Genomic DNA, 72,089 nt, shown 5'->3' on the forward strand with positions numbered 1-72,089 from the left:
CAATTACATGGTGTTGGTATTGCATTCATCCTGACCCGAGTCATCGATTAATTATTTTGATTTGAAATGAGTTCTCATTAACCTAATGTTAAGATAGTACCTCAATTTATTTAGGTGAACTAGGAATGAATGATCTCATAGGGTTAACAAGAACTTCTATTGAGTCTTTGCAATTGCATGGTGTTGGTATTGCGTTCATCCCGACCCGAGTCATCCATCGATCACTCTGAGTTGAAATGATTTCTCATTAACTTTATGTTAAGATACTACTTCAATTGATTTAGGTGGAACTAGGTATGAATGATCTCATAGGGTTAACTACAACTTCAATTGAGTCTTTGCAATTGTATGGTGTTGGTACTGCGTTCATCTAGACCCGAGTCATTGATCGATCACTCTGAGTTGAAATGAGTTCTCATTAACTTAATTTTTTTAAAACTATATCTTTTAAAATTTAAAAAATTAATTAATATCAATTCGGACCAAATTAACAATTTAAAAACTTGTCATTCTTTCAAAAATTACAAATCATCCATTTGCATGTAAAAATTTTCATCATCTCAAATATGAAGTTTTCACTCTTATTATCTCTCTCCCTCTCTCAACAATAAAGACAACAACAACTCAACATATTTATCAACCCTACAAAACATATAGATTTTCTTCCCATTTTTGACTACATAATTGTTATTTTCGACTTCTTTCTTGCTTGTATCCATCGTTTTGTCTGTCTTCATAGGTAACAAAGTTCGAGAAGATTTTTATATTTTTATTTATTCTAAAAATTAGGACTTTTTAGTTAATGATGAAAAAGTAGAGTTTTAGTTGTACTATCTTCGAGAATGGGTTAACAATTTTGAGTTTTGACGCTAAAAAAATAGGAAGCACCCAAGAAAACCCTAGATTTTTTCTCAGTATTTTGTTGACTGTCATGGTATTGTTGGATGGTATTTGTTGTATTGTTGGTGGTTGTTGTTGGTGGTGTTGGTATTTGTGTTTTTGGTGGTGGTGCCAGTGCTCTTGGTGGCATTGGTGGAGGTCTTGGTGGCATTGGTTGTGGTGTTGGTGTTCCATTTGTTGTAACAGGTGGAAGATCTTTTGGAAGATATTAAATAGGTCTTCAAACAAATTCCACATGTGTGCTAACTGATGGGTTATTTGCTGGAGTATTTTTTTGTAATGTGGCGTAGAATAATTTATTGAAATTTGTCTTACCTTTTTTGGAAAAATTATGCAGACATCAAATGAAATGTATTTTTTTATTATTTGTAGTTAAAAAATGTCTCCCCAATGAAAAGAAGCTAAAAGTGGATCAACTTCTGACCACCCAACAAAAAAGGCTAGAGTACAGATAGATTCAAAAAAACTTCCTGAACAATCATAGTTAGGGAAAAATAAAGCTGTGGTAAGCGATAACTCCTTCTCACCAATGGGGCGTGAATTAATATCAAAATTGCAGCATAATCTTGTCAAAAACATTAGTACCAACAGGTTTCAAGTTGCGATACCGATGGATAGCCCTACAGAAGTAACTGGTGATTTTGTACTTAAATATCTGTTGGGGAAAGGTTTCGATGAATTTAGGAGTATTACGAAGAACGAAAACATAGATGGACTTTTTAACAAGAGCTGCTTTGCATACTTTCTTGAGCTGCCTGAGGACCGCACTCTTTGTTTTCTAATGAGCATGGCATATGGTCTTCTCAAGCGTAGGACCAAGTACGCGGGGGATGATAAAGATTCGAAGGAGGGAAAAAAATGATGGATGAAATTTGGATCAACTACTATGGCATGCCGATTTGTTTTGGACTGAAAGAGTTTGCCATAGTGATGGGCTTGAGATGCGAGCATCTTGAAGAACCTCTCATCAAGGAAACACCCCACAAAGGGTCCAACAAATGCAGGGGCAAAAAGATGGGTTGTTGGGCATTGTTGGACATAGCTATAAAGTGTATGATTTTATGGTAGATCTCGAGGATAAAAACATACCAAAGTGATGTGTGAGCAGATGCTAACACATTTGAGGCTTTTAACTAAGAATAATTACAAAGTCTTAAGTAATTTTTTTCGTTTTTAATTGTTTTATTTTTGATTTTGCAGTAGAAGTCAAGATGCAAGAGAACCAACAATAATAGAAGTAAAAGAGTTTAAATCTGAAGCAAATAGAAGAGAAGTGTGGCTGAGACATTCCTGATAAGTCATCAGGACATTGATAAGTTATCAGCTTCATCGTCAGCCTTAAATAGAGAATGGAATTCAACTGTAAAAAGTGACAAAGACATGTGATAAGCAGTCAGAGTTGTGATAAGCTGTCAAGATCGTCGTTAGCCTAAGGAAGAACATGAGGGCTGAAGTAAATCATCGACAACATCTGTGATAAGTCATTAAAGATCTAATAAGCCATTATACTTTATCATCAGCCTAAGGCAGCGAATGTCAAAAGTGAAGAGGAGCTGACGAAATCTGTGATAAGTCTTCAGACTCTTGATAAGGCATCACAAAATGTCATCACCTTTCTAAGAAATTATTTAACTCTGTGATTTTGTTTCCATAATTAGGGTAAACTATTTAAAGTATTGTTTAGAGTTTTCTTGGAGGGGGTACTCGACATTCTAGACTTGAACTTTACGTGTTTTCTCTCTAGTTTTTGATACAAGTTTGCAGTTAGCTTTGGATAGATTATCATATTATTTTTCAATATTTTTCTACTGGAATTTAATCCGAGATACAACTGTTGCTATTCACTTTTGTTGTAAATATTATTCCATAGCATTATGAATTCAACAAGTTGTATTGATCTTTACAGTATGAGTAGATAAACCCCTTAACCCGAGTTATGGGATCTATGGGTTTAGGTTTGTAATGCAACTAAGTTTTCAGGATTCTAATGGTGGTAGTAACTCTTTGGTAATCCCTCTGCTTTAGTCTTTATCTATTGGTTGCAAATAATAGGTCCTACTTACTAGTGATTTACTTGAACTAAGAAATCAACCCTAGTAAAAAGCAAATTATCCACAGGGACTTGGAAGCTACCAACCTTTTGTTTAAGAATTAATGTTGTAGCAAGATTAATTAACCTGAGATAACATCCTGTTATGAAATGTAAACTCCCTAAGTTCGAGAGAATTAGGTCACTAAATGCTTAAGTAGGTCGAGAGACATTTAGACATAAATTTGACAAGGATAATCTATTGTTACTACCTACCACAAGAATCTTAAATCGTTACTAGTGCCTGTCAAATCCCAACACCCATAGTGAACATAAGTCTGGTTTTCTATAAAATCTTGATTACAAACACTAAAACTAAAGTGACCAATAATTATTTGTTTGATCATCCAAAACCCCCATTTTATCTTTTCGTGCCATTTGTTTGAATCTAAATTGTAGCTTTAGTTTCAAACTAGTTTAATCACCACTCACATTATTTCCTGTGGATTCGACCCCAACTCCAAAGTTGGGTAAATATATTGACGACGACCATCTTTCACTAAGTTAATGTGTAAGTTGAGAGTTATCAAAAATAGCGTCGTTGCTGGGGAACATTTTAGTGTATTGAGTTGGTTTGGAATTTTAACCTACTTGCTTGAATTCAAACTTGTAAATATTTATTTTTAGTTTTCTTTTATTTCTTATGTTAGGTAGATTTTTATTTCAGTTTACTTATTACTATGGCATTGTGGAATGAACATGAGTTTGGTGGTTGGAAATCTTATCTTGATGATCTATGTCCATATTGTGATGGACCTCACTTTTGGAAAGATTGTAGATATGCTCCCCAGAGAGAGATGTGTGCACCATCTCCATCCTACCGGGAGTATGATTGTTCTTTATGTGGTAGTCAAGATGGACATTGAAGTGATTGCCCAAATGCCCCCTCCCCCTATTGCACTGACCCAAATTCTAGTTCTTCTTATGAGTTTGATAGGTCTTATGGTTAAGAAAATAAAGAACAAAGCATCGGGAAGAGAGGAATTAAAGCTATGTTTCAATGAATGTTGGCTCTCTAGAAAGAAACGTATGATATCGTATGTGATATATGTCAAGACATGAAGCCAATCATTCATGAGGAGATGGATATCGAGGTCAATCATTGAAAGCATTCTTCTATATTATGTTTAGATGATATCTTGTCTGTGGAATCATTTAAAATAATGAAAGAATGTGAAGATGAGAAGCAAGAACCCTATATTGATGTTGAACAACCCTCAGTGATTTCCCAACCAACTGAACCATGAGAGATGATGCCAAGATTGAGGACACGATGCTAGAGGCAAAAGAAGAAACAAAGAAAATATCTAATAGAGACTCTAGCCCAACTCAAAGTAAAGATGTCGAGAAGGTGAATAAAAGTGAGTGTGTAGTAGATAGTATAAATTTTGAAGTAGGATTGATTGGGTCTCATTCGAAGCACTTTTATACATTATGTTTAGATGATATCTTGTCTGTGGAATCATTTAAAATAGTAGAAGAGTGTGAAGATGAGGAACAAGAATCCTATATTCTTGATTTTACATTAGACAAGAAGCATAAAAACACACCTCACTTTAAGGCCGAGTGGTTTACCATGCACAATCCATTACTCGACTTCTTAATTTTTGTACCACCCCCTACGAGCCAGGCAAGAAGATAGACTTTAAGTTGGGGGTGAAATTCATATCCTCAAGGTGGAGAAAAAGCTGAGTTGGGTCATGCTGCGACACTAAATTAGGCGCTTCTTGGGAGGCAACCCAAGGTATTTTGTTGTTTGTATTTGTATTATGTTACTGACATCAAATCTTCGTACCCATGGTGTGACAGGTATGTTTCTATCTCTCTAGTTTTGGTTTGACGCATTGGGGACATTGCATGATTTTAAGTTAAGGGTGGGGCTACTTGTGGGTATTGATGTCCTCTTGGGGTTTTTGTTGCCGTGCCTCTTTTCCCCAGAGTCTTGTTCCTAGTAGAGCCGACATGTTTAGGCGTATTGTGATTTGTTGTAAAATATTGTAGTTGACTAGGAGAAATACAAGTACCTTAGGTAGTGAACATGTTTTTGTTGATTTTTGAACACCTGTCCAATGGTCTATTTTATAACTGTATGATATGCATTTATGTCCGACCACTGTACATTTTGTTATGGTATTAGTACTAGTGACATGATAACCATTGCTAAATAATTGCATGAACCGAATGGGTAGTATCTTGTGATATACCTTTGTGCCATGTGTGTGTGAGATACTACCTAGTTTCTGTTGTGTGTTAAATCCACAACTTGCTCGATTGGTCTTGCCTTGGTTTTAGGATAGTGGTTAGGAAAATATCATAGGCCGTTGTTGATATTAGTCAACTTTTAGCCTAAATGACCTTCCATGTGTAAATAATATCCCTTGATCCTGATTTTGAGCCTGGATGCCTATTCTTTTTATTATACCTATCACCTTCCAATTTGTATCACAATGAACCTGTTTTGGCCCTGGTCCTCCTTAGACATTATGCACTTTAACTTAGGCAAATAGCCTAAGTTGAGGGTGGCTACCATAGGGGTGCGTGATGTAAAATGACTATGAAGAAAAGTAGAATAAAGAAAAGAATAAAAAGCTGGGTACGGTGAAAAAGAATAAGAAAAGAAAAGTTGTGACAAAAGAAGAAATGATTATAAAAAAAACCGCACCCATCCTGAATATATGTGATCAAGAAAAGAGAAGAATAGAAAAAGGTTAATAACTGAGACCCCAGAAGATAGTGTAGTGTCAAGGAGACTTAGTCACTTTAAATATCATCGAGTATCATACCAGCCCCTAGCATACATTACAAGCCAAAGAGAAAACCTATAGTGATCCTAGCTGACCTGTTTGAATGTCTTGGTAATGGAAATAAGGGAAGGCCTATGGTATTCGGCATACATTGATTGGAACTTCATTCTGAGAGTGAGTGTTTGGTGATTGTCCCCATGGTTACATATGTAATGTTTGATATAAGTGAAGTGGGACTTCTTTGTAGTGAGGGCACACTGGTTATGTTGCTAGTTGCTAACTTGTTTAGATAGTGTAAGCTTGATACATGCATGGTTGTTGTTGCTGAACTAATGTCATGTCTTGATTCCTATGTGTCCCATTGTTGTTCTTCAGTAGCATACACAGTTGATTTGGAATTAATTGACCTTAGAGATGGTAAAGATGGTTTTGACATAATATAGATGATTGACTGCCAAATGTACTTTGTATCCTCTTGGTTGTGTTTTAGTTGATTGAGGACAAGCAATTGTTGTAAGTTGAGGGTGTTGATGTGTGAGCAGATGATAACACATTTGAGGCTTTTAATTGAGAATAATTGCAAAGTCTTAAGCAACTTAAGTCATTTTTTATTGTTTTATCTTTGATTTTGTAGTGGAAGTCAAGGTGCAAGAGAACCAACAATGATGAAAGTAAAAGAGTTGAAATCTGAAGTAAATAGAAGAGAAGTGACGACGACATGTGATAAGCCATCATAGTTGTGATAAGCCGTCAAGATCATCATTAGCCTAAGGCAGAACATGAGAGATGAAGTAAATCATCAACGATATCTGTGATAAGTCATCAAAGATCAGATAAGCCATCACGCTTCATTATCATCCTAAGGCAGCCAATGTTAGAAGTGAAGAGAAGCTGATGACATCTGTGATAAGTTGTCAGACTCCTGAAAATGCATCACAAAATGTCATCACCTGTCTGAGAAATTACTTAACTTTGTGATTTTATTTCCATAATTAGGGTGAATAATTTAAAGTATTGTTTAGGGTTTTCTTGGAGGGGGTACTCAATATTCTGGACTTGAACTTCACGTGTTTGCTCTCTAGGTTGTTATAAAAGTTTACAGTTAGCTTTGGACAGATTATCATATTATTTTTTGGGATTTTTCTACTGTAATTTAATCCAAGATACAACTATTGCTATTCACTTTTGATGTAAGTATTATTACATTGCTTTATGAATTAAACAAGCTGTATTTCTCTTTAAAGTATGAGTAGCTAAACCCCTTAACCCGAGTTATGGGATCTATGGGTTTGGGTTTATAATGCAACTAAGTATTCAGGATTCTAACGGTGGTAGTAACTTCTTGGTAATCCCTCTTTTTTACACTTTATCTATTGGTTTCAAACAATAGGTCCTGCTTACTAGTGATTTGCTTGAACTAAGAAATCAACCCTAGTAAGAAGCAAATTATCAACAGGGACTTGGAAGTTACCAACCTTCCGTTTAAAAATTAATTTTGTAGCAAGATTAATTAACCTGAGATAACATCCTGTTATGAAATATAAAATCCCTAAGTTCAAGAGAATTAGGTAGTTAAATGCTTAAGTTGGTCGAGAGACATTTAGGCATAAATTCGACAAGGATAATCTGCTGTTCCTACCTACCACAAGAATCTTGAATCGTTACTAGCGTCTGCTAAATCCCAACACCCATAGTGAACATAACTCTGGTTTTCCATAAACTCTTGATTACAAACACTAAAACTAAAGTGACCAACAATTATTTGTTTCATCATAAAAAACCTCCATTTTATCTTTTTGTTCCAGTTGTTTAAATGTAACTTGTAGATTTAGTTTCAAACTAGTTCAATCTCCACTCACATTATTCCCTGTGGATTCGACCCCGATTCCAAATTTGTGTAAATATATTGATGACGACCGTCTTACACTAAATTGACCAGTAAGTTGAGCGTTATCACAAAGAACTACAGGGAAAAATTGTTCTTAGTTTGGTTTGTCCATTCCGTTTTATTGGCAAGAGACATCAGGAAAGTCATAAAGATAATTTATTGGCGCTTGCTGATGATTTTGAGAAATTTAACAATTATCCCTGGGGATATGACAACTACTACTTGACTTTCAAATATTTACCGACAAAGCTATCCCCAAAGACTATCACATTATACGGCTTTCCATGGGCTTTCATGGTAAAATTGATCACTATTTTTACTCATCCATTAATTTATATTAAATATAGTTATTTTGACTTATTTTTGCTTGCTTTCTGTTTACATTTATCGGATTGGGCATGTGAAGCCATTCCTCCCCTCCGAAAGTAGTTCAAGGATTACCCGAATGAGGTTTCTCATCCAAGGATCCTTAGGTGGTTGGATGCAAAGGGCACCAAAAAAATATTAAGGAGGCTAATCTCTTTAACCCTATGGATGATGCAGTTCATCTTCTGTCAATTAAAATAATTTTCCTCAAAAAAGATATTGAAACAGATGAGCCATGTATTTTAGATGGGTCATCCGTTGCAACAAATTACCCATCATCTGTAATTGGTAAAACAGATGGGTAATCGGTTATGATAGACAATCCATATTTCACAACAGATTAACCATCTTTTCCTCTGGTCCTCTAAACCAAACTCAATAGATTACCCATCTACTACAAATTATGAAACAGATGGGTAATCTGATACAATATGTCTTCTTTCAACTAAAATAATTTGCCTCAAAGAAAGACATTGAAATAGATGTGCCATTTGTTGCGATAGATGGGTTTTCCATTGCAATAGATTACCCTTCAACTACAATTGGTGCAACAGATGGGTAATCTGTTGTGACATATAATCCATATTTCACAATAGATTAACCATTTGTTGCTTTGGTTCTCTGAACGCAACTCAAAAAATTACCCATCTATTTCAAATTATGCAATAGATAGGTAATATGATACAATATATTGTAAATCTGTTGCGACATACAAATCAGCTATTGCGGCAGCTAGATCGTTTGTTGCAAAAGTTGGTTGTGTTAACACGTAATCCAACTGACTGCAAATTATTTTTATATGATTTAAATGTCTCCTTTCTTTTTTTATAGGCTGTGCATATCTGGATCATGCCTACTGGCTGGGAGTTGAGGTTGAGTTCTTTTATTACTCTAGGTCTTGTTGATACAAAAGCAGACCCAATGGTGGAGTTAATATAGAAGGATTTGGCTGGAGCAACAGCCATAAGAAGAGTAGTTAGGAAAGGTCAGTGTAATGTTGAAGCTCTTCACAACCAACCTACTACAACGGATCCGGGTGCTTCTTCTGCGGGTGTTGCTTGTGGAGTTATTGATGATAGTGGCAGCCATCCTGCTGCTGCTGCTACTTACAGCCGTGATTTTAAGCATGTTGGTGCTCAGAAAAAAATAAATACATTTGAAAACACCCCTTACACATTTCCTGTCACCCCTATATCGATCCCTTTCACCCTTACAGTGGTCCCTCTCACTCATTTTCACCCTTAGATTCTCATTGAAAATGCAAAGTATGCAAGGACAGAGAGGATAAACTCCTTGAAAAACTAGAGCCTATTGCTGAAGCTGCTAAGGAGTTGAAATAAAAAATGAGTTTCATAGCATCCAAGAAGCTGAGGGAGCCATACATTCCTACAGTGGCGGTTGGGAGAAAGACAAGAAACATTAGACAAATACTCTCCATTGTGAAAACAAAAAAACTAGAACTCCTCCCACTCCTAGAGTAGTTAAAGTTCAGGGGTCGCTGAAAAACGTGGACATATATGCGGTATTTGGTGATAAGGAGAAAGAGGAATGGGAAGAAATCATGACTGACAAGCCGAAACCTCCAGAAAAATACACCATGCATTTATTTGACGCCCAAGACTTCAGGAGTATGACAAATAAACGTGTGTGGTACATGGATAATGTAAGTTTACTTTTACTAGCCTAGTATTCCAATCTACTCCATGAATAAGAAGCTACGCAGTAGATGTGTAATTGTTGCAATAGCTGGGTATTCTGTTGCAACATAATGCACATCTGTTGCATTAGTTGGGTAATCTGTGAACTGATTTAGAGAACCCTCAGCAATAGAATCTTTCCACTGTGTTTTTCTTCTTTACAGTATAACCTATTTTAAAGTTTTCTTATACCACAGTATGGTAATGAAATTCTTTGCCTCATGAGGGGCAGGCAATTAGCATACACGGATGCTTATGATGCTGCCGATAGGATAATGGACCTCAACTTCGACAATAATTGCAAGAGTAGGTATGATTATTTCCATAGGAAAGATGGTCCCAATGGTTAGAAATTTGATAAGTTAGTTTCTATGTTCTTATGGGATGAAGACATGATTAAATATGTTAGAGAGAAGAGGCCATATCCACATGGTAAGAGCTGGGCCAAGGCAAAGAGAATCCTTGCAGTCATGAATGTGGAAGTCAAAAATTTTATCGCTGTTAAGATACTACTCTATGAGGGAAAGATTAAGGTTTATGACTACAACTTACCTATCTTCAATGAGGACACATTTTAACCCATGTGAAGCCACTCTTAAAGTTGGTCCCCAAGTTGTTGATGCAGAGTAAGCTGATGGATCATTTTCTGGTGGAAGTCTTGAGGAAGGAATCATAGGATTTTGAAGGCCGAAATAAGAACATCTAGCTCCAAAAGAATAAAACTAGAGCAGCGTGCGGGCCGTACCTGCTTGTATACATCGAGTATTTGCTGGCCGCCATAGAAATTACTAGTATGTTCGATGCTGTTGTAGGAAAGATGCAAGGGGTTTGGGCTTATGGGGTGCTAACTAAATGGTTGGAGCCTGTGTGTAAAGAAGAATATGTACAAAGACATAAATTAACACAGCAATAATTTTTTATTTCAAGCCATTTCACTTTCATATTGTGGCAATAATTTTTACGTCTGGCGAAAGTTCAATTTTTATAATGCAACAGATTGTATATCTGTTGTAACAGATATAATACCTGTTGTGATAGAATGATTTGCATTATGCAGATGTTTTCTAGTTTATCTGCGCAATATATATACAATCTGTTGGAACAAATCAAAAATGTAGGAAGACATGATATATAATTTCCAGCAGATGACCTATATGTTGTAACATATGTCAAAATCTATTTGATAATATATGTCGTCTGTTGCAGTAGATGTATTATCTTTTGTGATATTTGAATCTAGTATTCCATTTTAATTAACATGTTCAAAACTAAGGATTAAATTATATTCATACACAACATAAAATAAATCGAAGCCTTCGAAAATTACATGAAATAACTCAACAAATAAATAAAATGTAAAAAAAATATTATGGGTACAAATGATCTACTCTACGAATAAATCAACAAGTTAAACCAAGGAGGATATGTTATTACATTGACAAACTCAAGCTATAACGATCTAACTAATATGGACAGGTTGTTCTTCATCCGGTGCTAAGGAATTCGGCTTTGGTCGTTGTGGATCTTTAATGTCACTTGTGTATGGCTTCTGATCTTTCACTTCTCCGTATTTCCATAAAAGAGCAGCATATATTTTATGGATTAATTTGGCATCAAGGCAATCATTTGGTACTTGTAATCCATCGCTTGAATTCTTAGCGTAAACGGCAACAAAAGGACTGCAATCTCTGCATTTTAAAAAAATAGATAATCCATATCTTGCAGTTCATCTAAGCGTTGTGAAATTTATGAATGTAACTAAATCATGATACTTATATTTACATGCTACCAATGGTTTGTTGAGAAATTCCTTCAACATATTGTACATCAAATGGATTGCCCATTTTATCCCGGAATGCTTCAATTGTCGACTAATCAGTATGAACCTTTTGGTACAAAAAGCCACTCATATCAAGGTAAGTAGAAAATATTTTGGACAGCTTTTGTATCTCAGACGACATCCTAAAACCTCTCTTTCATGACATTGAGTCATAAACTCGGATGCGTCTCTCTTTTAGAATGACGGCAGCCAACACCCAATGGAATTCATTACCACAATTGATTGGGATGTACACTTCATTGACCAAATGTCAAGGTAAGCCAGCTGGAAATCTAAAAACTTTGATGATGTTGATTAAGCATTTCTTATTTTTGGGAAACTTCCGACTGTTGTTGACAGTACCTATCGTAGGCATTATTGATGTAGACTTTGTACAAATAATTGCTTGTCGTGTATTTGTATTGTTCTGGTGTTTGAAACTTGGACTTCTTTCAGAGGTAGTAAAAAATGACATTGATGTTCTGCACATATTATCAAACATTTTGGATTACGTGATGAAAAAATTAATACGCAGATACAATTAAATAAAGTATTAATTAATAGTAATACGTATGACATTTAAACCTCATCATTCCAGCAAGTTTGGGGCTGTGACATAAAATTAAACCAATTCTTTATTTCGGGATGTGAAACAAGAAAGTGAACATATCAAAACCAAGTCTCGATTGATTCACTTTGTAGTGTTCGTCATTCTATTTTCTACATGATGATTTAAATGTGTTAATGTCATGTTCTTACAACAAAAATTGTTTAAATCAATATTTTTAAAGTTGATTTATGTACTTCCCAACATGATGCTTTAACAGTCCATCAACAATCCATTCTGAATAGTTATTGATCAACTTTGTTAGTTTTTTTGGAGCCTTATCCGAGATGTTGAACCCTTCAAATGGGTAATTCCTCCGTTCTCCCAAACTAACAGACTCTATTTTTTCTTTTTCTTTGAAAGCAGTTGATGGATTATCAACTGTGATATTATGCTCTTCAGTAGTAGCTTCTGCTGTGACATCTACCTAAAAAGTTAGAATTGTCAATGCTAATTACAGATATACAACAGTCTTTCTATCTATTACAACAGAGGAGTCTTATGTTGCAATAGATGGATCATCTTTTGGGACAAATTCCAATAGGTAAAACAAAGCAGTAAGATAATTTCAAACAGATGACCCATCTGTGGAAACATAAGACTCATATATTCGTAGAAATTAAAATATTACAAAAACCTATTTGATTTTCTCAAACAGATGGACATATGTTGCAATAGATAACGCATCTGATGAAATAGGTTAGACAATAGTTGCAACAGATATATATATCTATTTGATAATTTTAAGTAGATGTATCATCTATTGAAATAGATATGTGCCTGTTTGATTGTTGGAACAGATGATGTACATTCATTTTCTTTAGCTCATGATACTCTCCTGTGGCCCTGGCTCATTGAACAATGGTACAAGATAAAGACAGAGGCGTTGCAATTTTTATTTTTTTAATGCTTGATGATGACTTAGAAATATCTTTCCTTCCCCTCTTAGCCACCTTGATCTCTAGTGGAGTGTATGGATATGAAATCCTCTTTGATGGAATGACACCCCTCTTAGATGTGATTTCCTTTACAGAAGTATTTAGTGCATTAATAGACTTAATCACTCCATCATCTTTTGCCTTGCATACTTGACATTTGTATGCAAAATATTCGCTAGATGTGGCACAATCTGGAGAAAAATTTATAAAACTAGTATGATCATAATCATAATGGCTTAGTGTTTCAAAAACAATAATAGGAGCATCATTAGCCCCAACAACAACACCACTACCACTACCACTACCACTACCATCAACAACAACAACAAGCCTAACCTCCAAAATTGTTTTTCTTATGATGACTATTGCTCCAAACAATTTAAGTTTTATTTCATCAATGATCTTAGGGTTCGATAAAGTTTGCACTGATCTTAAAGTAAGAAAAAATTGCATCTTCAACTCTCGATTGGTCAAAATAGCCATGGATGGAAAATGTAAAAGAAATCAGTACTTGTATTAGAATGATGATGAAATCATTTAAAATAATCATTACTTAAACAAAAACTTGATTAGAATTAGACTTACTGCTTCTTTCGAGGGATTGAAAAGATCAAGAAATTTTATATTTTTATCATTTTTGGCTGACAACCATCTCAGGATTCTTTGACAAAAAACTTCTTCCTGATAGTTTACTTGTTGTCTCAAATAAGGAATGACTTCAAATGCCAAAGCCTATAATATAATACCAATAAATTAAAAGCATTATTGAATACAAAAATGATGAATCATATAATGATAAAATAAATATTTACCCTGAAGGCCCATGGAAAGCCATATAAGTTGACTATCTTTGGCGTTAACGGAGTGAACAAATATTTGACAGTTATTTTGAAGCTTTCATAACCCCAAGGATAGTTGTTAAATGTCTGAAGATCCTCGAAGATATTTATCAAACCGAGGCTTATGTTGTTGTTAACATCACTCGGCCAAAGAATATTATGTACAAACCAAACTAAGCACAATGATTGCTTGTGCTTCGTTGAAAGTCTTTTACCTTTCAATGCTTCTATCAAATTTTTATTTTTGAAGCTTGGACCAACAATGGTGTAACACCCTGAGTCTACACGCCGAATGTCACATGGTTCTCATAATCGCAAAGAAACACAAGCTACCCATGACTAGTACCTGTTGTAATAACTGAGTAATAATACTGTAATAATTCAGAATTAGGCTGGAGCTGCTATAACGTTCATAACTGAAATTAAATACTGATAAATAAATACTGAGAACTGAGCATCTATTTGAAATAATCTACTCAGAAAAAGCTCTAACTATCTGAACGTGGAGTTGATGGGAAAAGTCCCCAACTAACTCCAACTACTGAAAAATAAGATGAAATACTAAAAAGATGACTATGTCCTCGAACTATGAGGATCACCACTAAATATATTTCTGATAATCTGGGCTGCTAAGTACAGTCAGGAGCCTGTGCGTCTGAACCTATGATATAAGACATCATAGCCTCTAAAGAAAGGTATGCATCAGTACTTTGAATGTACTGGTATGCTAAGTGAGGTAAGGCTGAATGCATGGGTCCATCTGCATGAACAATACTAGCTGAGTATCATAAATATAACTGCATGAGAGTACATGTATATATGAAATTACTGTAAATACTGATATGCAATACTATGCACATAACTACGAAACTTTGATCATATTAACATTGGGTACTGAGTTCTGATAACTGAACGACTAATATCTAAGTTCACTGATAACTGTAATACTATTAGATTGGTGACTATTTCTGACAGTCCTAATTTTGTAGAACTAAACTAAGTTCTATACTAAGTTGGGTGACTATTTCAGACAGTCCTAATTCTCTAGAACTGAACTGAGTCCTATACTAAGTTGGGTGACTTTTTCTGATAGTCCTTGGGTGACTTTTTCTGATAGTCCTAATTCTGTAGAACACAACTGAGTTCTACACGGAGACTAAAACTAAAACTGTGGGAGGTAATCATCTAATTGACATGCCCCTTTTTATGTAGATTTAGGGTCCAACCTGTAACCCCAGCTGGAAGGGTGTTACTACCATGCCACGGGTAAGGAAACGATAAAGAGTCACCCTCATGTGGCAGGTGCCCTGAATGAGAATGGTGGTACCCTCAACTGGCAGGCAAAACATCTTATCAACCCTCAACTGGCAGGTTGATATCTCAACCTATTCTGGCTATATATTTCTGGAATGCAAGGACTGCTTCTAAAGATCACACCCTCTAGTGGAAGGTGAGCCACCATCCTTGAGTTCACTCGGTGCTGAATCCTACTCCCAACTGAATAGCACTGATTACTAGAATGAGCTGATCTGGACTTAGTTCTACTGAGTTTTGTAACTGGATGATTACTACTGATCGTGATATTACAGATACTATTCCGTAACTACTATAGCTCTAGGTAAACAGCTAGATTTTTGGATATTGAATACCCCCAAGACTCAATAGCATTTGGAGTAAAGCATGGCATAATCTTAAAAGCATAATATTACTTGCTTGCTAACAATGCATTCATTTAGACATTTTGTCAAACACATGATATACATGAACTTGTACATGAATGGGATCACTTAATGACATGTCATGCTTTCACTAGTCAATTCACATAAGCATTTTATCAAACACTTGGGGAGTGTGGTTATTTCATATAATGCTAGTCAACTCATAAACATCATGAATACAATAATCAATTGTAAATTCAAGGGTTTAGCATGCAATTCATATAATTCCCCATACAAACTATTTTAATTTCATAAGACTTGTAATTAAATCATGAATTGAAAACCAATTAATACCATGAACATGAATATAATCAATTTTAAGCATGAAAATCATAAGTCTATAAACTTGTATATTTAAATAGAGTTCTTGGACTCCATGGGTGATAGGAACCCATGAATGAACACCTAACATACCTTGATTGTTAATTTTATGGAGATTGGGGTAAGTTCTTGAGACTTGATTCTTGAACATAAGGAAGCAAAGGCTTGACCTTGAGAGGATTTTGTTAAAAGAATGAGCAATTATGCTATTTGGGGCTTTAATCCCATGTGATGGTGCTATTAGGTGAACGGAAAATGACCCATTTTCCCTAAAAAATGCAAAACAAAATTGCAGAATTTACCCGGGCCAGACTGGCCAGGCAACGCGGGATCTGGAGCGCCGCTCTAGGCATGGAACCGCGGGATAATCGCCCTAATCCACTATTTTGGAGTTTCAAACACGCCCTTACGCTTGTCCAAAAATTTCAAAAATCATCTGAGATGTACTATTGACTCCCCCGATCATGAATCAACTTAAAATATAACTTTCTAAGGTCGGGAAGGTTGTAAATAAATTCCTCAAAGTTTGAGGGCTTTAAAAATGACTAAGTCCTAATACTTAGTTGAAATTTTCTACGTCTGGGACCCCTTGTTACATAATTTAAAGGGCTAAAATGATTAGGATTATGTAGGGTCTTAAAATATTTTCCCCTTGGAAACATTCATCCTCGAATAATACTAACTAAGCTGAGAATACTGATAGGCTGAATTTATAAACTTAACGTGCACAATTGAAGCATGATTACATGACTGAAGATACTGATATACTGAGTTATCATAGTGAACATGCATAACTGAAGCATGACTGAGTTCTGATGACAAGACGCATGACTGCGCTCTATTCATGAAGGTATGCATGATATGAGAATATTATGAAACTAAACCGATACAGAGTTATAAAGGAAATCTGAGCGTGGAACTGAATAAATGCAAGGAAAAATGTTACTTTGTGCTAAGTCTGAGTTTGCAGAGAAGAGATAAGGATACTTGGTCCATATATCTGCTTTTGCTTCCCAAGTATCTCTCTCAACAGACTAATTTCACCAAAAAACTTTGACTAAATGAACCTCTTTATTCCTCAGTCTGCGAACCTAAAAATCAAGAATTTCGATTGGAACTTCCTCATAAGAGAGACTTTTCTGAACATCTATACGCTTTATACGGACTACAACTGTAGGGTCACCTATGAGCTTTTTTAGTAAGGAGACATGAAACACTGGATGTACTAAAGCTAAGTCTGAAGGCAACTCAAACTCGTAAGCTACCTTTCTAAAATGGCTAAGAATTCGTTAAGGACCAACTTACCGAGAACTGAGTTTCCCCTTCTTGCCAAACCTCTTCAATCACTTCATAGGAGAGATTTTAAAGTACACATAATCACCAATTTCGAACTCGAGATCCTTTCTTCGCACATCTACATACAATTTCTGTCGGCTCTGAGCTGTCTTAAGCCTTTCCTTTAACTGAACTTTTTCTAAGGTATCAAATACCAAGACAGGACCTACCACTGCGGCCTCACCCACTTCAAACCAACCAATGGGAGATCTCCATCTCGTTCCATAAAGCATCTCAAACGGAGCCATCTGAATCCTGGAATTATAGTTGTTATTATACGTAAACTCAATAAGGGCAAGTTGTCATCCCAACTGCCCTTAAAGTCAATGGCACACGATCTTAGAATATTTTCTAAAGTTAGAATGGTCTTTTTTGATTGACCATCTATCTAGGGGTAGAAGACTGTACTGAGGTGAACCTGTGTACCAAGACCCTTTTGGAATGCTTTCCAAAAATAAGAGGTGAACTGTGTACCTCTTTCTAAAATGATGGACAACAAAACTCTGTGCCAACTGACCAACTCTCTAACATAGAGCTTGGCATAATCCTTGGCTGAATAAGGGGTATGAACTAGTAAGAAATGAGTTGATTTGATCATCCTATTCATAATAACCCAAATCAAATCATGCTGGTGGTGAGTATGGGGTAAGCCCATCACAAAATCCATGTTTACCTCCTCCCATTTATAAGTGGGAATACCTAACTCCTGCATAGGTCAACTAGGCTTCTGATGCTCGATCTTAACCTGCTGACATATCGAGCGCTTACCTACAAACTCTATAATGTCTCTCTTCATCCTACTCCACCAATAGATTTCCCGCAAGTCACGGTACATCTTGGTGGCCCCTAGGTGAATCGAGTAGTGCGCACCATACGCTTCTGCAAGAATTTGTTGTCTCACGCCATCCATACATAGCACACATAACCGACCCTAGCAATGCAACACACCATCTTTTCCTTGGGAGAAAACCTCTACTCTCTGATCTACGACTGAATCTTTCAGTTTAGCTAAACTGGGATCCCTGTACTTCTTTTCTTTTACTTCGGAAACCAAAGATGATTCCAAACTATTCTGTACCCAGACACTACCCTCTGCTGAATCGACTAAGCGGACACTTGGTCAAGAAAGTTGATGAACTTCCTGAACTAACTTCTTCTTACCATCCTTAACGTGAGCCACACTACCCATGGATAATCTATTGAGAGCATCAGCCACTATATTGGCCTTGCCCAGATGATACAAACCACTCATGTCATAATCTTTTAACAACTCCAACCACCTCTTCTGATGCAGGTTCATATCTTTCTAAGAAAACACATACTATAGGATTTTATGGTCTATGAACATATCAACATGTACTCCATACAAGTAATGCCTCCAAATCTATAAGGAAAATATTACAATTGCTAATTCAAGATCATGAGTGGGATAATTCTTCTCATGAGGCTTAAGCTGTCTAGAGGCATAGGCTATGACCTTACCTCTCTGCATCAAAACACACTCCAAACCAACTCTGGAAGTATCACAATATACCACAAACCCGTCCAAACCATCTGGTAAAGTCAAAACTAGGGCTGTAGCGAGTCGAGTCTTCAACTTCTAAAAACTCTTCTTACAATAGTCTGACCACTAGAACTTGACCTTCTTCTAAGTCAATTTGGAAATTTGGGATGCAATAGACGAAAATACCTCAACAAACCATCGGTAATATCCAGCCAAACCCAACAAAATCCTGATATATAACAGAGAGATGGGACTAGGCCAGTTCCTTACTGCTTCAGTCTTTTAGGGATCAACTCTAATGCCATCAACAAAAACTATATGACCAAGAAAAGCTACTGACCTTAGCCAAAATTTGCATTTACTGAACTTGGTGAATAACTGATGGGCTCTGAGGGTCTGTAAGACTATTTTGAGATGGTATGCATGATCATGTTCATTACGGGAGTAGACAAGAATGTCATCAATGAATACTAAGAAGAACATGTCCAAGTACTGCTTAAACACACAATTCATCAAGTCCATAAAGGCTACTGGGTCATTGATATGACCAAATGGCATGACTAGGAATTCTAAGTGACCATATTGAGTTTTGAAAGCTTTTTTTGGAATGTCACACTATGACTCTGAGCTGATGATAGCCTGATCTGAGGTCTATCTTAGAAAAGTAGCTGGCACCCTAAAATTGTTCAAATAAGTCATCGATTATGGGAAGTGCATACTTGTTCTTGACTATGACTTAGTTCAACTGATGGTAATCAATCCATATTCTGAGAGAATCATCTTTCCTATGCACAAATAGAACTAGTGCACCCTAAGGGGATATACTGGGTCTGATGAATCCCGTATCTAGGAGATTTTTCAAATATTCTTTTAACTTATTGATTTCTACTGGAGACACTCTGTATGGTAGGGTAGAGATAGGCTAAGTATCAAAAAGAAGGTCTATCCCAAAGTCAATTTCCCGCTCAGGAGGGAATCTAGAAAAATCTTCGAGAAACATATTTAGAAATTCACATACTACTGGATGATAAATACATCCCTTAGATATCATTTTCCTCGCCCTTAGGTAGGAAATGAGCTGATCCCTAAGTGCTGAAGTACTACCCTCCACTCAAGGACAGGTTCATTCAGAAACTAAAAAAAGACAATTCTCTTTCTGCAGTCAATAAAAGCATAGTATGAATGAAGCCAATCCATGACGAGAATGACGTTAAAATCTATCATCTCTAATTCTACAAATTTCTGTTGAAGTGGCTTTCTGAGATACTATAACTGGACAGTTCTTGTATACCCATTAGGCTATGAAAGATTTACCCACTGGGGTAGATACTGAGAAGTGCTCTACTAGGATTTTAGGATTTACTTCAAAGTCCACAGCTATATAAGGAGTTACAAAGAACAAAGAAGCTCCAGGGTCTAACAGAGAATAAACATGTAAATGATAAACTTGTAACATACTAGTGACCACATCAGGAGAACTTTTCTGATCCTGTCAGGAATAAAGTGCATAGAGTCTATTTGGGCATTATCCACTGGCGGCACTGTGCTGATTTGGGTAATCGAACTAAGCTGATAGACGATTATCTCTGATTCTATGACCTGGCTTGCCATAATTGAAACGCATATCACTGCCAGATCTGCAGATACCCTAATGGTTTCTGCCATACTTCTAGCAAAGAAGATTAGTTCAAGCACTGCTAACACTACCCTAGAGTTTAGGGCTTGGTGCTCTATCTTCATTGCTATATCTAAATTTTGTCACTGGAGCACTGGCTGAGGAAAGAGATGGAAATAAAGGTTTCAGGTGCAACTGAGAATGATTACCAACCCCTGACTTGGGTTGAGTAAAGTTGAAGCTACCTATTCTAGCTCTCTTATTCTCCTTCTCCTTATTCTTAGCCTTCTTTATCTGCTGATCATGGACCATGAGCCTAAATATGTCCATTTCCTTAATCAGCATTGAGGTCCAACACTCCTTGACCACACTATTAGACACACCCGACACAAACTTACTCATTTTAGATCTGCTATTCGCTACCACATGAGGGGAATATCTGGCTAACTGAGTAAACTTGAGGGAATACTCTTTGACTGTCTTGTTGCCCTATTTCGAATTAATAAACTCCAGAATCCTATCTTTCCTTAACTCCAGTGGGAAGAACCTATCAAGTAAAGAAGTAGCAAACTCATCTTATTCTATGGGCCCTGCATCAGTGCCCCCTATCCTCCTTCCACTGCTTAAACCATGTGTGAGACATATCCTGTAACTAAAATTAAATTAGGTTAGAAATTCCATAAGGTTCATAACTAAAATTAAATAATGATAAATAAATATTGAGAACTGAGCATCTATCTAAAATAATCGAGTTTGAAAAGCCTCTAACTATATGAACATAGAGTTGATGGGACAAGTCCCCAACTAACTCCGACTACTAAAAAATAAATTGAAATACTAAAAAGATGACTATATCCTCGAACTATGAGGATCACCATTAAATATGTTTCTGATAATATGGATTGCTAAGTACAGTCAGGAGCCCATGCGTCTGAACCTATGATATAAGACATCATAGCCTCTAAAGAAAGGTATGCATCAGTACTTTGAATGTACTGGTATGCTAAGTGAGGTAAGGATGAATGCATAGATTCATATGCATGAACAATACTGGTTGAGTATCATGAATATGACTGCATGAGAGTACATGTATATATGAAACAACTATAAATATTGATTATGCAATACTATTCACACAACTACGCATATTGTAATTGAGATCATATTAACACTGGGTACTGAGTTTTGATAACTGAACAACTGATATTTGATTTCACTGATACTATATTACTATTAGCTGGATGACTGTTTCCTGCAGTCCTAATTCTGTAGAACTGAACTGAGTTCTATATTGAGCTGGGTGACTATTTTTGATAGTCCTAATTCTATAGAACTGAATTAAGTTCTATATTCAAATGGGTGACTGTTTCTAACAGTCCTGATTATGTAGAACTAAACTGAGTTCTACACTAACTCTAAAACTAAAACTGTGGGAGGTAATCATCTAACCGACATGCCTCTTTTTGTTTAGATATGGGGTCCAACCAGTAACCTCAGCTGAAAGGAGTCAGTACCATGCCACGAGTAAGGAAAAGCTAAAGAGTCACCCTCGTCTGATAGGTTCCCTGAATGAGAATGGTGGTACCCTCAACTGGCAAATAAAACACCTTATCAACCCTCAACGGATTTGTTACACCTAGCAGGTTATCTGTTGTAACATATAACTAACCTGTTGCAATAGATAAGTAATCTGTTGGAAACAGTAAAAGCAGATCACCAATCAGTTGTACCAGGTAGATTATTTGTTGTAATATCTAACCAACCTGTTGCAACGGATGAGTAATCCTTTGAAAACAATAAAATAGATCACTGATCTTTTGAGATATATCACTCAACTATTGCAAAATGAGTTATATGTTGGATTAATATTGTTTAGATTTCTTCCAAAAAGAAGAGTCATCTATTGTAACAGATGAATGATCTATTCGATTGTTCATTTGTTGCATCAGATTTTCATAGTTGCATCAGATTTACATCAGTTGCATTAGATATTTCATCTTTTGCATCAGATGTTTTACCTGTTGCACCACCATTTTTACCAAGATAAATAACAAATCAACCAAGCAATACTAACACATCACACATACACACACACAGAACATCAACAGTGACATCACCAACAAATCCAAATCAATAATTCAACATTAAGAAAAAAATTGCCAGAAATTAGGGTTTTATTCAGTCCACATTTAAAATTTAAGAAAGAAATATTAAAATTGTTAACCAATACTAGAATAGTAGTTGGCTCAAGTTCCTCAGTTTCTTCATAATTTTTTATCTGTGAAGAAAAAATAGGACAACAAAGAACTCAAAGTTGTTGTCGCCAAAAAAGTTTTCACGTTGATTGACGGTTGAAAGTCAAAAAGAAACTCGCCTGACTATTTTTCTCCGAAGATTTTGAAGTCGCCGAGGATTAAAGGGAGAAATTTTACAGAACTATTAGTTGGGAGAGAGTTGAGAGAAGCTATCAAGATAGAGAGATGGGAGAGACGATTGATTTGGATTGAAGAGGGGTGTGGGTTGATTTGTATTTTCAAAAAGATTAAACATTTTTGAAAATATTAATCAAGTCCACAATTAACTTAATCAAGTTTTCTAATTATGTTTGACCCTTTAAGTTGGTCAATGTCTCTAATCCTTCATTCAAGACTTAAAAGATACCTTTCCGTCAATTTTCTCCCTTTAGATTATGTTACTACTGGACTAGCTTGATTCCTCTCCCCCTCTCCCTCCCTCAAATCTCCACCCCACCTCATTTTATTTGTATTTATAAAAATAATATGGACAAAAGCAGCTCAAGCATATTGACGGTCAAAGTACTTAAACTCAACAACAATAAAAATTATATACGTTTTTATTTAAAATTTATTTTTCTAGCTTTTTGAGATGCAAAATTATTAATAATTTTTATAATTGATTTATTCTAATAAATCTTTTAAATTTATAATATAGTCAATCCAGTTATCTTTCTTAAGACATTATTGATCTTAAATAAAATTTTATCATTTTTAATTTTGAAATCATTTTTCTGTAGAGGCAACAATTACAAAAATTGTTAAGTTTATTCTATAACCAATATAAACATTTGAGAAAAATCAAGTCTTTTTATTTGACTAAGTATCTAAATTAGAGTATTATATTCTACTTGTACTATTTTCTTTAAAAATTTTAATTCAAAAAATAAGTTTGAACCGTCAAAATCAGAGTGAATATTATGTTTTAAGGATCATTCAAGATTAAGACAATACTTTTTTAAATTCTCGTCGTTTGATGATCTCAATTTCTTTCTGCTGAATAGAAAATCAAAAATATTTTCATATGCTTCAAATTGTTCAAATGTAATTTGAAGTTAAAAAATAGTTTGGTCAACTATGTATAAGAAGTAATCAACTCTAATAGATTCTTTGATAGATCTTGTGATTTCATTAACAACATTCTCATCAAATTATTTTTTTTTATAAATCATACATTTATTATGAAATTGAGGTTTTATATTCATTTCTAATACAATTTTCTTAGCTAAAATCATAGCAAATGTAAATACGTCTTCTCTATACTATTTTTAAAAACAAAGCTAGACCTCCTAATTGATCTGTGGCAGCATCAATATTCATATCTTTTGATTGTAAAGTTTTGCTACTTGAATTAACAATAAATAGTACATTATAAAAAATAGTTATACCTAGTAAAAATTTAAAATTATCAAGCTCATAAATTGCTAAACAATTGTCTTCACTTGAGAGGTGGAGCCAGCCTATAGGGGGTTCGTCTGACCTTCCTTTGGTGAAAAAATTTATTATTGATACATGCTTAAAATAATTTTTATATATTATATTGTAGATGTTCAACCCCTTTTAGTAAGTTTTTCTACAAATCTTGAATCCCCTCAATAGAAATTTCAACTCTGTTTTTGCTTCACATTAATCTTTAGATCATTACTAACTTCTATTAATTTCATTAAAGCATCTCTTATCTGTGGATTTTAAATTCTTATTGTTTTAATACTTTCAATATGACTTTCGCAACGTGTTTGTAGCAATAATTTAAGAGTTAAGTTAGGTACATAATCTTTCAAAAATTTTCATCGTTAAGCGAAAGAAGAAAATAGTGAATATATATGTTGTGCCACTCTCAGGAATGATATAGCTTTTATACAAGAATTATCCATATTGTAAAGTATCAAATTTTAATTATGACAAACACATGGTGTATAATGATCAAGGATTTATATTGAGAATTCGTTTTCCCACTTTGTAATGTTTTTCTTTCATATAAGATCCATTATCATATCCTTGTCCTGTTAGATTATTTAAGTCAAATCCAATAATTTTATTTCATCTAAAATAACTTTAAAAAGACTTCTTCTACTTGTATCATCCAACTTTAAGAACTTTAAAAAATATTCAATAATTTTTATTAGAGTTGTTGAAATATCTATGATCTGTAATACAAATAGCATTTGATCTTGATGACTTATATTCGGCGTACAATAAAGTATTATAGAGAAACACTTTGTTTCTACAATTTTTCAATAATTTTATGATTAATTTCACTTGCCAACAAACTTATTAATTTATTTTGAATATTATCTCCAAGTTAATGATTATGAATTTCATCATGTTTAATTGTCTAAATATGCTCTTACATGATTGGATCAAATTTCACAATCATTTCAATAAGACTTAAGAAGTTTTCATTATTTTCTTGATATAATTTTTTTATTTTTTTCTCTGAATATCAAATTATTTTTTTCAAGAGTTATATGACAGAAATAATTTTGACAATACATTTTTTCATTGTTCTTTGTTTTTATTAATTTGATCTTGACCATTTTTATCAACTGTTCTATTGTTACATAATCTAATTTCTAAATAAACCTATGAACTCATGTTTATAATATGTTGGTAAATTGTTTCGTGAGATCTAAGTTTAACATTAAGATTTTTTCAATCTCTACATTCACTAGCAGATTTATTGTTCTTAGCATTAAAAATAGTATCAAACAACTTGCAACAAAAATAAAAGACTTTATCTAAATCTTTGAAATAAACTATCTTCTTTCATGTCTTTCTCCATTTGTTAATTTTTGAAAATAATGTGTAGTAAAAAAGTGTCTTAAAAAATCATCCTTGAAAAATCTATGTTAATAATTCTAATTGGTCCATTTTCTAGTAATAGATCTCTTAGCTTTGTATCAATATTATTCCATTGACTAGGATCATATATATTCTTAGGAGTACAATTGTTTGGTTCATTTATAAAGTCTTGATTTAGTTGAGAATTTGTATTTAAAAATTTATTATCTTTTTGAATTATATCATCATCTAACTCAACTAAAATATTTTTCTACATTTTTTTAATTTAACGTTGGTATCATTTTTCAAAAATTTATCAAGCGCTTCTTATTTAGATTTTATCAAATTATCGACTCTTGTTTTTTTTATTTTTACAAGTTTTAAATAATCAAATTCGTGTTTTCTAGTTGACATATTAAATTCTAATAAATAGTTTAAACACAATCTGCACTATCAAATAAAAAAATATCAAATATAAAATACAAAAATAAAATAAAAAGTTAAAATGATATTACCAGATTCAAGAACTGTGAAGATTTGGTCCCAAATATTTTTTTACTTCAAAATAAGTCTTCCAAATTTGAAACATGGACTATGTTCTCTTCGAAATGAAATTATCAATAAAGTAATAATATTATCAATAATTTTTAAATTTTTGTATGAACTTTTGAGTCTTTGAACTTGAAAAAAAGGGAATAAGAAGAATAGAGGAAAGAGAGGGGAGAAGATGAGAAAGAGAGAAAAAGTAAGAAAAGTGGGTAATAAAAAAGATAATTTAAAAGACTAGAAGGAAAGAAAATGTTATAAATGTATTTATATTATAGTGAATATTTATCAAGATGTAACGATCTCGAATTATCAACTCAACAATCAATACACGGTGTGAACGAAACTAATAAACTTTGATTAATAGATAAGGGAGAAATTACAATATGAAAGAGCATGAATAGTAGTAGAAGGGGATAAGAGGATTAGAGAGAATTGGGATAAGAAACATAGACTTTGCCTAAGCAATTATCACAATTTGCATAATCTATTTTGCTCCCACAAGTGCTATTTATCAACGGATCCCACATATAGCCACTTAATATGCTCTTGGGCTATTTTGCCAATACGGGTCTAGGCCCATTCATAAAAATACCTCCAGCCCCAATGAGAACCTTGTCCTCAAGGTTTAAGTTGTAAAGCCTTGCACCAACAACAGCATTGTCAAAAGCCCATGACTGAACATAAACAAAGAACTTTCTCACATGTCTGGAATTCTTGATAGACCTTGCAGCACTACTTTGGTATCCAAAAAATCTTCTTAGCAATGTCCTACAAAACAATCTCATAAAAAGAGTCTTGTAGCCTGTCACAACTACAACATTGGCTTTAATAGCCTCATAAAGAGTTGAAGCGATTTGCATAATCTTGACATTCTCCGGAGGGACACATTGTAATATTCCCATATGAGAAGGCAAAACATTTGACTTTATATGGCTATGTTCCCTTACTTCCCAGTCATATACACCATCATGAATGTGCTCATGGATACTACTAGGGACGTGACTTGATATTGATAAACTGGGAAGCATTTTACACACCAAACTTGTGCATAGAAACTCAAAGGAGCAGCGGAAAATTAAGTCGAACCCTTGCATACAACTAATCAATGTTTTGCAAGGTACAAATTGATCACAATATTTGTCGGCCAACTGCTTTATTTGTTGCTTACGTATTCCCAGATCAGCTGTGTGGGTACCAAAAGAACTCTTGATGTGCCTCCATGCCGCAACTAAACCAAATAAATGAAACCAAGTTCCATAGAATAAGATAATTTCCCACACGCTATACGAAGAACCAACTAGCACGTGCTCACTGAAGGCAACATCTTTTGCAAGATAGCTTTCCACCTCCTCCTTAGGATGACCAAGGAATAAGATCTTAATTACTTTTGTAGCTAGCCATGTAACCATATTGTCGGTCGCAAGGAGTACAATAGCACAAGGGGTTAGAGTCGAGGAAGAGGTCTGGTTATTAAGAGAAACCATCAGAAGAAACTGGCCGATATAGAACATAGCAGAACCACCACAATTAAAAGTCATACCAATGAATGGACTAGCATAGAAACTAAAAAATCCATCACAATTTTCTGCTCGTTCATAAGTTTCGATCCATTCAATCCAACAAACAACACATCTTTGTGGTATTTTATCAAAAATCATGAGACATTCAACAGTCTTTTAACACCTCACAATTGGAGTAAATAAAAAATTCTGAAAAAGAATATCTGCACTTGAGGTAAGGCTAGCAAGGCTTGAAGAGATATCACAAATATCTACACCAATAGTTTGATGCTCAATTATTCCACTAATGTAGGAATTCATAATCCAAAACTATCCAGGATCCCACACTTTAGTCATAGGGTAAGAATATACAATTGTGCCACATATGTTAGCATGTACAAGTATGTAGCATGCCTTATGCATGATAGGAAATAAAAGGAAGTACCTGAGACAAGTCTGTGTACTGAGAGAAGATAGCTTCATGACAACAAAATCAAAGCACAAGTGTATTTCCTATGGGCATCTCCAGAAAGTAAGGTTGCATCACGACTGATAATCATGACACCACCATCTTGAGCATCAAAAGCAACAAGGTGATCACCAATATTTTTAAATTCCAGCACATACAAAAGACCACCACATCTGATATGCCGAAGCACAAAGGGAATGAGAAGGGATAAATGTTGTTCGGTATCGAACAAATAGAAAGTGGGTAAGCCATCTTTCATGATCTCATATTTTGCTAGATCACCAAAATCGGCCAAAGATGATTGGGTGGTTATGGAAGGATAAAACTCGGCAATAAAAGAATTATTGTCATGAGGGATGAGAGAGGCCTCTCCCTCAACTCTTGTTGGTCCATCAAAATTAGAAGGCAAATTCATATAGAAAATAGATTTTTCAATCATAATAATCTTGAGATATGAAAATTGGCATTGTAGGTGGAACTCATTTCGCTGGAGACTTCCATTGAACACTATGCTCGTATTAGGGTCGAGACATTCATCTTCCCCACTAATTGATTTCCTAGAGTGTGTATCATCAGAACAATCAATTTCAGGTTCACCACACCAAGTAGGTTTGCTTATCACCTGAGTTACCTGCAAAGGTATTTGCGACCCGTCTGAAATATTTGATACTAAGTCAAAATCAGTGCCAAATTCATGGACTGAGTTTGTAATCTGGTGAGAACTTTCATCGAACACCTAGTCCACATGACCTGAATATGCATTTTCTACTGGAACCTCTTGAATTATTATTGGTGACAAGCTCGTGTGATTGGGTATACCAGGAGTTGACATATGGATTTTGTCTAGGTTGTTCTGTACCTTCTGTAACAAGGTTAGAATAATGGTAAGTTGTGAGTTTACCACATGAGATTTTGGAGTGGTTCGTGCTTGAAAATGCAAAGCTAACTTCTCCTTGAAATGCTTCCAATTCAAAACTTATTTGTTGCGATAGATCCAACGGAACCAATCGAGTGCCACACCATCAAGGTAGAGGGAAGGAAGGGGTAGCCAATCCTTCTCGGGGAAGCCAAGGTATGTAAAGTATCGCTCAGCCTAAAAAATCCAGTCCTCTGGATTACCACCACTGAATCGATTTAGTACCAATGTTGACATGGGAGTACGAGCAATGAAGGCACCAATGTAACGATCTTGAATTATCAACTCAACAATCAATACACGGAGTGAACGAAACTAATAAACTTTGATTAATAGACAAGGGAAAAATTGCAATATGAAAGAGCATGGATAGTAGTAGAAGGGGATGAGAGGATTAGAGAGAATTGGGATGAGAAACATAGACTTTTCCTAAGCAATTATCACAATTTGCATAATCTATTTTGCTCCCACAAGTGCTATTTATCAACAGATCCCACACATAGCCATTTAATATGCTCTTAGGCTATTTTGCCAATACGGGTCTAGGCCCATTCATAGCACAAGATCTATTGAATATCTAACTATCTATCAAGATATAGCGAATATCTATCAAGATATATTGTATATCTATCAAGATTTAGTGAGAGTCTATCAAGAGATGGAATGTCTATCTTTTGAAGAGAAACTAGGAGAAATTTCCCCTACAAATAAAGGGGTTCTCGTCATTGTAAATCATTCCTCAACAAAAATAATGATTAACCTCTATTCTCTCTCTATTCTTCTTCTTCTATGCTTTATATTTCATAACACATTATCAGCATGAGCCTCTAATCAATGAAATTGAATTTAATTTTTTTCTTCTCATGTTTCGGTCAATCTCATTATGAAATCAACAAGAAAAATTCTACTGCAACAAAAAAAAATGTGTAAATTAAATTAGCCTTTAATGAATTGCTTTAGTTAATTATGATAAGAGTGTTGTTACTAACTATTTTTGTGTGGTTGTAAAGGAATATGGTAGAATGAATGCTAACATTTTAGATATGACATGACATGTATTATATAATTATCAGAGTCTGTACGCATAATGTTACTCAGAAAAGATTTATTTGTTTTTTGAAATTTATGATATTTGCTCTTCGGTGTCTTTTTTCAGATTGCTAGAAAGTTGGTATAGTGCCATTTATATATGATTTAATTTTTCTTATGCTTTAGCAATACTTTTGAGAGCAATTATAAAGTAGTGTAGTGTTAATGACATACAATTTCGTTATACTACATCAAACAGAATATAGTAGGGTTGAGGACGTGTAGTTTTGTTATTTGTAAAACTTACCTATTTAACAACATGTTTATTGGTATTTACCAAAAATCCCAACTATTTTCTAAATTTCAGAAAATTTCAAATTTGAGCCTTTAATGATACATATAAATTATGTTAGATACATCCTACAGATACATGTAATAATTAAACTAATTAGCATATTTTAAGGGATGTAACGACCAACTAGCATTAATATAGCAATTAACCTAACTAATTATGATAAAAATTCAATAAAGTCCCATGCAAAAAGGTAATTTGTTTGTTATTCCACTTTTTTAAACAAATTGTCTTCCATAATCAGTTTCCAAACTATTTGTATGTTTTTTTTTTTGTTTTTCTTGATTTTGTTATAGCTTTAGCTACCAACTCTTCCGCCATTCTAAGTTCTTCAGTTACTCCACTGTCGTTGGTGGTCTATGATGGAGGTTGTAGTGGAGTTTTCGGTTTCTCCGCCAGAGTCGACGACACTGGAGACTGGTTCACAACACCGAATTTCTTCAATTTCTAAGCGATTTAGCCATTGAGCATTCCTTCAATTTCTACGCAAAAAGATCGGAAAAGAAAATATATGTATCTTGTTTAACATATCAGAAGTTAATTATCTCTTGTTTAATAGATTATATATCTAAGATAAAATTTATAATTGTTTTACGTTACACTTTTGTAGTTATTTTAAATTGCCCGTTGACCGATATACGTATTGTAACACCCTAAAATCTGATTCTCGGGATGCCACACGATGCTCCGAACTACAAGTAGTCCTAAGCTAACCCTGACTGCCTTTTCAAAATCTGAATCTCAAAATAAGGAAACTATAAATGAAAAATCATAATAAATATGGTAAACTGTCTGAATAAGAAAATACTGAAATGTGAATACTGTAACTGAAATTTAATATTGAATCTAGTATTATGACAAGCCTTCATTGACTGAATCTAGAAAGTCACTGGGATAGGCCCCAACTTACTCAAACTGTCTGAAATGAATAATAAAGCATCTACTTATAACTAAAAATATGAATAGCTAATTCCCTGAACTATGAGGACTCACCAACTGCAGGGATATAGATGAGATGCTCGAAAATCACTCACGCTGCTAAGACTAAGTACCTGAACCAACATCATAAGATAATATAGCACATAGATGTATATGTGGATCAGTACTTTGAGGATGTACTAAGTATATGGGGGTGAATGCAATAAGTAAACAATATCATCACAATTTATGAAATCATGAATACTAAAGAAAAATGACTCACATAGGCTTGAGTAGTCTGAAAACTAAAGATCATAAATCATGAACAATAAAGCATATATTATAAATCTTGTGAGCCATTACCCTTAGTTTTGAAATTTGTATTCTGTTCTTACTCTTAAATCATAAAAGCTAAGTGAAATCTGTAAGTTTGTATAAAAATACTTTATCTTAAAGGGTTTAACAATCTGAAATCTTATTCTGAATGGAAAATGCTTTATCTAAAGGCTTCAAGGGAGTACTTTATCTTTTATCTGAAAGGAGGTTCTTCTAACTGACATAAATCATGTGAGCATTCATGAAGTCCAACGTTCTTGCCACCCTAAGGAGGAATCCTCACATTGGGGAGAGGAATCATACTTTTGCCAGGGAGTATAACCTATTTGAGTGATCACATATCTATCATCCATGAAGAGGTGGGAACAATCAAAATCCCACGTCGGTATATAGTTCTGGGGTATGAAACCGTAGTAACTTACTCAACTCGGTGCTAAATATCACTCCCATTAAATCTATATGCTTATTTTAATGAAAATGCACTTTTAAAATAATCTAATGATATATGATGAAAACCAATTGTATATCTGTAAAGCTAAATCTGTAATCTGAATACTCTAAAGTGAATTTCATATCTATTCTGAGACCAAAAGGTCAAATCCTTATCAATAATCTGAAAAGAATCTAGTCATAAAGTGCTCATAGCACAATCAATCTTGAAATAGCAATACTCATTAGGGATTAATGAACCAAGCATCAAAATCATGTTAAAATATCTTAAAATTCATGCTTGATAGTGTAAACATTTATAATTTATCATAAAATCATAAAATTTCTGCAATATGCATGAAAATATGAACAAAATCATGTAATTCAACTTTTAAATCAATGAAAATCTCATAATCTTATGAATAGCAATATTGGGTATAAATCCTAACTTCAATTTCATGGAAAATCACATAAAATCAAATAACTTTTGTAATTAAAAACATGTTTTGGGCACAAGGATGAAAGAAGTATCCTTGTTCATAACCCCACATACATTAATTGATGATCTTTCATTTTAAGTTTGAATCTTGGATTCCTATTGTGCTTTTAAAGATGAATTATTAGATTTCTTGTGTTAGGAATCCTTAATCTTGAATTTCCTTGGAGAATTAATGGAGGAATTTGGGTTTCTTAGAGAAGGAGTTTTGATGATCTAGGGTTTTCTTTTGAGAGAAAAGTAATGAATTTGGGCATAAAGTGCCTTGAGTATGATAAATTCTTTGTTTAAGATGGAGTGGGGCTTGGTAAGTTACCAAAATACCCCTTTTAAATAATTAAAAGGACTGAAAAATACATATTTTTCTGAACTTAGTGGCCATCGCGATGCGCCACTATCGTGGTGGCTCACTGGAAATTGACAACTAGGAAATGGGTAGACACTGCGACGTACCACCATAGCGGTGCCCCTTTGAAATGCCATTTTGGCCTTCGGCACGACGTGCTAACATCGCAGAGGGCCTCTAGAATGGGACAATTGGGAAAATTGATTTCCCCCCGATGTGGGGCTATCGCGGAGCCTCACTGGAATTTGACGAATGTCATTTAAACTGTCTCGGCAACTTGCTAGTGGCCGAAATGATGGTGTTTTACGACTGGAACATAAAATAGTCATAACTTCTCACTCGGTTATCAAATTTGGGAGAATCTTATACCGTTGGAAAGCTAATTTAATTTTCTACACAATGGAGATCTAAATCTAGAAAATTCTATACGAAAAATTATATTATCTTGGAAGCTATTTTTTAATCTTCTAGGGATGAATTCTAGCTAGAAAAATACAAGGTGTAACAATATCTCCCCCTTAGAAACATTCATACTCGTATGTTTCTAATTAGACTAGGAATACTATGGAAGTCTGAGGATATATGATAGCATGCACAACTGAAATAAATTTACGAATCTGAGTCTAAATCATTCTAAGCTTCTGAGTAATTCTATAGGTTTATGAACTTATATGAGGACAACTATATAGTTGCATCTGTGATTAGAAAAGAATTGAATTAAGGAAGAGTATTACCTTCAGCTAAATCTGAGTTTGCGAAGAAGAGGTAAGGGTACTTGGCTCTCATATCTGCTTCTGTTTCCCAAGTAGCGCCCTCAACTGACTGATTCCGACAAAGAACTTTGACCAAGTGATCTTCTTTGCTCCTTAGTCAACTGATCTGATGATCTAGAATCTTAGCTGGAATCTCTTTGTAAAATAGGTTGTTCTGAATATCTGATCTTTCTAAAGGAACTACAACAGTCGAGTCACCGATACATTTCTTAAGCATAGAGACGTGGAATACAGGATGAAAGACTGACAAGTCTGCGGGTAAATCAATCTCAAAAGCTACTCTCCTAGCACGACTCAGAATTCTATAAGGGCCAATATACCGGGGACTAAGCTTCCCCCTTTTGCCAAATGTCTTCACCCTTTTCATGGGTGAAATTTTCAAATAGACTAAATCACCAACCTCAAACAAGAGGTCCCTTTTTCTCACATCTGTATATGATTTCTGAATACTTTGGGCTATTTTCAATCTTTCTCTAATCAACTTAACTTTCCCCATAGCTTCAAACACTGCATCAGGACCAAGCAAAGCGGCCTCACCCACTTCAAACCAACCTATAGGTGATCTACATCTCTTCTCAAAGAAATCCTCAGATGGGGCCATCTGAATGCTAGAATGATAACTGTTATTATAAGAGAACTCAATCAACAACAAATGCTAACCTCAACTACCTTTAAAATCAATAACACATACTCTTAACATATCTTCTAGAGTTTGGATGGTCCTTTTTCTTGATCGTCTGTCTGAGGGTGGAAAGCTAAACTAAGATGAACTGGGGTACCAAGACCTTTCTGAAAAGCTCTCTAAAACTGGGAAGTAAACTGAGTACCCCTATCTGAAATGATAGACAAAGTAACTCCATGCAGTCTGACTAACTCTTGAATATATAGCTTAGCATAATCCTCAGCTGTATAGGACATATAAACTGGCAAAAACTACACTGACTTAGTCAATCTGTCTACAATAACCCATATCAAATCATGTTGACATCGCAAATGGGGTAAAACAATCACAAAATCCATATTCACATCTCCCCACTTCCAAGTGGGGATACTAAACTCTTGCAATGTACCACCAGGTCTTTGGTGCTCTACCTTAACCTATTGACAAGTTCCAAACCTTGCTACAAACTCTGCTATATCTTTCTTTATACCACTCCACCAATAGATTTCCCACAGATTGTAGTCATCTTGGTGGCTCCTGGATGAATAAAATAACATGCACCCTGTGCTTCCACCATAATCCGCTGCCTAGAATGATCAACATATGGAGCACACAATCTACTTTGGTACCTCAACACACCATCTCCCCCTTGGGAGAAAACCTCTACCATTTGCTCTTTAACAATATCCTATAGTTTGACCAAACTAGAATCCATGTCTTGCTTGTACTTCACTTCTAAAACTAGGGAGGATTTGGAACTACTCTGAACCCAAATATTCCCTTCAGCTAAATCCATGAAACTAATACCCAATCTAGCCAAAAGATGCAATTCTCGAGCTAAATCTTTCATATCATTCTCCACATGAGCAACACTGCCCATAGACAATATACTAAGGGCGTCTACTATTATATTGGCCTTTCCCGAATAATACAACACACTTATGTCATAATCTTTCAATAATTCTAACCACCCTCTTTTCCGGAGATTCAACTCTCTCTAAGTAAACACATATTGCAAGTTTTTGTGGTCCGTGAACACATCACCATTCACACCATATAGATAATGTCACTAGATTTTCTAAACAAATACTACAGCTACTAAATCAAGATCATGGGTTGGGTAATTCTTTTCGTATGGCTTCAACTATCTAGAGGCATAAGCTATGACCTTACCTCTCTGCATTAACACACAACCCAAACCAGCTCTAGAGGCATCACAATAAACAACAAAACCATCCATACCACTAGGTAAAGCTAAGACTTGGGCTGAAGTGAATCAAGTTTTCAACCCCTGAAAACTCTTCTCGCAGAAATTTGACCATTGGAACTTAACTTTCTTTTGGGTCAGTCTAGACATAGGAGATGCAATAGATGAGAAACCTTAAACAAAATGACAGTAATAACCAGCTACACCCAAGAAACTTCTAATGTTAGACAAAGAGATAGGTCTAGGCCAATTTCTTATGGATTTTGTCATTTAAGGATCCACTCTAATGCCATCGGCAGAAACAATATAACCGAGAAAGGCTACTGATCTTCGCTAAACTTCACACTTTCTGAATTTGGAAAACAATTTATGATCTCTAAGAGTTTGCAAGACAATTCTAAGATGATCTACATGGTCATCCTCGCTATGAGAGAACCCAAGGATATCATCTATGAATACTATGACAAACGTGTCTAGGTACTATTTGAACACTCAATTCATGAGGTCCATGAAGGCTTTTGTGGCATTAGTTAGCTCGAAGGACATGACTAGTAACTCAAAATAACCATAACGGGTTCTGAAAACTGTCTTTGGAATATCGTATTCTCTTACTTTAAGCTGATGAGAGCCGAATCTAAGGTCTATCTTTGAGAAATAACTTACGCCTTGGAGTTGATCAAATAAGTCATCAATTCTAGGAAGAGGATATTTGTTCTTGATTGTGACCTTATTTAGATGACTATAGTCAATGCACATTTGCAAAGAACCATCTTTCTTTCGCATGAATAGGACGGGAGCGCCCCATGGAGAAATACAAGGCCTTATAAAACCTTTATCTAAAAGATCTTTGAGCTGATCCTTCTACTCCTTAAGCTCTGCGGGATCCATGCGATAAGGGGGGATAGAAATAGGATAAGTATCTGGGAGAAGGTCAATACTGAATTCTATTTCCCTATCGAGAGATACCCCTGGGAGATCTTCCAAAAAAATATCAGGAAACTCATTAACTACACTAACTGACTGAATTGTTGGAGTCTCAGACTTTGTGTCTTTGACTCAAACTAGATAGTAAATGCAACATTTGGATATCAACTTTCTGGCTTTAAGATAAGATATGAAATGACTCTTGAGAGACACTGAATTATCTGACCACTCAAAGATTGGCTCATTTGGAAACTGAAACTTCATCACTCGAGTGAAAAAATCTATGGTTGAATAACAAGAATAGATCCAATCCATACCAAGAATAAGATCAAAGTCAACCATATGTAACTCTATTAAGTATGCTTAGATGACTTTTTGAAGGACAGTGATACGACACGTTCTATAAATATATTTAGCAAAAACTAACTCTCCTACCGGAATAGAAACTAAGACAGGCTCAGGGATCTTTTCAGAACTTATCTCAAAATTTACTACAACTAATGGGGTTACATAAGAGAAACTTGACCCAGGATCTAAAAACACATAAACATCAAGATGAAGGACACGAAGCATGCCAGTAACAACATCTCGTGAATCCTCCTGCTCCTGATAGGATGGTAATGCATAAAATTGATTTTGGCATTGACCACCACCGATACTGGATGAACATCCCTATTTCCTTGTCTAGCACGCGGGCACTCTTTGATTCTATGACCCACCTGGGCACAAACATAACAACCTTTCTGTCCCTACTAACGTTCACCCACATGATTCTTACCACACCTAGCATATTGAGGATGATTAGGCTTCCCACTCTCACTATTTTGAGATCTAGACCTAGAATACTTACCCTACTATCCCTGAATATTCCTGGGTATGGGAGCACTGACTGAAGAAGGTGCAGGCATAGATGACCAATTTAAAACTACGAATGATTTCCTCCTCTAGACCTATTCTGACCATAATCAAACCACCCTATCCTAGCCCTCTTATTCACTCTCTCTCTTTCCTTCAACTTCTCTATCTTAATCTGTTGAGCATGTATCATCAATCTAGCAAGATCCATATCTCTAATGAGCATAGAAGTCCTACACTCCTTAACTACTAACCCAGACATACACTAGTTACAAACTTACTCATTCTTGACCTAGGGTTAGCAATCTCATCAGGGGAACACTTAGACAACTGATTGAACTTGAGATAATACTCATTCACTATCATTGAGCCCTACCTCAGGTTCATGAACTCTTCTATTTTAGCTCCCTCATCTCACGTGGGAAGAAATTATCTAAGAATGAATCCTGAAATATCGGCCAAGTTATGAAAGCTGCATTCTCCCCTCTAGTTTTCTTCCATATCACTACCCAATCATATGCAGCATCGTTCAGCCTATAAGATGCCAATTCTACTCTCTCCACTTTAGAAACATGCATAATTTAGGTATTCTTTTTCACATTATCTAGATAAAACTATGGGTCCTCACCTGACTTCAACCCAAAGAATTTCGACAGATTTATCTTTATAAAATATCATATTCTGGCTGTAGCTACGTCCCCATCTAGCTAAAGTAGGATTGTAGCCAAACGGTTGCCCTAAACATTAGCTTTCACAGCTTGAGTTAGCGCCTGAAAGGCAGCCCAAAAATCTAGATTTGACACATTCTCATTTAAAGGATCAGCGGGCTGAGGTGGCTGGTTATCATTTCTATGCACGTTAGCTCGATGAGGAGGCATTTTATGTCACATGAAAGCATGATTTAGAATTAGGTAGAGACACTGAATGCATGATATATTATGAAACAAGAGATGATTTCCTAAAATGCTCCATAGCCTCTTGCTCAAAGATGTGGTGTGCTTCACACCGATGATCAAGACTCTACATAATGCAGCTTGTTTGAATCCCTAGGACTCTCTAAACTTTAGGCTATGATACCAAGTTTGTAATGCCTTAAAATCTGATTCTCGGAATGCTATATGGTGCTCCTAACTACAAGTAGTCCTGAGCTAACCCTATATGCCTTTTCTACATCTGAATCTTAAAATAGGGAAACTATAAATGAAAAATCATAATAAATGTGGTAAACTATCTGAATAAGAAAATACTAAAAATGTGAATATGGTAACTAAAATCTAAAACTGAATCTAGTAGTTTGACAAACCACTACAGATTGAATCAAGAGAGTCACTGAGATAGGCCCCAGCTGACTCAAACTATCTAAAATTTATAATAAAGTGTCTACTTATAACTGAAAATACGAATAGATAGGTCCCCAAACTATATGGACTCACCAACTTCAGGGATGTAGATGAGATGCTCGAAAATCACTCACGCTGCTGAGACTAAGCACCTGAACCTATATTATGAGATAATGTAGCTCATATATGTATATATAGATCAGTACTTTGAGGATGTACTGAGTATATGGGAATGAATTAAACAAGTAAAAAATATCATCACAATTTATAAAATCATTGTAATACCCCGTATATTTCTAATCTAGAAAATAAACCATTGTTCCTATACATGAAACTTCCTATCGTATGATTCACATTTGATTACATGAATTAGGATGAGTACCCTAGTGATAATAGAGCTTATGATGTGTTAAGCATGTTCATAAGAGTCATTTACAGTAAGCCAAGCTAAGAACTTTTGAATCCACCAAGTTTTCATGTGTGATTTCATATAGCTCATCTTTAAACAAGAATAACTTGGTTTATAGGTGGTATTTTGTCAGATTTGTAACCTCCAAATTGTATAGAATTTAATAAGCTTTCCATCGATAAAAAATTTGCCTAAAACGGACAATCGGTGAAGAAGTTATGGCGATTTAAAGTTTCAGTAGCGTCATTTCAGTCAATGGCGCATCTCGCCATAAGAAGAAATGATGTTCGCCAATTTCTAGTGTCTTCCCGCAATTCCAGAATGTCGCAGTGAGTTTCTAGGTTACAAACAGGTGAAAACACAATGTCTCCGCGTCGCGTCGGGGGCCTAAATCGGGTAATTTTCACAAAAATTAAATGACGCATCTAGAGGGGTATTTGGGTCATCTTCCCCTATATATAAGTCCCCAACACGGGATTGAGGCCACAAATTATCTCTTTACATTACTTTTTATCAAAATTCACTCAAGAACAACAAAGAACAAGTGTAGGGTTCAATTGGGGGTTTCAAATTCCAAGCTTATTTCACTACTATCTTCACGTATTATTAATCTAAGGTATGCGTAGTGTTCATCTATGGATACAATCCGTTCATAGAGTTTAAGAACCATGTTTTAAATACTACTTTGTGAACTTTTTGTGGTGATATGAGCATGTATATGTTGATGATTATTTTTCAAGTTTTAAGATGATATCTAAAGGTGTTTTCATGGAATATATGTGGTTGTTAGTTGAAAACTATGAAATTTAGGTGTAATATGGTGCAAGTTATGAAACACACCTATGTCTTAAAGAATGCATTCTAGGTGTTTGATAAAATGCTTGGGATATTAGTAATTTATGTTTACATGGTTCCATGATATCTAAATGATAAGTCTGTGTTAGCTATATACTTAAATATGAATTCCATGCTATTGATGTGTTGCTATAGCTGTGGTATGAAGCAGGTATGAAAATGGTTATGTATAATATATACGCGAAATATATCCATGCAATCCCTACAATGTTTAAGATGTTGAATAACTACATGAAGTATAAGATCCCCTACTTATGATATTATGAATTGTAGACTCCAATCTTGTAATCAAGTTATGTCATATGTGTCAATTTCCTTCTATCGAGTCCTGGGGGTATTCATACCCAGAAAATATAGCTGTGTGCCTAGAGCCATGTCATGTTATCCCACTAATCTCAGTCAAGCTATAATCTATAGAACTCAGTCAGTCATGTGACTCAAAAAATCTCAGAAATCTTATTATCTCAGTTAACTTTCAGGTAGTAGTACTATTACGTCAGTCAATGGAAGTCAGTTAATCAGTCCATGTATAGTTAGTTGAATCATGTTTAGTCTCTTTAGACGGGAGTAGAAGTAAGCACCAAGTGAACCCAAGGATGGGAACTCACCTACCAGTTTAGGGTGTGATTCTTAGCAGTCATCCTTGCATTCCAAAACTATGTAGCCAGCATAGGTTGAGACATCTTAACCTGTCAGATTAGGGTTGATGAGGTATGTTAACCTGTTAGTTCAGGGTTCCCACCACTCTTATTTCGAGTACCTGCCAGCTAAGGGTCACTCAAAACTATCCTTACCAGTGGTGCGGTATTAACACCTCTCCAGTCAGGGCAGAGATTAGACCCCAGCTTAGCCATAATGGCACACATGGGCATGTGGATTAAATAACTACCTCCCACTGTTTTTGACTCAGTCTCAGTAAAAAAATTTGATAGTTCTTCAGATATCAGTATACCAGGATTGTTAGATACAGTACAATTCAGTTATAGCACGGGACTCAGAAAGTTCCATCAAATTTAAGACTGTTACAAAAATTCGCCCATGCTATCATAACTACAGTTTTAGCCATGTCAGTTATCATTAAACCATGTATTAGCATAAAGATTTAGCTATCATGTACTCACGATCTCTATTACTATGTATGTATATTTGTACTCTTACGTTCATATCAGTCAGTCAGTTAGCATTATTCATGCATGTAAACCCTTTGCATTAGCCTACCTCACTTGTATACTCAGTACTCCAGTTATACTGACGCATTTGTGCTATGGTGCTTTCTTTTCATGTTACACCATAGGTTCAGATACACTAGTTCTAGACCAGCAGTAGCAGCTGCATTCCAGTATACAGAGTTACAGTGAGTCCTTTTTATTTGAGGATGATATGATATTATTTTATTTCATTTATTATTTCACCTTACTTTTACTAGACGGATTTAGTTGGAGACATTTTCTTTAAACTCCTTATTCTGATAGTTTTTAGAGGCTTTCAAATTTAGTTCATCTTTGATTCAGTTTTCAATTATTTTGGGTATCTTTCACCCACATGGATGTTACTATTTTATAATTTTTTTATTCAGTTGAACCTTATGGCCTACATATTCATGTTTTCCATATTATTACATTATATATTATAGTGCATAGGTACAGATATTAGTCATGGGTTAGCTTGTGGATTTTTGGGGTGGGTCATAAGCACCGTGTAGCATTCTGGTTCAGAAAATTGGCGTGTTACAAACTTGGTATCAGAGCCTAAGGTTCAATAAAGTCCTAGGAAGTCTGAAAGACGCATCTAGTAGAGTCTTGTGCATGGGTTTGTTGTGCGGCACATTTATGTGCAAGAGGCTATGAGATGTTTAAGAATAGTTTCCCTTATTTCAGTGTTTATGTTGTACTAGTGAGCATAATCACAAGTCAGTCTCTCAGTCTAATCTACTTCTTCTCTTTATTTCAGAACATACCTCCTAAGAGAAGAAATCAGTCAGCCCCTCAGTTCAAAAAACCTTTAGGCGATCATGTTTCTCATGCAGAGTTTAGAGCCACATTCACCACACTTGCTTAGTATGTAGCTGCCCAAAATGAACGGCCACTAGTTATTTCGGCCAATCTAGTGGCTATTTTCGTAGTAGCTAGGATTCAGGACTTTACCCGAATGAATCCTCCATCTTTCTCTAGGTCTAAGTTTGATGAAGACCCTCAGGAATTCATTGACCAAGTCTAGAAGGTCATTCATATCATGGGAGTTACTTTTGTTCAGAGTGCTAGTTTAGCCGTGTACCAATTACAGGATGTCGCTCATACTTGGTACAAACAGTGGAAGTTTGAAAGGGTAGATGATGTAGGTCCTATTGATTAGGAGGAATTTTTGATGACTTTTTTTAGACAGATTCTTTCTCTAAGAGCTGAGAGAGGCCAAAGTTCTTGAGTTCATCAACCTCAGGCAGGGAAATATGATGGTTAGGGAGTATTCTCTTAGATTTACTCAGCTAGCCAGATACGCCCCTCATGTGGTTGCAGACAATAGGGCTAGGATGAGAAAGTTCATGTCAGTGGTGAATGATAGTGTGGTAAATTAGTGTAGATCTGCGATGCTGAACAGAGATATGAATTTAGCCAAGCTCATGACCCATGCTCAGCAAATAGAGGAGTAGAAGGTTAGGAATAGGGAGATACAAAATAAGAGAGCAAGGTCAGGCAGTTTTAGTTTTGCTTAACCCAAATTAGAGGGAGAAAATTATTCACAGTTTCGTCCCAAGTCATCAGCTCCAGCTCATTCTTCTGCCAGTGTTCCAGATCCTTCCTCCGCCAGTGCCCCAGTGCTGAAATCTAGAGACGACAATAGAGATAAAGCACCAGGCTCTAAATCTCAGGGCAGTGTTAGCAGTTCCCAAACAAATTCCCTATGTCAGACTTGTGGTAAGAACCATAAGGATTTTTGCTGAGCCGGTAGTGATGTCTATTTTGGTTATGGCAAGCCAGGACAAAGTATTAGAGAGTGTCCTCATCCAGGTCCTTAGGGTCAGTAGAACCATTCCACAACTTTGTTCGGTCGCCCAAACCAGCAGGGTGTCACTTCCAGTGCTACTAGTGGGCAATGCCCAAATAGACTCTAGGCTCTTCAGACCCGACAGGATCAAGAAAATTCTCTTGATGTTATTCTTGGTACGTTGCAGATTTTCCATTTTTATATTTATGCTTTGCTAGACCCAGGTGCATCCTTGTCTTTTGTTACTCCATACATAGCAGGCGATTTTGGAATCGTCCCAAAATTTTAGCAGAGACCTTTTCAGTCTCTACCCCAATAGGTCAAACCATCATAGCTCAACGGGTATGCAGGAATAGCCCGATTATGATATTTCAGAAATCCACATCAGCAAATTTAGTCGAGTTAAAGATGATTGACTTTGATGTCATTCTCGACATGGATTGGCTTCATTCCTTCTATGCCATAGTCGAATGCAGAAATAGGATAGTTCAGTTTCAGTTCCTGAATGATCCTGTCCTAGAGTGGAAGGGTAGTACTTCATCTTTCGGTGGTCATCTTGTTTCTTACCTTCGGGCAAGGAAAATCATTTTTAAGGGGTGTGTGTATCATCTTATGTATGTTAAGGATTCCAGTTCTGAATCTTCTAGTCTCGAATTAGTACTAGTGGTTAATGAATATTCAGATGTCTTTCCCGAAGATCTTCTAGGTATTCCTCCCAAAAGGGAAATAGACTTCGGCATAGAACTTCTCCCAGATACTCAGCCTATTTCTATTTTTCCATATAGAATGGCACCAGTTGGACTCAAGGAACTGAAAGATCAGTTGAAGGATTTCTTAGATAAGATATTCATCAGGACCAGTGTATCCCTATGGGGTGCACCAGTCTTATTTGTGTGCAAGAAAGACGATTCTCTCAGGATGTGTATCGATTACCGTCATCTCAACAAAGTTACAGTCAAGAACAGGTATCCACTTCCTAGAATAGATGATTTGTTTGACAAACTTCAGGGTTCTAGTTACTTCTCAAAGATAGAACTCAGATCAGGCTATCATCATCTCAGAGTTAGAGAATGTGACATTCCAAAGACAGCTTTTCATTCGTGGTATGGTCACTTCAAATTTCTTGTCATAACCTTTGGTATTACCAATGCCCCTACAGATTTAATGGACTTGATGAATCGGGTGTTCAAGCAGTACTTAGACATGTTCATCATAGACTTCATATATGATATTCTGGTCTATTCTCGCACTGAGCATGATCATTCAGACCATCTCAGAATTTTTCTTCAAACTCTCAGGGATCATTAGTTATTTGCCAAGTTTAGTAAGTGAAAATTTTGGCTAAGATCAATAGCATTCCTCGACCATATTATTTCCAGTGATGGCATTAGAGTAGATCCTTAGAAGACCAAAGCGATAAGAAATTAGCCTCACCCCGTATCTCTATCAGATATCAGAAGTATCTTATGTATGGCCTGTAATCGAGGGTTTTTCTTCTATTGCTTCTCCTAAGTCCAGATTGACTCAGAAAAAGGTTAAGTTTTAATAGTCAGATTCATGCGAGAAGATTTTTCAAGAGTTGAAGACTCAACTCACCTTAGCTCTAATTTTAGCTCTTCCAAATGGCTCAGATGGTTTTGTAGTTTATTGTGATACATCCAGAGTGGGTTTAGGTTGTGTCCTCATTCAGCATGGTAAGGTCATAGCCTATGCCTCCAGATAGATAAAGCCCCATGAGAAGAATTATCCTACTCATGATCTTAAGTTAGAAGCCATAGTATTTGCCTTGATGATTTGGAGGCATTATTTTTACAGAGTTCATGTAGATGTCTTTACAGATCATAAGAGTCTCTAGTATGTCTTTTCTCAGAAAGATCTCAATCTTTGTTAGAGAAGGTGGTTAGAGCTCTTGAAAGATTATGACATGAGTGCCCTTTATCATCCGGGCAAGGCCAATATTGTGGCCGACGCTCTCAGTAGACTCTCCATTGGTAGTGTTTCTCATATTGAGGATAGCAAGAAGAAAATAGCTCAGGAAATCCATTAGCTAGTGAGACTAGGTGTTTTGTTAGTCGAATCTTCCGAGGGTGGTGTATATGTTCAGAGTAGTTCAGAGTCATCTCTAGTTTCTGAGGTGAAAGAAAAGCAAGACAGAGATCCTAGCCTTGTCAAGATAAAAGAGTCAGTTTAGAATAAAAAATTTGAGGTTTTCTCCCAAGGGGGAGATGGTGTTCTTCGGTGTCAGGGTTATTTGTGCATTCCAAGTGTAGATGGCTTGAGGCAGTGCATTCTTGCGGAAGGGCATCGTGCACGATACTCTATTCATCCAGGAGCCACTAAGATATACCGCCACTTTTGGGAGATCTATTAGTGGAGTGGGATGAAGAGAGATGTTGCAGAGTTTGTGTCTAAGTGCTCTACATGTTAGCAAGTTAAGACAGAGCATCAGAAACATAGTGGTTCCATGTAGGAGTTCACCATTCCTACTTGGAACTGGGAAAAAGTGAACATGGACTTCGTGATGGGTTTGCCTAGAACTTGTCATCAGTATGATTCAGTTTGGGTTATTGTAGATAGAATGACCAAGTCAGCTCATTTTCTTCTTTTTCGTACTTCTTATTCAGCCGAGGATTATGCCAAACTCTATATCAGGGAGTTGGTCAGATTACACGGTATTCCACTATCTATTATTTTAGACAGAGATACCCAGTTTACCTCTCACTTTTGGAAAGCATTCCAAAAAGGTCTTGGTACCCAAGTTTATCTCAGTACAACATTTCATCCTTAGACAGATGGTCAAGGAAAAAGGATTATTCAGACTCTTAAATATATGCTAAGGGCATGTGCAATTGATTTCAAAGGAAGTTGGGATAACCACTTCCCATCCCAACTTTCCTTTGATTGAGTTGGCATACAACAATAGCTATCATTCCAGTATTCAAATGGTTCCATTTGAAGATCTCTATGGTAGGAGATGTATATCTCTAATTGGTTGGTTCAAAGTTTGTGAGGTCTCAGTTATAGGTCCTGAGTTAGTATTCGACGCCTTAGAGAAAGTTCAGTTGATCCAAGAGAGACTCCGAGCTACATAGAGCCGACAGAAGTCTTATACAGATGTTCATAGAAAAAATCTCGAGTTTGAGGTCAATGACTATGTATACCTCAAGATCTATCCCACGAAGGGAGTGAAGAGGTTCAGCAAGAAAGAGAAACTCAGTTCCTGATATGTCGGTCCCTTCAGGATTCTCAGTCACTTCGACAAAGTAGCTTATGATCTTGAATTGACTTTAGCTGTAGCCTCATTTCATCAAGTGTTCTTTTTCTTTTTGCTCAAGAAATGCATAGGTGACCTAACAGTTGTTGTCCTTATTCAGAGCATTGATGTTCAGAACAATCTCTCTTATAAAGAGATGCCAGTTGAAATCTCAAACAATCGGACTCGTAGATTGAGGAACAAAGAAGTCCCTCTAGTCAACGTTCTTTGGCAAAATCAGTTTCATGAGGGAGCTACTTGGGAAGCAGAAGAAGATATGCGTACCAAGTATCCTCACCTCTTCTTCGCCAATTCAGATCAAGCTTAAGGTAACAGTTCTCCTTAAGCATACTCAGTTTCACATTCATGTTCCCATCATAAACTTGGTATCTATTACTGTTGCATATTCAGTCATGCATTCATGTATTAGTCCAGTGTATAATCATGCATCAAATATGTATTCTCATTGGGAGAACTCAGATATTAGAAGTTTTAGTTATGCATTCATGAATCAGTTACTGATGCATCAGATATGCATGTCCAGCATGATATGTTTAGCTTATAGTCATGTCCATCATAAGATCATGTTCCAGTAGTGTATGTCTTGTACGTACTCCAGTTTATCGTCTCTCCTTATTTATGTCAGTCTCATTCGAGGACGAATGTTTCCAAGGGGGAGATATTGTAATACCCCGTATATTTCTAAGCTAGAAAATGAACCATTGTTCCTACACATGAAACCTCCTATCCTATGATTCATATTTGAGTACATAAAATAGGATGAGTATCCTAGTGATAACAGAGCTTATGGTGTGTTAAGCATATTCATAAGAGTCACTTAGAGTAAGCCAAGCTAAGAACTTTTGAATCCACCAAGTGTTCGTGTGTGATTTCACATAGATCATCTTTGAACGAGCATAACTTGGTCTATAGGTGGTATTTTGGCATATATATACCCTTAAAATTGTATAGAATTGAATAAGCTTTCCATCAATACCAAATTCGCCTAAAACAGACACCCGGTGAAGAAGTTATGGCGATTTAAAGTTTTAGCAGTGTCATTTCAGTTAGTGGCGCATCGGGCTGTAAGACAAAATGACGTTCATCAATTTCCAGTGTCTCTCCGTGATTCCAGCGTGTCGCAGTGAGTTTCTAGGTCACAAACGGGTGGAAACATGATGTCTCCACGTCGCGTCGGGGGCCCAAATCGGGTAATTTTCATAGAAATTGAATGACGCATCTAGAGGGGTATTTGGGTCATCTCCCCCCCCCCCATATAAGTCCTAAACATGGGATTGAGGCCCCAAATCAGCTCTTTACATTACCTTTTATCAAAATTCACTCAAGAACAACCAAGAACAAGTCTAGGGTTCAATTGGGGGTTTCAAATTCCAAGATTATTTCACTACTATCTTCACGGATTATTAATCTAAGGTATGCATAGTGTTCATCTATTGATCCTATCCATTCATAGAGCTCAAGAACCATGTTTTAAATACTACTTTGTGAGGTTTTTGTGGTGATATGAGCATTTACAAGTTGATGATTGTTGTTTAAGTTTTAAGATGATATCTAAAGGTGTTTCATGGAATATATATGGTTGTTAGTTGAAAACTATGAACTTTATGTGGTGTAATATGGTGCAAGTTATGAAACAAACCTATGCCTTAAAGAATGCATGCTAGGTGTTTGATAAAATGCTTGGGATGTTAGGAATTTATGTTTTCGTAGTTCCATGATATCTTCATGACAAGTCTGTGTTCGCTACATACTTAAATATGAATTCCGTGCTATTAATGTGTTGCTATTATTGTGGTATGAAGCATGTATGATAATGGTTATGTATAATATGTACACAAAATAAATCAATGCAATCCCTACAATGTTTAAGATGTTGACTAACTACATAAAGTATAAGATCCCCTACTTATGATATTATGAATTGTGGACTCCAATCTTGTGATCAAGTCATGTCATATGTGTCAGTTTCCTTCTATTTAGTACTGGGGGTATTCGTACCCAGAAAATATAGCTGTGTACCTAGAGCTATGTCATGTTGTCCTAATAATCTCAGTCAAGCTATAATCTATATAACTCATTCAGTCATATGACTCAGGAAACCTTAGAAATCTCATATCTCAGTTAACTCTCAGGTAGTAGTACTATTCCGTCAGTCAATGGAAGTCAGTTAATCAGTCTATGTACAGTATGTTGAATCATATTCAGTCTCTTCAGATGGGAGTAGAAGTTAGCACCGAGTGTTCCCATGGATGGGAACTCACCTACCAGTTTAGGGTGTGATTCTTAGCAGTCCTCCTTGCGTTCCAGAACTATGTAGCTTTCATAGGTTGAGACATCTTAACCTGTCAGATTAGGGTTGATGAGGTGGATTAACCTATCAATTCGGGGTTCCTACCACTTTTGTTTCGAGTACCTACCATCTAAGGGTCACTCACAACTGTCCTTACCAGTGGTGCGATTTAGCACCCCTCCACTCGGGGCAGACATTGGATCCTATCTTAGCCATAATGGCACACATGGGACATATCTGTTAAACAAGTACCTCCTATAGTTTCAGACTCAGTCTCAGTAAAAAACTCAGACAGTTCTTCAGATATCAGTATACCAGGACTGTTAGATATAGTCAAATTTAGTTATAGCACGGGACTCAGAAAGTTCCATCAGATTCTAGACTATCAAACACTGTCGCCCATGCTATCAGAACTACAGTTTCAGCCATGTCAGTTATCAGTAAACCATGTATTAATGTACATATTTAGCTATCACGTACTCACGATCTCTGTTACTATGTATGTATGTTTGTACTCTTACATTCATATTATTCAGTTAGTAAGCATTATTCATGCATGTGTAGCATTTTATAGATATTTTATTCAGTTGAACCTTATGGCCTACATGTTCATGTTTTTTGGATTATTACATTATATATTACAGTGCATTGGTACAGATACAGTCATGGGTTAGCTTGTAGTCCGTCAGGGTCATAAGCACCGTGTAGCATTCCGGTTCAGAAAATTGGGGTGTTACAATCATGCATCCTAAAGGAAAATGACTCACATGGGCTTGAGTAGTTTGAAAATTGAAGATCATAAATCATGAACAATAAATCATATATTATAAATATTGTGAGCCATTACTCTTAGTTCTAAAATATGTATTCTGTTCTTATTCTCAAATCATATAGGCTAAGTGAAATTTGTAAGTCTATATAGAATTACTTTATCTTAAATGGTTTAGAAATCTGAAATCTTATTCTGAATGGAAAATGTTTTATCTGAAGGCTTTAAGGAAATGCTTTATCTTTTATCTAAAGGGAGGTTCTTCTAACGGACATAAACCATGTGAGCATTCATGGAGTCCAACATTCTTGTGCCCCTAAGGAGGAATCCTAATGTTGTGTAGAGGAGTCATACTCTTGCTAGGGAGTATGACCTATCTGAGTGATCACATATCTATCATGCACGTAGAAGTGGGAACAATCTAAATCCTACATTGGCACATAGTTCTGGGGTATGAAACCGTAGTAACTTACCCATCTCGGTGCTAAATACTATTCCCATTAAATTTGTATGCTCATTCTGATAAAAATTCGCTTTTAAAATAGTCTAATGGTTTATGATGAAAACAAACTGTATATTTATAAAGCTAAATCTGTAATATGAATTCTATAAAGTGGATTTCATATCTATTCTGAGACCAAAAGGTCAAATCTATAGCAATAATCTGAAAAAAATATAGTCATGAAGTGCTCATAGAACAATCAATCTTTAAATAGTAATACTCATTAGGTATTAATGACCCAAGCATCAAACTCATGTTAAAACATCTTAAAATTCATTCTTGATAGTGTAAATATTTATAATTCATCATAAAATCTGGAAATTTCTATAATATGCATGAAAATATGAAAAAAATCATGTAATTCAACTTCTAAATCAATGGAAATCGCATAATCTTATGACTAGCAATATTGGGTATAAACCCTAACTTCAATTTCATGGGAAATCACATAAAATCAAATAACTTTTGTAATTAAAAACAAGTTTTGGATACAAGGATAAAAGGAGTATGCTTGTTCATAACCACACATACATTAATTGATGATCTTTGATGAAAAACTTGAATCTTGGATTCCTATTGTGCTTTTAAAGATGAATTCTTGGAGTTCTTGTATTAGAAATCCTTAATCTTGAATTTCCTTGGAGAATTAATGGTGGAATTTGGATTTCTTGGAGAAGAAGCTTTGATGATATACGATTTTCTTTTGAGAGGAAAGTGATGAATTTGGGCATAAAGTGCCTTGATTATGATAAATTCTTTGTTTAAGACAGATTGGGGCTGGATAAGTTACCAAAATACCCCTTTTGAATAATTGAAAGGACTGAAAAATGCATATTTTTTTGAACTAGGTGGCCACCGTGATGTGCCACTATCGCGGTGACTCACTGAAAATTGAAAACTGGGAACTGGGCAGACGCCGCAATGCACCACCATCGCGGTGCTTCTTTGAAATGCCATTTTGGCCTTTGGCACTATGCACCAACATCGTGGAGGGCCACTGGAGTGGGACAATTGGGAAAATAGGTTTCTCCACGATGTGGGGCTATCACGGAGTCTCACTGAAATTTGATGAATGTCATTTAAACTATCTCCGTGGCGCTCTAGTGGCCGAAATGACGCTGTTTTATGACTGAAAGTTAAAATAGCCATAACTGCTCACTCGGTTATCGGATTTGGGCTAATCTTATACTGTTGGAAAGCTAATTAAATTATCTACACAATGAGAGATCGAAATCTGAAAAATTCTATAGGAAAAATTATATTATCTATCTTTGAAGCTATTCTTTTACCTTCTAGGGATGAATTCTAGCAAAGAAAAGTATGGGGTGTTACACATATTTTACCATGCATGATACATTTTTCATGTTCTTGTATCTCTGGTAATCTGATTGTGTATAAATATGTATCTCATGATGTTTTTATTTTAGTGATATAAGAATACGAAAGATTATGCAGTGTATGTATCTCTCATTATTTTTTGTGCACGATGGTGCAGTGTATGTATATCTAATTATTTTTCTAGTACGTTAAAATACATTTTATTTTTTGTAACATATTATGAAGTTCTTTTGTATGATTACAACTATGTCCTAAAATATCGTCCAGAGGATTGTATTTATATATTTAAGGCATCATGTCATCTGGGGACTGACCTCTTTAAGTGGATACAGTCATATTCGTTGGAGACTATGTTATTGGAATCTCAAAAGATGATATCTTGGTCTTGCCAGATCCTTCAAACATGCACGCACCATTTTTAAAGAGTTTGAGTAACATAAATTGGACGTGCTTCAGCTGAAAGGAAAAGTAAAAAGTTGTTTTTGCCTTTACTTGTACTATACTATTTTTTATTTGTAGAGAGTTTAACTTATTCTTTCCTTTTAGATTTTACAAGTCCATCCTATTGTATATGCCCCAAATCCTCCTTGAAATACAAGAAAGCATTGTTATGTTCTATAGCATGACAAAACTCACTTAGATTTTTAAGATGTAAAAACACTAGATAATTTCTATATTGATCCGTTCAATCTTTGGTGGATAGAGTTATCTTGTATCTATATTTTTGATAAATAGTAGCTATCCCATGGAATATTCATGGTGCTTGCAAATTGGCTCAAACACTTTTTTTGAGTACAATACTATTTTCTTTTGTAGAAAGTTTCATTTATTTTTCCTTTTTAGGTTTTTCAAGTCCATCTTATTTTATATTCCCCAATCTTCCTTTACATTTAAAGAAGCATTGTTCTGTGATATATCTTGAAAATACTTACTAAGGATCATAAATTGTCAGAATTTATAACTTTTTTTTTCTATTCTACAAAGTTTACTACTAAAGAATTTTAATTTCTAATGTATCTTGAGTTTTCCTGCTTAGCACTTTGGCAACATTATTTTGTTTTACCTCTTGAGTATAGAACTTTTACAACGTGATACTTGACAATTTGCATAAGGTTGTCAAAGCAGGAGCCTATCCTTATCAACGTGTATTAAAAATCCTGGATTTGTCTTTGATCATCTTAGAAACAAAAAATAGTTTATTTTCTTAATAGAGTAGAAGTTCATATATAAAGATACTCAATTAACATACATGAAGGTCATACCCCTAAATTCAAATAAAATTTATGTTGGTAGAATATGTTAATTAAAAACTTGTGCATTTCCCTCAACATGTTCAATAAATCTTTGACTGCTTTAAATATAATAATTTGGCTTAATACAAAATATCATAGAGCTATAGATCCTTGGTGACATTAGTGGATGATTCCTCATCATTACATATTAGGAAAACCTGCAAAGAAAAATATAGAGAAGTATGAACATCAAGAAAATATATATAGGCAATAACAAAAGATTCATACATCTACAATAGCATATTACCAGAGATACAGAATGCTTAAATTGTATCTATTATTTTACAAAATATGTATCTTTGATATAAATAATTAAATCCAAAAAAAAAATAATGTGAGATACATATAACATACCCCTCAGACACAATATGTATGTTTAATCTTACAAATATTTATCTTTGGTATGCTGATCTCACTAAAACTTAAAAATAAGAGTTACATATAAAATGTAAACAGATAACAAGAGATACAAAATATTGAAGAAAGTATCACGTATGTCTAAATATGTATCTAAGCCTAAAATTACCTAGATCTAAAATAAGCAGAGATACATAAATCCATAATAATACAAAACCAGATATGCAAAGGCTTAAAATGTATTTGTTGTTTTACAGAATATGTATCTTTGGTATAAATAATTGAAGAGTACAACTGAAGAAAAACAAAAGAAAAACAAAAGAAATTCCTTTCTTTCTTTCTTTGTGAAATCCACATCAAGCACCATATAAAGAATTAAAGAACAACATAGTACTTCTAAAAAAGAAATGATTTTTGGTGAAATTCCTAAAGCACAAATCATGGAGTTTCTGGCTGCTCTGCCGGAGTCGCGGGCGCTGATGACTGGTTCATAACACCAAAAAATCACTTTGTAAAAAAGTCCCAAATTATTTCTTTTTTAAATAAAATCTTCGTCCAAGATTAGAAAGAAATTGAAAAATATTTTAAGGAAAAATTTACCTTAATTCAAAATTTTAAATTAGAGGAAAAATGGGATTGAAATTGGCCCCTAAAATAAAAGCATAGAATGAGGCGAAATCATTCTTAATTTGGTAAAGTAAGGGTGTAGGATGAGAGGGCTTTAACATGTATTTCAACTTTTATTAAAAATAATAAATGTTGGGATATATGTAATATTTTTAAAGTGGGGGGATTTTAGGAGTTTAGAAACTTAAGTTGTTCTTTTAGGTAATTTTTTCATATTATTTTTGGTATATTTTACTATATCAAATTTGCTATATTAGAATTTGTGGCTATTTGGTTTTCTTATCATTACCACACTGAATAATTATGAAGTGGTGATATTGTTATAGACTCAAGTTTAAGTTATATTATACTTTGGCTTATTTATTGATTGCGGGTAAGATGGTGGATTCAAGTTTCATGCATCAAAAGGGTAAGAAATTGGGTTAGAGTCTCGTTGCATCATGATGATTAGATGTTTGGTTCAAGTCTCACTTATTTATTTTCTAAGAGGCCTTTATATGGATAAACGTTGAGTTTGAATCTCAATGCACCATACTGATGATATAATGATGGCTTAGGTAAACTAATGTGTTTTTGATTAAAATAGTGAAACATATCTCAATTTCCTAAAGTGAATGTGGTAGCAATGGTTAATATGTCTGAAAGAAAAGAAGTGATTGAATGTATGAATATACGCGTCGAGGGACAATATGATAATAATCATCAAAAGTAATAATAATTTTACATGCTTATTATGATTATAAGATATGTTAGAAAAAATTTATTTACAGCCATATGTATACCTAGATTTGATCCTAAAATAGCAATATTTTAATAGAGGTTATAAGCTATCATAATTTGATATGCTTAAGGCACGATTATATTTCATTTCAAGGAATGAGAATTTCGATTATTATAAATGCAGATTTATACTTTGGAGTGAATATGATTATATATAGATTTGAACGTGTTCTTAGTTGTTCAGATATCACAATCCACGTCCAGAAGAGGCAAAAAAAATTGGAAGATTGAATATCTCCAAGTTACTATGATAAGAAATATGAATGTGAAAAGTTACTCAACCATGATGAGATCACATACCATAATAAATTAAGATTTTATTATTTATTGAGATAAATTTTTGTCATAGTAAACACGAAATTTAATAAAATGCACATGTCATGGTAAACTTAAAGTTTACTAGGATAGAAGTTCATACGTTGTCATAAATGACTGGGAGATGTCAAAGATATGCATATTAAGTATTAAAAATATATTGAAAAAAAAAATTCTTAATAAACTTTCAACGTTGCTTGGTTTCATGATAAGTTGGTTGGACTAACTAATGTTGGGGTTGGATCCCCTAAACCATAAAAAGTATAAAAGGTGAAAGATCTGTTCATCTATCATGTGATATGTTGAAAAGGTGCAACAATAAAATGATGACATGTATATTTATTGTCAACCTGAAGTTTGATATTCATAAACTTTCTTTCTCAATAAAACTAAGTTAAGAGAACAATTTTTTGATTGTGTAACCAAGATAATTATCTTGATAATGTTGGTTTGGCATTGAAAGCCTTCGATAAATAGCTGAGCCTAATGAGAATAATGTTTCATGTGTTGGTTTGAAATATGATATATTATATACAAAAGTACTTGTATGAATCAAACTAATAAATTTTAATTATTTCCCCCCTCAATGTTGGTTCTGAATCAGGAATCACATGTTTTTCATCTAATAGTTTTGATGTGCGGTATACGATTAATGGATATATCATGATGCACAAAGATTCCTAAAAAATTATGAAGGTTGTATGTTAGTTGTGTTTATATAAGGAGGACATTATAAGCAACCATGAAATATGTTAGAAATTATCACTAGATCCTCACTCAAAAGATAATTCAAGTCAAATATTAGAAGCATCTTCTAACTCAAATTTAATGTTATATTTAAGTTGCAAGTGGTCCTATTATGTGTCTCTAAAGGAAAAATTTTATGCATCATAAAGGGGTGGTGTATCAATTAGTTCCAAATGAAATAATCTTTGAAAATAACAACGAACAAACGATCATAATAAGAAGACAGTATGCTCTTAAAGAGCCTATGACATAACACTTCATAAAATATTATGAGAGGTTCAGGTCACATTACGAACCGATATAAAATGAAATATTGTTGATGATATTTTTGATACAATATTAGTGCAATACGGTAAAAGATTACGAGGATCTTAATTTTACATTTATTTAAGCATACTGATGTAAAAATATTTATCAAATAACATAGAAGGATGCATTTTGATAAGCATAAAACTTATTTGATTTAAGTCCAAACACTAGAATATATCACACATGAAATATTAAATATTTTCACATGACAAAATCTATACGAAAATCCTTGAATGATTTAAAATGTCCGAAGCATGTAGAAGTTTCTAGGAAACTTGTTTAAAATCCTTATAAGAGATAAATTGATGATTTGTATACTATTTAAACTCTTGAAGAGTTTTAAAAGTAATAGATTATCTGCTGAAAGAAGTCGAAACGAGAAACACGCAAAATTGGATTGGTCATGAAGTACAATATCTTGTACAATTGATGCATTTATACATCTAGCTATAACTATGAGCATGATATAGTTTCAGTCCTAAGTGGAGATAGTGACATAAAATCACTTACATATTACAAATGAAAGCCCTTGTATAAATATATTTATCCTAATGAATATTGTTGAGTTTTTAAATATGCAGGACATACATATGATCAATATAAGAGTTCGATACAGATATATTATCTACTATCATGAAGGGTTACTGTTAGACATGTCATTTTACATGATATGTAATTATGTTGAGATAATAACTATTCATCAAACAAGACAATAATCATGCATGACCCAGCTAAAGGATTGTTTCATAAAAGGAGAGAAAATAAAGCAGATTTTATTAAAATCTTTTATACACATATAAGCTCCAAAATAATGGTGATATCAACATGCAACAGATTCATTTGAGTGATAATATGAATGATTATTCACTAAATATCTACCAACTACAACTTCGAGAAGACCGTGCACAAGATTGAAATACAAAAATTCAAGATTATGTATTGATATTCTCATCAAGGGGAGCTTATATGTGTTGTATTATTTTTTCATTAAAGGTTTTGTACCACTGAATATTTCTTGTAAGATTTTTAATGAGTCATCCAAAATTCTTATTATTAGAGATGTGTACTATTTATTCGTCACTAAATTTTTTCATTGAATTTTTTCTGATAAGGTTTTAACGAGGCACATTATCTATTAGTAAGACATTCAAGGGTATGTTATAAACGTATTTATATTATAGTGAATGTATATCAAGATATAGTAAATATCTATCAAGATATATTGAGTATCTATAAAGATTTAGTAAGAATCTATTAAGATATGGAATGCCTACCTTTTGGAAAGAAATTAGGACGAATTTTTCCTATAAATAGAAGGGTTCTTTTCATTGCAAATCATTTCTCAAGAGAAATAAGAATTACTCTCTTTTCTCTCTTCATTCTTCTTCTTCTCTACTTTATATTTCATAACAAAAAGCTTTCTTTTTATGGGAAAAGTAAAAAGAATTTCAACTCAATATCAAATCACTTATCCATTGAAAATTGTAACAAAAATCTCCTATTTTTAAGCTTTTTATTTTCTGTCTAATCCTACTTTTAGATGTCCACCACCTTATTTTCTCAAACTTCTTCCTTCAAAAAAACTGTTTATGAAGTTTTCTTTACACTATTTATATAATAAGTGCTAGAAAATGAGGGGCCCATAATTGGAGGCCTTAGGTGTAAAGGGTCAAAGATAAGAGGGAAAATAAGAAAGGAAATGATGTGTGGGTTAATAATCTAGCTCTTGAAATTGTGGGCAACAAGGATCTAAAACCCTCACCTCCTAATTAATTTTAACAACTTAAAATCAACCCTATCAACAAATCAAAGAAAAACCAAATTATCCACAAATGGATGACCTTCGATTAATCAAGCAAATAAGTTCAGTAACAATTTCGAGTGTTCACCAAGACTAAGTACTCACTAAGAAGAAACCACACATTTCAATCTATGTTCATCAAAAACTCCCATGAAAAATAAGAAAATGTCTTATTTATACTAATAGAATAAAATGACAATATATTTTTACAAATATTCCCTTAATGAAATAAGGGCTTTGTTTGACTGTATTCTCTTTTGTGAATATTGAATTTATGAAGTGGATATTTGCACACTTAGCCCCTTCTATTCCCCTCTTCACATCGATTCACCTTTCATACATTGAATGTCTTTCTTTGATACCCTTCAAGTTCCTCTAAAACCTTTTTTTCTTTGATACCCTTCAAGTTCCTCTAAAATCTTTTTTTCATAAACATGGTTTAAAGATGTTGAAGATATTTTAATCTACTATAAGTGAATGGTTTTGAAGGATCCATTGTAGTATCATCCACCTTGTCGAATGAGTTGGCAACTTTAGTCATAATCTGCTCTACAGATGAGCTGGTAGATTTGATTATAAACTACTCCACAAAAGGGTTGGCAGATATGATTGAAATCTAACATTGTAAATATAGATATCATATATTATTATTCTACGAAAATAGATTAGAGAAATTTTTTTGATTCATGTATCTCCTAAGAATTAGGGATTGATTAGATATCTTCTTGTTCACCTGTAACTGTTGTACAACTTTATGAGTAAAGAAATACTTTTGTAGTATCTAAATATTCACGGTATCAGATCAATTTTTTTCTTAATATCATATGGTCAAAACAGGTTTTCACGGAGAACATCTTTCTAGAGTATCAAAATAAGACAAAATGTATTCTCTGGAAGTTCTGATAGAAAATTTGATGACTCAAGAAGGCAATTCTTCTCATATGCCCTTCCGGTTAACTTCTCATCAATTAAATAAAGAATTATCTATAATGAGCACAATCCATAAAGCTTGCAACTGATGATTGTAAAACATTGGGACATCTGACCAGATAGATAAAAAAGTCAAAAGTTAGAGACCCAAAGATAAACACCTGGAGATCAGAGAATTCACTAGTAATTTCTTGGGTAATAAATTCCATGAAATAATTCATAGGTAAATATTAATATGATACCTCGCAATTTTTCCAAGCCTAAAATCATCCCAAAGATGATAAGAAGTAGCTTCTAGAATGAGTGATGTTTATTTCATATGAAATTCTTTAGATTTCGACTTTCCATGGCGTAAGAAATTGAATTAGCTTTTCAATGATATAAGATTCTCCTAAATCCGATAACCGGGTAAGAAGTTATGGCTATTTAAAGTTTCATTCGCAAATCACTGTGATTTAGGTCCTTAGCACATCACGGAGAAAAGTAATATCATAATTGTTACATTCCAGTGAGACTCCACGATTTTGGCGCATCGTGGATAGGCCCAAATTCTTGTTTGAAAATTTCTTGTGTCACTCCGCGATACTGGCACGTCGCGCCAGTGGTTGAAATGGAAAACTTAGGGGCTCCATGATGGTGGCGCGTCACGGAGGAAACCCAATTCCCACTTATCCTTTTCCAATGATACACCACAATTGTGGTGCATTGCGGTGGCCACCCAAATCGGGGAAAATGTATGTTTTTTAGTTCTGTTTTAAAATTAAAGGGGGCATTTTGGTAAATTCCCCAAACCCTAATCCCTCCAAAAACATAATATTACTCAAATTTCAAAACACTTTATGTTTTATTCATCTTTCTCCTCAAATCAAAACCCTAGTTCATTATACTTCCTCTTTAAGAAACTCAAAATTTCTCCATTAATTCTCTAAGATAGTTAAAATTTAAGTATTTCCAATACAAGAACACTAAGAATCCATCTTCAAAACATCAATAGGAATCCAAGATTTGATTTTCTCATCAAAGATCATCAATTAAGGTATCTGGGATTTTGAACAAGGATAAATATTTCATCCCTGTACCCAAAAACTTACTTTAACTTACAAATTGCTGAGTTTTGTATGATTTCCCATGAAATTTAAGTTAGGGCTTATACTCAATGTTGCCAATTGCATGATTTTGAGATTCTAAGTGATTTGGGTATTGAATTACATGTCTAATTTTAAAAAATTAATGCGTATGATCGTATTTTTTAGATTTTAAGTTGAATTATGAATATTTGTATTATCCAGCATGAACCTTATGGTGTTTGACATGAAATTAAAGCATGGATCACTAAGCCCTAGTTTTTATGTTGACTTTTCAAGCATGACTATGTTTTAAGCATTCCATGATTAGTTGTTTTTAGATTTTGATAAAGAAAGTTGATTTTTTGATCTAAGCTAAGATAGGAATCCACATGATTCATACACTTTATGATTTAAAGAAAAACAAAGCATAATTGTTTTCATTATAAACCCTTATGCTATTTAAATCTAGATTTCCTAAAAGTTCTGAGCAATAAGTATGGGAGTAGTATTTAGCACTGAGTTGGATATGATTCCAAGGTCTCAAGCCCCAGAACTACGTGCCACCACAGATTTTTGATTTGTCCATAGTAGGCTAAGATAGTGATCACTATATTTAAGGTTCTATTCGAATAGCAAGGGTAGTACGTGGGCAAGACGTTGGAATCCATGTCACTCACATGGTTTATGTCAGTTAGAAGAAACTCCCTAAGTCCCGTAGTACCTATGTCCCAAATTTCCAAGATTTCCATAGCTTCCAAAACTTCTATGTTTCAAAGGAAAAGAAAGATAGTAAAGCTTTTATAAGGCTAAGTGTTATGGCTCACTATAGTTACAAGTATGATTTGTTATACATGATTATGAATTTTGATATTTTAGATATTCAAGCCTATGTGAGTCATATACATCCATATGCATTTACTTTCTAATTACAATGATGTTTACGTATGGATTACACCTCCATATACTCAGTACATCCTCAAAGTACTGATTCACATATACGTCTATGTGATACATTGTCTTATAATATAGGTTCAGTTGCTCAGTCTCAATAGCGTGATTGATCTTTGAGCATCTTATCTACATCCCTGCAGTTGTGAGTCCCCATAGTTTGAGGGCTTAGTTATTAAGATTTCTAAGCTAATAGTAGATATGTCTTTACTCATTTCAGAAAGTAGAGTCAGCTGGGGCCTGTCCTAGTAACTCTCTAGATTCAGATAGTAGAGGCTTATCGGACTATCGGACTATTAGATTCAGGTTTAGACCTTTGAGTTAGTATTTAAATTTTCAGTATTTGTTTTATTAGACTTTTGAGATTTAGTATGATTCAAATATACTCAGAAGATTTAGATAGTTTTTTGCATATATTATGATTTTTAATATATGTTTCCTTATTTTGAGATTCAGATGTAGAAAAGGCAACAAGGGTTAGCTCAAGACTACTTGTAGTTTGGAGCACCGTGTGGAATCCCGAGAACCAAATTTTGGGTGTTACAAACTTGGTATCAGAGCCTAAGGTTTAGAGAGAACTAGGGAGTCAAAAAAGCCGCATTACATAGAGTATCGATCATCAGTGTAAAGTATGCCACATCTATGAGAAAGATGCTATGGAGCATTTCAGGAAAATCTTCTCTTTCTTTCACAATCCATCGTCCATACAACTATCTATATTTTCTATTAAATCATGCTCTTTTATGATAGAATATGCCTCCTCACAAAGCTAACGCCCATAGAAATGATAACCAGCTACCTCAGCCCGTATATCCTTTGAATGAGAATGTCTCATTTGCAGAGTTTCAGGATGCCTTTCAAGCGTTAGCCCAAGGTGTGATAATAAATGTTCAAGGTAACCGTCAAGCTACAGCCCTACCTTAGCAAGATGGGGATTTATTCATAGCCAGAATAAGTGATTTTATGAGAAAGAATCAGCCAGAATTCTTTGGGTCGAAGCAAGTGAGGACCCACGACTTTATCTTGATGAGGTAAAGAAGATCACCCAAATTATGCAAGTTTCTGAAGAGGAGAGTGTAGAATTGGCATCCTATAGGCTGAAAGATATTGATTATGATTAGGCGGTGATGTGGAAGAATAGTAAAGGGGAGAATACAACTCCCATGGCTTGGTAGATATTTCAGGATACATTCTTAGAAAAGTTATTCCCACTTGAGATAAGAGAAGCTAAGATAGAAGAGTTTATAAAGCTGAGGTAGGGCTCTATGACAATGATAGAGTATTGCCTCAAGTTTAACCAGTTATCTAAGTATGACCCTAACTAGATAGCTGAACCTGGGTCAAACATGAGTAAGTTTGTAACTAGTGTATTTGGGGTGATAGTTAAAGAGTCTAGGACTGCTATGCTCAACAGGGACATGGACCTTCCTGGATTAATGATGCATGCTCAACAGATTGAGGCATAAAAGATGAAGGATAGAGAGAAGTTGAATAAGAGTGCTAGAATAGAGTAGTTTGATCATGGTCAGAATAGGTTTGAAGGAGGAATCGTTAGTAGTTTCAGAATCTTTCATCTATGCCTGCACCTTTTTCATCCAATGGTCCTACACCCATAAATAGGTAAGAACAATGGGTTAAGTCTATCATGTCCAGATCTAAGAATAGTGTGAGCGGTAAGCCCAATTATCCTCTATATGCTAACTGTGATAGAACTCATATTGATGAGTGCTTGGCTAGGAAAAAGGGTTGTTTTGGTTGTGGAAATTTAGGTCATGGAATTAGAGAGTTCTCATATGATAATCAGGGAAACAGATATGTTCGTTCTTAGACTTAAGCTAATAGTGCACCAGCTCCTCTAGGTCACCCAGAATCGATTTTATGCTTTGCTATCCCGCTAGGAATAGAAAGATTCCTTAGATGTTGTACTGGTATGCTTCGTGTCTTTCTTATGTATTGTTACACTCTCAGTTGAGTTTATCTTATGTTACCTCATTAGTTGCTGTAAATTTTGAGATAAGTTCTGAAAAGATCCTTGAGCCTTTCCTAGTTTCTAATCTAGTAGGTGTGTCAGCTGTTGCTAAGCGAGTCTACAAAAATTATCCTATCACTGTTCTTCATTGAGTTATGTTAGCAGACTTGATAGAGTTAAATATGGTTGATTTTGATCTTATTCTTGGTATGGATTGGCTCAGTTTCTGTTATGCTTCTATAGATTCTCACACCCGAGTAGTAAAGTTTCATTTTCCAGATGAGCCAGACTTTGAGTGGTCAGGTAATTCAGTGTCTCTCAAGAGTCATTTCATATCTTATCTTAAGGCCAGAAGTTTGATTTCCAGAGGTTGTATTTACCATATAATTCGAGTTAAAGACACAAAGTCTGAGACTCCAACATTTCAGTTCATCAATGTAGTCTGTCTCCTGATGTCTTTCTAGAAGATCTCCCAGGGGTACCTCCCGATAGAGAGATAAAATTTGGTATTGACCTTCTTTTAGATACTCATCCTATTTCTATCACTCCATACCATATGACTCCATCATAGCTTAAGGAGTTGAAAGATAAACTTAAAGATCTTTTAGATAAAGGTTTCATAAGGCCTAGTATTTCCCCATGGGGTGCTCCTATCCTATTCGTCCAAAAGAAACATAGTTCTTTGCATATGTGCATTGACTATCGTCAGCTGAATAAGGTCATAGTCAAGAATAAATATCCTCTTCATGGAATTAGTGACCTGTTTGATCAATTGCAAGGTGCAAGTTATTTCTCAAAGATAGACCTTAGATTCGGCTATCATCAGCTTAAAGTTAGGGAATGTGATATTCCAAAGACTACTTTTAGAAATCGCTATGGTCATTTTGAGTTTCTAGTCATGTCTTTCGGGCTAACCAATGCTCCAAAAGATTTCATGGAAATCATGAATCTAGTGTTCAAATAGTATCTAGATATGTTTGTCATAGTATTCATAAATGATATCCTCGTATACTCCCATAGTAAGGATGACTATGCAGACCACCTTAGAATTATCTTGCAAAATTTTAGAGATCATCAATTGTTCGCTAAATTCAGCAAGTGTGAATTTTGTGTAAGATCAATAGCCTTTATCAGTCATATTGTTTTTGCTGATGGCATTAGAGCTGATCCCTAGAAGATAAAAGCCATAAGGAATTGGCCTATACCTATATTTTCATCACACATTAGGAGTTTCTGAGGTCAGCTGGTTACTACTGCCATTTTTTTGAAGGATTCTCATCTATTGCATCCCTGATGTCTAGATTGACCTAAATAAAGTTATGTTTTAGTGGTCAGATTCCTGCGAGAAGAGATTTTAGGAGTTGAAGACTCGACTCACTTCAGCCCCAATTCTACCATTACCTGATGGTATAGATGGCTTTGTTGTTTATTATGATGCCTCTAGAGTTGGTTTGGATTTTGTGTTGATGCAGAGAGGTAAAGTCATAGCCTATGCCTCTAGATAGCTGAAGCATCATTAAAAGAACTATCCAACCCATGATCTTGAATTAGCTGTTGTGGTGTTTGTTTTGAAAATCTTGAGACATTATCTGTATGGTGTGCACATTGATATGTTCACAGACCAAAAAATCTTACAATATGTGTTTACTCAGACGGAGTTGAATCTCCATCAGGGAAGGTGGTTAGAGTAGCTGAAAGACTATGACATGAGTGAATTATATCATTCGAACAAGGCCAATGTAGTGGGAGATGCCCTTAGTAGATTGTCTATGGGCAGTGTTGCTCATGTGAAGGATGATAAGAAAGAGTTAGCTTGAGAAGTTCACCATTTGGCTAGATTGGGTCTTAGGTTGGTTGATTCAGCTAAAGGGAATGTTCGGGTTCAGAGTAGTTCCGAATCTTTCTTGGATTCGAAAGTGAAGGAGAAGCAAGATATGGATTCTAGTTTGGTCCTACTGAAGAAGTAGGTTAAAGACCAAAGGGTAGAGGTTTTCTCCTAAGGGAGAGATGGTGTGATAAGATACCAGAATAGACTGTGTGGGTCTTATGTTGATGAGTTGAGACACAGAATTATGGTAGAAGTGCATGGTGCACGTAATTCTATTCATCCAGGTGCTACCAAGATTTATCGCAACATGCGGGAAATATATTAGTGGAGTGGCATGAAAAGAGATATAGCAGAGTTTATAGCCAAGTGTGCAACTTGTAAACAGGTTAAGGTAGAGCACCAAAGACTTGGTGGTATATTATAAGAGTTTGGTATTCCCACTTGTAAGTGGGATGAGATGAATATGAATTTTGTGACTGGTTTACCCCAATTGTGTCATCATCATGATTTGATATAGGTTATTGTAGACAGATTGACTAAGTCAATGCATTTCTTACCAGTTCACACAGCCTATACAGCTGAGGATTATGCTAAGTTTTATATTAGAGAGTTAGTTAGATTGCATGGGGTTCCCTTATGTATCATTTCAGAAAGGGTACTTAGTTTACTTCCCAGTTTTGGAAAGCCTTTCAGAAGGGTCTAGGTAGCTAAGTCCATCTTAGTTCAGATTTTCACCCTCGGTCAGATGGTCAAGCAGATATTACCGTCCAAACTCTAGAATATATATTAAGGACATATTCTCTTGATTTCAAAGGTAGTTGGGATGAGCATTTTCCATTGATTGAGTTTTCTTATAATAATAGTTATCATTCTAGTATTCGAATGCCTCCATTTGAGACTCTTTATGGGAGGAGATACAGATCACCCATCGGTTGGTTTGAAGTGGGCGAGACCACTTTGCTTGGGGCTGATGCAGTGTTTGAGGCCATGGAGAAAGTTAAGTTGATTAGATAAAGATTCAAAACAACCTAGAGTCATCAGAAATCCTATGTAGATGTGAGAAGAAGAGACCTCGAGTTTGAAATTGGTGATTTAATGTATTTGAAGATTTCACACATGAAAGAGGTGAAGAGATTTGGCAAGAAGCGAAAGCTTAGTCCCAAGTATGTTGGCCCTTATAGAATTTTGAGTGGTGTTGGGAAAGTAGCTTATGAGCTTGAGTTACCCATAGACTTGTCAACCGTTCATCCTGTATTCTACGTCTCTATACTTAAGAAGAGCATCAGTGACTCCACCGTTGTAGTTTCTTTAGAAAGCTCAGGTATTCAGAACAACCTTTCATATAAAGAGATTCCAATTGAGATTTTAGAACATTAGATTCGTTGACTAAGGAAAAAAGAAATTCCCTTGGTTAAAGTTGTTTGACGAAATCAGTCTGTTGAGGGCGCTACTTGGGAAGCAGAAGCAGACATGTTAGCCAAGTACCCTCACCTCTTCTCCGCAAACTCAGATATAGCCGAAGGTACTACTCTTCTTTAATTCAGTTCCTTTCCAATCATACATTCAGCTATATAGTTGTCCTCATGTAAGTTCATGCACTCGCAGAATTACTCAGAAGCTCAGAATGATATTAGTTCAGTTATTCAGTTCACTTCAGTTATGCATGGAATCTTATATTCTCTGATTCCTCAGAAATTTAAGCTTAACTAGCCACATTTGAGGATGAATGTTCCCAAGGGGTAGATATTGTAATACCCCACGATTTTTCCTACCATAAAATTGTCTCGAAGATGACAAAGATTAGTTTCTAGAATGAGTGATGTTTATTTTTTTATGAAATTCTTTATATTTTGACTTTCATGGCATAGGAAATTGAATTAACTTTTCAACGATATAAGATTTGCCTAAATCTGATAACCGAGTAAGAAGTTATGGCTATTTAAAGTTCCAGTCGCAAAACATCATGATTTGGGTCCTTAGCGCGATGCGTAGAAACATAAAATCATAATTGTCAATTTTCAATGAGACTCTAAGATATTGGCACGTCATGGAGAGGCCCAAATTTCTAGTATCACTCGGCGCTACTGGCGCGTTGCACCAGTGGTTGAAATGGCAAACTTAGGGTCTCCGCAATGGTGGTGCATCATGGAGGGAACCCAATTCCCACTCGTCCTTTTTTCCAGTGAGCCACCACGATTGTGACGATTCGTAGTGGCCACCCAGATCAGGAAAAATCTACATTTTCTAGTTCCGTTTAACAGTTAAAGTAGGCATTTTGGTAAATGCCCCAACCTCCAATCCATCCAAAACATAGGATTACTTGAATTTCAAAGAACTTTATGCTTTATTCATCTTTCTTCTCAAAGCAAAACCCTAGTTCATTTTACTTCCTCTCCAAGAAACTCAGAATTTCTCCATTAATTCTCTAAGATAGTCTAAATTTAAGGATTCCAAATACAAGAACACTAAGAAGCCATTACCAAAACATCAATAGGAATCCAAGATTCAAGTTTCTCATCAAAGATCATCAATTAAGGCATGTGAGTTTCTGAACAAGGATCAATATTTTATCCTTGTGCCCAAAAACTTACTTTAAATTTCAAATTGCTGAGTTTGGTATGATTTCCCATGAAATTTAAGTTAGGGTTTATACCTAATGTTGCTAATTACATGATTTTGATATTTTAAGTGATTTGGGTATTGAATTACATGTCTACTTTCTAAAAATCAATGCGTATGATCATATTTTCCAGCTTTTAAGTTGAATTATTAATATTTGTATTATCAAGAAAGAACCTTATGGTGTTTGACATGAAATGAAAGCATGGGTAACTAAGCCTCAGTTTGTATTTTGAAATTTCAAGCATGACTAGGTTTTAAAAGTCCCATGATTAGCTATTTTTAGATTTTAATAAAGAAATTTGATCTTTTGATCAAGCTAAGATAGGAATCCACATGATTCATACAGTTTATGATTTAAAGAAAAGTAAAGCAAAATTAGTTTTCATTATAAACCCCTGTGCTGTTTTAAGGTGGATTTGCTAAAAGTTCTGAGTAATAAGTATGGGAGTAGTATTTAGCACCGAGGTGGGTATGATTTCAAGGTCTCATGCCCTAAAACTATGTGCCACTGTAGGTTTCTGATTTTCGATAATGGGCTAACATAGTGATCACTAAAGTTAAGGTTCTATTTCGATGGCAATGGTAGAAAAACTCTCCCTAATATGGGCAAGACGTTGGACTCCATGTCAACTCACATGGTTTATGTCGGTTAGAAGAAACTCCCTGAGTCCTAAAGTCCCTATGTCCCAAAGTTCCAAGATTTCCAAAGTTCCCAAAACTTCTAAGTTTCAAAGGAAAAGAGTGATAGAAAATCTTTTATAAGACTAAGATTTATGGCTCACTAGAGTTACAATTATGATTGGTTTACGTATGCATTATACCCCCATATACTTAGTACATCTTCAAAGTACTGATCCACATATATGTCTATGTGCTATATTGTCCTATAATGTAGGTTCAGCTGCTCAGTCTCAGCAATGTGATTGATCTTCGAGCATCTTATCTAAATCCCTGTAGTTCATGAGTCCTCATAGTTTGAGGGCTTAATTAGTCATATTTTCAAGGTACTAGTAGATATGTCTTTACTCATTTCAGAAAATAGAGTCAGCTGGGGCCTATGCCAGTGACTCTCTAAATTCAAATAGTAAAGCCTTATTGGACTATTAGATTTAGATTTAGACCTTTTAGTTAGTATTCAGATTTTCAGCATTTGTTTTTTTTCAGCATTTGTTTTGTCATACTTTTGAGATTTAGTATTATTCAGATATACTCAGAAGATTCAGATAGTTTTTCGCATATATTATGATTTTTCATCTATGTTTCTATATTTTGAGATTCAGCTATAGAAAAGGCAGCCAGGGTTAGCCCAGGACTACTTGTAGTTTGAAGAATCGTGTGGCATCTCGGGAACCAGATTTCAGGGTGTTACACTTAACTTTTTTTACCTATTGCTAAGGATATGTGGGAAGCGTTTAGGGAGATATATTCAAATGTAGAAAATTCCTCTCAAATCCTTGAGTGAAAAAATAAAACTATGACAAAGTAAGTAGGGTGAAAAAGAAGTCACTGCCTATTATAATGAAATGGTGTCTTTGTGAAAAGAGTTACACCAGTGTTACAATGATGAATGGAAGTGTTTTGGGGATAATTTTATAGTAAATAAAAGGAAAGAAAATAAGAGAGTTTACCTTTTTTAGTAGGATTAAATTAGGAGTTTGATAAGTTCAGGTCGCGAATTCTAGGAAAAAATCTTCCACCCTCACTTTGTGAAATTTTTTCTAGAGTTAGAAGAGAGTAAACTAGGAGAAAGGTTTTGTTAAAACCAGATTTAAGAAATGAACTAAAATCTGTTATAAACTCTTCATCTCATGTAATAATGAAAAATAAAGATGACAAAAAGAAAAGGTCATGGTGCGATTATCGCAAGAAACACCCGCACACCCGTGAAACATGTTGGAAGATTCATGGAAAACCAGAAAACTGGAAGATTAAGGGAGTTGATGATCATGTCTTTTAATTTCAACATGATCAGGATCTCAAACAACTTATTTTGATCGGAAGCAACAACCTTTTCTAGAAACATCTCCATTTATAAAGGAATAGTTGAAAATTCTATACAAACTCCTGGAATCTCCACAATTTCATCTAAATGCTCCAAATTATTTATTCCTTGTTGTTATTTTTCTGAAACAAGTATGGTACCGTCTATTTTTCCCAAGGCCAACTCCAACCAAAGAGATTTTTGGATCATAGATTCAGGAGCTATTGATTATATGATTGGAAGTTTCCATTTTTTCTCTACTTATGCTTCTTGTGCGAGGAATAATAAAATCATGAAACACCTTGGCTTTTGACCATTACAAAGTTTCCTGAGTGTTTGTTCTCTGGACAACATATAGTTATAGCATACTAGTCTATGCTTGGATACGGTTTAAGGTCATCTAAGTTGTATGTTAATAGGTGAGTTTTGATATTCTTCTATCCAAGATACAACTAGTGACCTTATTAGAAGTACGTTAACGTAAGAGTCGTATGTGGTTGGGTCGTGTGATTCTCTATACTTAGCTTAGGGGATTCTTTCTGGGGTATGAGTTAGAGGGTACTACTCGTATGTTAAGATACGAGTTAGGCCATTGTGGTCATATATTAGTAAGTATGAGGGACCAAGGTTGTTCTAGAGTATGAGCCAAGGGTACCACTTGTACCCTAGGGTACAGTTTAGAGGGTATGGTCATACCCTTCTACGAGTTACTTTTCAGCTTTTAAGCTGAGGGTATTTGTAACACCCTACATTTTTGGACTAGTCTTTGAATAGTCATTATTATATGTATAAGTTATAATCCAAGTGATTCTCTTGTGAATATAAGTTTCATGATCTTTATACTAGTGTGTAATATGCTAATGAGGTTAAAATTTTTCATAGAAATCATTTAGAGTCAAGTTGAGCTAAGATCCTTTGATTCGGCCAAAGTTTGGTATTCGATTCTACAAGGGTCTACTTTAAATGTGTATAAATTTTAATATACATGTAATTTTTCATATTAAGACCCACCAAATAGTATAAAATTGAATTATCTTTCCAATGATACCAATTTCACCTAAATCCGATACCCGAGTGAAAAGTTATGCCATTTTTTATGTAAAGAAGTAAGGGGTCGTGATAGCCCCACGATGCGAGGTCTGATTGACCCAACTAGGGGTCGTGTCATGAGGGATGCTTGACTTAACTAGGGGTCATGAAGCGGGGTCTATCCCCCCACAGTTTTTGCTTTATAAAGGTCAAGGGGAACTTTGGTCCTTCCCCTCAACCCTAAACATCCAAGGGACAATTTGTAGCTTCCAAAAGGGAATTACTTGCCTATCTTCCTCAATATTTCTCACTTAAAAAACCTCCTTTTTCCCAAGATCAATTATTCAATCTTTTTCTCTAAATAACACCAGGATTCAGGCTTCAGTTTCATGATTTCTTCAAGAATTCATCGAATTAAGGTATTTGGGAGTTCATCCATGGGTTCTCTTTCACCCATGGAACCCAAGAACCCTTTTTGAATTTAAAAGTTATGAGTTTTACATGTTTCATGTCCAAATTTATAATCTTTACATGTTAATATGAATTATATCCATGAAATTTCATGAGTTTTAATTATATATCATGTTTACAAATGGTTTTTGTTGAAATTACTTTGAGAGGTCCGAATGGTGATTTTCACATGTTAAATCCTTAACCTATGTTTCTAATATTGAGATTTATGTGATTTTAATTGTTTAACTACTCCCATATTTTAACTTATGATCCTCATGTGTTTGATTTCAAGTTATGAGTATATGTGTTTTCAAGTGGACTGAGCTAATACATATTTAGAATGTTATGATCTTCATATTAAATCCCTAAGTGTGAATTGATTTGTGTATCCATGATATCTTCGCATGCTTGTTCAATCCCATACATAAGTTTAGAGACTCCCATATTTAAGACATTCCCATGTCTAAGTTCATGATCCTCATGTGTTTGCTGAATTACCCCATGTCAAAGTATTAATATCCATGTGTTTGATGAAATGCCTAAGTAATGGGTTTCTTTAAATAATGCTTTCTTATTATGGGTCCAAAACTTTAGTATGTTCCTATTGTTGGTTCTATCGAGTCCTGGGGGTTATGAATACCCAAAAACTTAGTTGTTTACTAGTTTCAACATTTTCAGAATATTTTCAGATAAACCATGAGTCTTTTTTTTTCAATTAGTCATTAAAATTAGTTTAAATGTTAATAATTACCCCAGAATTTGTATACACTATTACTTTAAGAATATCATGACCTGAGCTTATCAGTTATTAGTTATCAATGCATTCACCAGTTAGTATTTTAGTGTCTTCTACTTGGGAGTAGGATTTAGCACCGAGCAAACATAGGGATGGTGTCTCCCCTGTTAGTTAGCCATGAGGCACTAGTAGCAGTCCCTATGTTCAAGACCTACGGTGCAACCATAGAATTTGAGGGATCCCTCGTTGGTTAGGCATGACACCTTTATCCTTCAGGACATTAGTCAGTGATCATTACAGTCCAGTTTCAATTTTGATGGCAAGGATAGAACAACCCTCCCTAATATGGGTTAGACATTGGACTCTATGATAGCTCACATGGTTTATGACGGTTGGATGATACATCCCATAGTCTCAGTTACAATCTCAGTTCAGAATTCAGTTTAGTTCTACTTGACCATAGCATATAGTTAGTAGTTATTTAGTTATCAGTATTTTAATTTACAGCCTATTCCAGAATCATGTTATACGCTTGGTCTTACATTCTGTAATAATACAGTTTACATGTATCCATGCTTAGTTATCTCATGTTGCTCAGTCAGTCCTTCCCTCATATGCATAGTACTCTACAGTTTTAGTCCAGTTACTCAGACTAAGTACAATTCAGTCTTACATGACCAGTATTCAGCTATTAGTCATTCAGTTAATCATATAAGTTAGTACATTTATACATTCGTGCTCAATGTGATTGTATACTCAAATCCTTGAGTTATTTTAGTCTCCATAACATAGTTCAGACCTAGTATTCATACAGTATCAATTTTGTACCATATCTCTGCTTCAGTTCTACTTATATCATTAAAGTAAAGTTTTACAGAAACTAAGTGTAGTGATTCTCCATCTTATCAGAGTATAGTATGTTTGACACTTATGCATTATGATTCTTTCATTTTTTAGCTTATTCTAGCATATTGGTAAGTCTACTTACACTTAGGATACATGTTTTAAGATTATGTATGAAATTAGTTTTACTTATTGCATTCACCCCTCTATACTCAATACATTCCACAAGTACTGATCCACATATACGTCTGTGTGGCTACATTGTTTCATAATGTAGGTACTATTTGTAGCCCATACATCACAAACAGATAGTTGTAGATTCTAGCCAGCAGGTGATGAGTTATCCTACATCGGGAACTCCAGACAGTTTTACTTCATGTAGAGTTTATTTATTTTCCATGTGTATTGATTACTGGTAGTTGGAGGCATGTCCTAACTATCTATAGTTAGTATAGTAGAGCCTTCATAGATGTTAGTCAGAA

This window comes from Capsicum annuum, chromosome 4, assembly GCF_002878395.1.
Source record: "Capsicum annuum cultivar UCD-10X-F1 chromosome 4, UCD10Xv1.1, whole genome shotgun sequence".
Taxonomy (NCBI): Eukaryota; Viridiplantae; Streptophyta; class Magnoliopsida; order Solanales; family Solanaceae; genus Capsicum; species Capsicum annuum.